The following is a 70,695-nucleotide window of genomic DNA, read 5'->3' on the forward strand; positions in this document are numbered from 1 at the left end:
CCTTAACTAAAGCATGTTTTATAATAACATATCTAATTATATAAGATACCTTTAATTTATGGTAAATGTTCATCTTAAATGCAGGCCTATCACATAAATGAAAGAATTGATTGATGAGTTGAAGTACTGAAATTGAAAGGACAAAGAGATGGCCAAACTTAGAAAAGAGATGCTGGTGCAGTCCAAACTGGAACACTGTTCGGTAATTGGGTCATATCTGGAGCTGTAGATCTTGGATTTATGTCCATTTTATATGGATGGAAAGATAAGACATATGCCTACAACTTTCATGTGCAACCCAAGATTTAAAAAGGCCGTTTTCAAGTCCAAATTGTAGCAACAACGAAGAAGTCCGAATCTGTCCTGCAGCCCAGACACTGTTCAGTGTTCAGCTCATATCTCAAGTTCTAGAAGTCCAAATGATCTCAAATTTTTACCCTGGAAAGATGAGACAATTTCCTAGAACTTTCATGATTCAAGTTTGTTCAAATTATGACGTCATCAATGACGTTTTTGGCAGACAAGAAGATAAGAATTGTCACCAAGTCAAGATGTGGCCACCCACTCATCAATTAGTCAACAAATCAATAGTTCCGAATTTTGGCCTATAAAAGGAGGCATTTGCCATGTATTTAGGCATCTTGGTTTTCAGATCAAGATCATGCTCTTGCTCTCTCTTTATATTTTGTAATGCTTAAGTTTTGCTTATATTAATCTCTTGCTTATGCTTTTCATTTCCTTTCCTTGTTTATTTATGTTTCTTTCTTTCATTATGTCTAGCTAAATTAATTATGTCAAGGTGAAAAGGGTACACTAATGGTGTAAGAATAAGTATAATATAAACTTAACATGGACCTTAATGTTGGATACTAACATGCTTTATATTTGTTATCTTGTTCACTTTTAATACTTTGCTTGTTAAATGGTTAATCTAGATTTATGTTGTATAACACTTGGTACAACAAATACTTGGCACTTTCATAGCCCATACTGTATGGTATAACCGACACCTGAGCTATGAAAGGAACTTGATTTGTTGTTAACATAAGTTATAATCATGAATGCCTGACAACATTTACAAGTATTAGCATTATTCGAATAAGATAGCTAATGTAATCATGTTAACAATTTATAATCTGATTGGAACCTCCTTGTGTGTGGTTTCCAATTGAATAATAAGGGTTTATACTATACTTGTTTGAAATACCATTAGTGGATCCTCTAACCTTGACATTTGTTGTTATCATTGTTTAATCCTTACGTTAATCTTTCATCTCAAAGTTCTCATCAACTTCTTCCTCTTCTTCTTCACTATTATTATTATTATCACTATTATTATTATTGTTGTTGTTGTTACTATTGTTGTAGTGTTATTGTTGCTTATAATTTATACAAGTAACCTCCCTGTGGTTCCACCCCGATCTTACCGGGTTATTTATTACTTCGACACTCCTGCACTTGGGAGAAGACATCAATCTTTTGGTCGTGTCAAGTTTTTGGCGTCGTTGCCGGGGAGGTAAATCATTGTACAAATTATAGTATTTATTTTATTTTCTCTTTTCTCTTTTCTCTTTTCTCTTTTCTTGTATCTAACTTTGTTTCTTTTGTTTTGTTTCTCTTTCTTTTGTTTTCTTCTTCCTTTTATTCTCTTCTTACACGTGCATGAGAGTGTGGTCACGTACATTAAGTGGTAGACTTTGTAGGGTATCCTCATCATTTTCAGAAAATATGGCTGAAGAAGATAACCAATCGCTTCATAATGAGAATAATGAGAATATTCGGGTTAGAACTCTTAGAGATCACATGAATCCCACAAGAACAAGTGCACCCTCATGCATAGTTTTTCCTCCTGATGCATCTCATTTTAATTTTAAGACAGGCATTATTCAACTTTTACCGTCTTTTCATGGCTTAGATTTAGAAAATCCATACTTGCATTTAAGGGAATTTGAGGAGGTTTGCAACACGTATAATGACTCAAATTGTAGCATGAACACCATTAGATTGAAGCTTTTTCCTTTTTCATTAAAAGATAAAGCTAAAACATGGCTACAAAATTTGAGACCTGGATCCATTCGTGCTTGGGATGATATGCAACAACAATTTTTAAAGAAGTTTTTTCCATCCCACAGAACAAACTCTTTCAAAAGACAAATCATTACTTTCTCTCAAAAACCAGGAGAAACATTTTATCAATGTTGGGATAGGTATCGAGACTTACTTAATACTTGCCCCCATCATGGTTTTGAAACATGGAGATTAGTTTCACATTTTTATGAAGGGTTAACTCCTAGAGATAGGCAAATGGTTGAATTAATGTGCAATGGAACTTTTGAGGATAAAGACCCTAATGAAGCAATGGAATACCTAGACTTGCTAGCTGAAAATGCGCAAAATTGGGACACCACAGGTACTTATGAGGCACCAAGTAAAACCCAACCTCATACATCTAGTGGAGGTATGTACAACCTTAGGGAAGATCATGACCTCCAAGCCAAGTTTGCATCTTTAGCTAGAAAGGTTGAGGCACTAGAATTAAAAAAGAGTGGTCAATTAAAATCTGTTCAAGACATTGCATGTCAAATCTGTGAAACCAACGAACATTCAACCAATGATTGTCCAACCTTGCCTTCTTTTAAAGAATGTCTCCATGAACAAGCCCATGCATTAAACAGTTTTCAAAAGCCCAATCATAACCCATATTCGCAAACATATAACCCTGGTTGGAGAAATCATCCAAATTTCAGTTGGAAGAATGAGAACAGTAATGCTCAAACTTCACAGCCATCGTTTCCAGCACATCATAATTTCCAAAATTCTCATGGATATGCACCTCCTTATGCTCCCCCTCCTAGAAGAAATCTTGAGGAAACATTGCATGCATTTATGGAAAAGCAAGAGGCAATTAACACTCAACTTGCTCAAAGCATGACAGATTTTAAAGATACTCTTGCAAAATTGACATCTGCTCTCAGTTTCCAAGAGAAAGGTAAGTTTCCATCTCAACCACAACAAAATCCCAAGGGGCAATACAATGCGAATGCAAGTAGTTCGGGAAGCCAACACATGGATCATGTAAAATCAGTCATCACTCTTCGCAGTGGTAAGGTTATTGAAAAACCCATTCTTGAACCTTGTGAGAATGATGACGAATCAATCTCTGAGGGTAAGGAAGGGGTTGAATCTGATCATTGCAAAGAAAAGACTGATTCTCCGCCAGCACTTCCATTTCCTCATGCCATGACCAAACAAAGGAAAGTCAATCACAACTCTGAAATCTTTGAAACTTTCAAACAGGTAAGGATCAATATACCTTTGTTGGATGCTATTAAACAGGTTCCTTCTTATGCTAAATTTTTGAAAGATCTGTGCACTGTGAAGAGAAAACTGAATGTGAAAAAGAAAGCCTTCTTAGCCGAACAAGTAAGTGCCATTCTTCAGAACAATAATGCATTGAAATATAAAGACCCTGGTTGTCCTACAATTTCATGCTTTATTGGAGAACATAAAATTGAAAGAGCTTTACTTGATCTTGGAGCTAGTGTGAATTTACTTCCATATTCAGTTTTTCAAAGTCTCAATCTAGGTGAGTTAAAACCAACTTCTATGACTCTTTTACTTGCCGATAGATCTGTAAAAGTGCCTAGAGGAATAGTTGAAGATGTGTTAGTACAAGTCAATAAATTCATTTATCCTGTGGATTTTATTGTCTTGGATACACAGCCTGTTGAAGCATGTAATTCATTTCCTGTTATTTTAGGACGTCCATTTCTTGCAACTTCTAATGCATTGATTAATTGTAGGAATGGACTGATGAAGCTATCTTTTAGAAACATGACATTGGAGATGAATATTTTCAACATTTGCAAGCAACCTGGAGATGATAATGATTTACAGGAAGTGGACTTTACTGAAAAATTAGTTCATGATCAATTTCAAACCACTTCCAATGAAATTGAGATTGATGAATCTGATGATTTGCAAATGGTCTATTTTCAGGAAGAATCAAAGGCAAGTAATTGGAGACCACAAATTGAGGAATTGCCGCCACGATCAATTGAGCCAATACCTTCAAGTGTTCAACCACCAAAACCTGATTTGAAGCCGTTACCCCTCAATCTCAAATACTCATTTTTGGGAGAAAATGAAACTTTTCCGGTAATAATCTCTTCCAAACTTAATGCACAGCAAGAAGTTAAGTTATTACAAACTCTGAAAATGCATAAAAATGCATTAGGATGGACCATAGCTGACATAAAAGGAATTAGTCCTTTGATTTGCACTCACAGGATTTATTTGGAGGAAAATGCTAAACCCTCTAGAGAAATGCAACGAAGGCTTAATCCTAATATGAAAGAAGTAGTGAAAAATGAAGTCATTAAGCTTCTAGATAATGGAATCATTTATCCTATTTCTGACAGCAAATGGGTAAGTCCTACTCAAGTGGTACCTAAGAAGTCTGGAGTCACTGTGATAACAAATGAAAAAAATGAGTTAATTCCAACTAGGACTATTACTGGTTGGCGCATGTGCATTGATTATAGGAAACTTAATTCAATGACTAGAAAAGATCATTTTCCCTTACCTTTCATGGATCAAATCCTAGAAAGAGTTGCAGGTCATGAATTTTATTGTTTCCTAGATGGCTATTCAGGTTATAACCAAATTGAAATTGCATTGGAAGATCAAGAGAAAACTACTTTCACATGTCCATTTGGCACTTTTGCATATCGAAGGATGCCTTTTGGATTATGTAATGCACCTGCCATGTTTCAAAGATGCATGCTTAGTATATTTAGTGATATGGTTGAACGTTTTCTTGAGATTTTTATGGATGATTTTTCTGTTTTTGGTGATTCATTTGATGATTGTTTGACTAACTTAGAAAAGGTTTTGAGCAGATGTGAAGAGAAGAATCTTGTACTGAATTGGGAAAAATGTCACTTTATGGTAACAAACGGCATTGTACTTGGTCACATTGTTTCATCAAAAGGAATTGAGGTTGACAAATCTAAAATCGAGTTAATTGCTAACTTGCCAACACCAAAATCCATTAAAGATGTTAGATCATTCTTAGGACATGCTGGTTTTTATAGAAGGTTCATCAAAGATTTTAGTGTAATATCTAAGCCCTTGAGCAACCTTCTAACAAAGGATAATATTTTTGAATGGACTGAACATTGTGAAGAAGCCTTTGTTAAACTTAAAAACTTGCTTACTTCTGCTCCTATCATTCAACCTCCTGATTGGTCTTTACCTTTTGAAATAATGTGTGACGCTAGTGATTATGCCGTGGGTGCTGTCTTGGGACAAAGAAAAGATAAGAAACCTTATGTGATTTACTATGCAAGTAAAACTTTAAATAGTGCTCAAATGAATTACACCACTACTGAAAAAGAATTACTTGCAGTAGTATTTGCATGTGAAAAATTCAGGTCTTATCTTGTTGGCTCACCTGTTGTTGTTTACAGTGATCATGCAGCATTGAAATATCTTCTTTCTAAGAAAGATTCTAAGGCTAGATTGGTTCGGTGGATTTTGTTACTTCAAGAATTTGATATCACAATCAAAGACAAGAAAGGCACCGAAAATGTTGTCGCCGATCATTTGTCAAGATTGACAACAGATTCAAAATCTGACATCACACCAATCGATGACTACTTTCCTGATGAATCTTTATTTTCTGTCTCTACGATGCCTTGGTTTGCTAATATTGTTAATTTTCTTGTTTCAGGACAATTGCCAGCTCATTGGAGTACCCAAGACAAAAGAAAGTTCTTGAACGAAGTAAAGAACTTTTATTGGGATGACCCTTATTTATTCAAATATTGTCCTGATCAAATATTTCGAAGATGCATTCCTGACAATGAGGTAAGTAGTGTCATTAAATTTTGTCATTCTGAGGCATGTGGGGGCCATTTCTCATCAAGAAAGACAACTGCAAAAATCTTACAATGCGGATTTTACTGGCCCACCATGTTCAAGGACTCACATGCATTCTGTAAGATTTGTGAAAATTGTCAAAAGTTGGGATCTATTTCAAAACGTCACATGATGCCTTTAAATCCTATTCTTGTCATTGAGATCTTTGACTGTTGGGGTATAGATTTCATGGGTCCATTTCCTTCATCATTTGGTTTCGTGTACATATTAGTCGCAGTAGATTATGTTTCAAAATGGATAGAGGCAATTCCAAGTCGAAACAATGATCACAAAACAGTGATAAAATTCTTGAAAGAAAATATTTTGAGTCGATTTGGAATCCCTCGAGCCATGATAAGTGATGGTGGAACACATTTCTGCAACAAGCCATTTGAGTCTTTAATGAAGAAATATGGAATCACTCACAAAGTTGCCACCCCTTATCACCCTCAGACTAGTGGGCAGGTAGAGCTTGCTAATAGGGAGATCAAACAAATCTTGGAGAAAACAGTGAACCCTAATAGGAAAGACTGGTCTTTAAGACTTAATGATGCACTTTGGGCTTATCGAACTGCTTATAAAACATCATTAGGTATGTCACCTTATAGACTAGTCTATGGAAAACCTTGTCACTTGCCTGTGGAACTTGAACATAAAGCTTATTGGGCTATTAAAGCTTTTAATTCAAACCTTGATGATGCTGGTCAACTGCGAAAATTACAAATAAATGAGCTTGAGGAAATAAGAAATGATGCATATGAAAATTCAAGAATTCATAAAGCAAGAATCAAAGAGTTTCATGACAAGAAAATATTGAGAAAAACATTCAATGTTGGTCAAAAAGTCTTGCTTTATAAGTCTCCACTCCATTTATTTCCTGGAAAACTAAGATCAAGATGGAGTGGTCCTTTCATTGTGAAACATGTGTATCCATATGGGGCCTGTGATATCGAGAATCCAAAGAATGGCAATGTTTTCAAGGTAAATGGACATCGTTTGAAAGTTTACTTTGATAATTTTTTAGTTGAAAATGACTCGATTGAATTGAGTGATCCTGTATATAAAGATTGATTCGTTTTCTCACATTGTTTTGTGTTTCATTTTGCTAGTTTCTCTCACCCCGGTCAAAAGGCGGATAACGGTACTCCATGACTTAAGTCGGTTCTTTCAGTTTCCCATAATAACTGATATCTGTCTATATTTGTGCAATTCTTTACTCTTTCTCTCTTCTTTGAATCTCTTCTCCAATTCTCATTTCAAAATGGACACCATTCTTGAAAAATTGAAAAAGTACTTTCCCGCTCTGCCTCAGAATGCGATTACAAAAATTTACCGTGCTAGGTGTGCAAGATTGAAGTTGTTAATGGATCATGGAATTCCTGAAGATATTCTGTAACGACTCGGATTTCTAAGCCCAACAATAGTAAATTTTTTTTTATATATATATATATTTAATACACCTGGTGCCGGTAATCAAAGAACTTGAATCCTTACATCATCAAAATACAACCCATACAATCAACAGTTCATTCAAAAGCGAATCTTACACAAACACATAATATTAGTGTTGCATGATTTGAAATTCATATTAAAAATATATATACATGGACATGAGTTTGCATTCTTATACTACTAATAGCCATCACAAAATTTTAAACAAAAAGGGTCTAATAAAAGTTATACATTCAGTACATTGATCCCTACAAAATACATTGTGAGTTCGAATGCATCTACTTAATTCTTTGTAAAAGTAGGTTCCCATGTATCGGGTATCCTAGACATCTTGTTGGTGTGACGTCCCTACAGCAGTACAAAACATTTAAGAGAAAACAAATACTTAATAATAATAATAATATTGGTAACTAACGGCCTAGCAATTAAATAAGCATTAACATTTATAATTTCTTCATGTATTTGATGTAACAATTAGTAGTACATATAGATACACAAGTTTTCAAATGCCATTCGCCGAAACTAGTCGTTTATTTGTCCCGGCTATCCATCCGGATTCCATAGCAATAGCTGCGTCACTGCCAATCCTAAAATCGGCAGCCGAAACTACATCGCTGCCGATCAAGGAATCGGCAGCGAAACTGGGTCGCTGCCGAATTCTGTATCGGCAGCGAAGACTGCATCGCTGCCGATCCAAAATCGGCAGCGGAAACTGCGTCGCTGCCGATTTCTGTATCGGCAGCGGAAACTGTGTCGCTGCCGATTTCTGTATCGGCAGCGAATACTGTGTCGCTGCCGATCCAGAATCGGCAGCGGAACTGCGTCGCTGCCGATTTCTGTATCGGCAGCGGAAACTAGGTCGCTGCCGATTTCTGTATCGGCAGCGAATACTGTGTCGCTGCCGATCCAGAATCGGCAGCGGAACTGCGTCGCTGCCGATCCACAATCGGCAGCGAAATCATCCCTTTTTAACCCGGCCATCCATTCGGACGCCATTAGCCAAAGCTAATCATTCTTTGTCCCGGTCATCCGTTTGGATGCCATTAGCCGAAGCTAATCACTCTTTTGTCCCGGCCATCCGTTTGGATGCCATTAGCCGAAGCTAATCACTCTTTTGTCCCGGCCATCCGTTTGGATGCCATTAGCCGAAGCTAATCACTCTTTTATCAACAATTAAGCATTCGACAATTTAATATCGGTTCTAACAATATGGTAGTGCTCAAGTTAAAATGTTCTAAGGTTCAACGTATGAAAAAGAAAGGTGCAAGTCACCTACCTGTTCCACCTGTGGGTCGTTCCTGTCTTGATGATGGTCCAATCCCGACTGCACCACCTGAGACATCAATGGTCACAAATCAGCACAGTTGTATTTATTTTATTTTTGAATCACATTCATCATCGCACTTATTTCAATAGTTCACATGTTCACATTAAAGTGTTCCCTATTTTACACCATCATATCATGAAATTGTTATTAGCATTTAAGTCATTCCTGCCTAGGAGGCTTATTGTAGGAATCGGCAGCGAGAACCGGTTCGCTGCGGGCTGCCCAATTCGGCAGCGAGAACTGGTTCGCTGCGGGCTGCCAGTTTGGCAGCGAGAACTGCACCGCTGTTGGCGCCACAGTTTCGCTGCACAACGCACAACTCGGCAGCGAATATCACTTCGCTGCAGGAGGTTCAGCTGCGGCAGCGAAACAGAATTTCGCTGCGCAACACACAACTCGGCAGCGAATATTAATTCGCTGCAGCAGGTTCAGTTGCGGCAGCGAAACAGAATTTCGTTGCGCAACACACAACTAGGCAGCGAAACAGAATTTCGCTGCGCAACCCATAATCGGGAGCATCAATTTCAGCACAATCATCACAGTAGAACACCTTAATTCCAGCAACAAACATCACAGCAGAACACATTAATTCCAGCAACAACATCACATTAATTCCAGCAACAACATCACAGCAGAACACATTAATTCCAGCAACAATCATCACAGCAGAACACATTAATTCCAGCAACAACATCACAGCAGAACACATTAATTCCAGCAACAATCATCACAGCAGAACACATTAATTCCAGCAACAACATCACAGCAGAACACATTAATTCCCCCTAGTTAAAGCCGGCCCTCTACCATGATTTGTTAGATGTTCTGAAATTGACTTTATTTCACTTTTGTTTGCTTGTTCTCTTGGTTAATTTCAGCTTCCTTCACAGCTGGCTTAGGTCTTAGATCAATTCTTTTCTTAGGGTTTTTTTTTTTCTTCTTTATTTTCGTTTTTGATCTTATGGGGGAGAGGAAGAGAGTTTCATGACCCATACCTTCTGAATTTAACTAAGTTTGAGGAAGGTTTGACACTATTCAGCTGCTGGTTCTCCTTCTTCTTCTTTTTTTCTCTCACGTTTTTTTTTTTTTTTTTTTCCGGCTCTCCTTTGCCTCTCCTCTATGCAGCTGCCCACTCCTCTCTCAAGGTCTCATCTCTCCCTCACAAGTTCACAAAGTAATCTCTACTGGTCTGATTTACGTTTCTGTTGTGAAAGGGGAAGGGAAGAACGGCATGCAGCTGCTGGATTTGGAAGGAGATGGGTCATTCTCTCTCCCCTCTTTGTATTTATACTACCCATCCAATGAAATGGGTTGTTTGGGGGTTGGTTTAGGTGTGTCCTTATCCTTGTTTGGTTTATCTAAAACCAGTTTTACCCCTCCCTCCCAGCTCTGCGTCACTGTTCATTGAGAAATCGGCAGCGAAAACTGCATCACTGCCGATTTTTGCATCGGCAGCAAAAACTGCATCGCTGCCGATTTCTGCATCGGCAGCAAAAACTGCGTCGCTGCCGATTCAGAATCGGCAGCGGAACTACGTCGCTGCCGATTTCTGCATCAGCAGCGAAAACTGCATCCATCATCATCCCTCTCTCTCTAAATATATATATATATATATATATATATATATATATATATATATATATATATATATATATATATATATATATATATATATATATATATATATATATTTTCCTTTGGGTGTTTACATTCTCCCCTCCTAAATATGAATTTCGTCCTCGAAATTTAAGAAGTTTTCACACTCCATACCTGGTAGATCAAATAAAGTGGGGTACTTTTTTCTCATCTCAGCCTCCCTCTCCCAAGTTTCCTCTTCTACTTGAGCATTTCACCATAAGATTCTAACAATGGGGATCTTTTTGCTCCGCAACTCCTTCACTTCTTGATCTAGTATCCGTATGGGCCTCAATTCCAATGTTAAGTCTTCCTTGACCTCTATTGGGACCTGGGGTAGAACTCGGGCAGGGTCTACGTTAGCCTTCCTTAACAAGGAGACATGGAACACATCATGGACCCTGGCTAACTGTGGGGGCAATTCCACCTTGTAGGCTACTGGTCCAACTCGTTGTAAGATTTTGAAGGGTCCAATGAATCGGGGAGTTAACTTCCCTTTCAATCCAAATCGTAACAAGTTCTTCCATGGGGCTACCTTCAGGAACACCTGGTCCCCCGTACTGAACTCGAGAGGTCTTCTCCTCACATCGGCATACTTCTTCTGTCTATCCTGTGCGGCTTTGATGCGATCCCTGATAATTCTCACTTTCTCCGTGGTGACTTGAACTAACTCTGCGCCATATAACTTCCGGTCCCCAATTTCTTCCCAACATAAAGGAGTTCTACACCTCCTACCATACAAGGCTTCATATGGGGCCATCCCTATTGTGGCTTGGTGACTATTGTTATAAGTGAACTCCACCAATGCCATGTGTTCCTCCCAGTTTCCTCCAAATGCTAGCACACATGCCCGTAATAGGTCTTCCAAGACTTGAATGACTCTTTCCGATTGGCCATCCGTTTGGGGGTGAAACGCAGTGCTCATGTCCAATCTTGTTCCCAAGGCATGTTGTATGCTCGGCCAAAGTCGAGAGGTGAACCTAGGATCTCGATCCGATACAATGGACACCGGAATCCCATGAAGTCGTACCACCTCATTTATGTAGATCTTGGCAAGCTTGTCCACCGAGTCGGTCATCTTTACAGGCAAGAATAGTGCGGATTTCGTCAACCGATCTACAATGACCCATATCGCATCATTTCCTTTTCTCCCCTTGGGAAATCCTGACACGAAATCCATGGTGATCATCTCCCACTTCCATTCTGGAATTTGTAATGGCTGTAATGGTCCCGCAGGCCTTTGGTGTTCAACCTTGACTTGTTGACATATCCCACACTTTGACACATACTCAGCTATTTCCCTTTTCATATTAGGCCACCAATAGAGGTGTTTCAGGTCTCGGTACATTTTAGTGCTGCCAGGATGTATGGAGAATTTGGACTCATGTGCTTCTTGCAGAACCATACGTTTGACTGTTTCGTCATCAGGCACGTACAACCGTTGTCCCATCATCAAGGATCCATCCTCCGCTACTCGGAATTTCATTTCTACCCCGGCCTCCACATTCTTCCTAATCTTGGATCCCACCTTGTCATGGAATTGGGCATGTAGTATCTGTTCTCGATACGTTGGTCGCACCAATAATTGGGCTACTAACCCACCTCTTGCATCAATTCCCAAATCTGCACCCAACTCTTTTAATTCTGCCAATTGCCGCTCCTTTCCTACTGTTAAGCTTCCCAAGGAGGCTTTATTTTTGCGACTGAGGGCATCTGCCACCACATTTGCTTTCCCCGGGTGGTATTCTATGGTGCAATCATAATCCTTAATGAGCTCTATCCACCTTCTTTGCCGCATGTTCAACTCCTTTTGCGACATCAGATACTTCAGGCTCTTATGATCAGTAAAAATTTGGGTTCGAGACCCATACAAATAGTGTCTCCATATCCTCAAGGCAAATACTACAGCTGCCAACTCCAGGTCGTGCACCGGGTAGTTCACCTCATGAGTCTTTAGTTGCCTTGATGCATAGGCGATCACCTTCCCATGTTGCATCAGAACACACCCCAATCCCTTCCCCGAGGCATCACTATATACCACAAAACCCTCAGTCCCTGAGGGGAGAGTTAAGACTGGAGCAGTGGTGAGCCTCCTCTTCAATTCTTGGAAGCTAGCCTCACATTCTTCCGACCACACCCACTTCTTATCCTTCCTAGTTAGCTGGGTCAAAGGGGTTGCAATCAGGGAAAAACCTTCGATAAATCTCCGATAGTATCCTGCAAGTCCCAGGAAACTACGTATTTCAGTGACTGAAGTCGGTCTTTCCCATTTCAAGACTGCTTCGACTTTTTGAGGGTCGACAAAAACACCTTCAACTGAAATGACATGTCCCAAAAACGTCACCCTTTTCAGCCAAAATTCACATTTACTCAATTTTGCATATAACTGGTGATCTCTCAAGGTTTGTAAGGTTTGTCTCAAGTGTTCTTCGTGTTCCTTGAAAGAATTCGAGTACACCAGTATATCATCAATGAATACCACCACAAACTTATCCAGGTATGGTTGGAAAACCCGATTCATCAAATCCATGAAGAGAGCTGGGGCGTTCGTCAACCCGAATGGTAACACCAAAAATTCATAGTGTCCGTAACGAGTTCTAAATGCGGTCTTTGCTACATCCGCTTCTTTAATCTTCATCTGATAGTACCCTGATCTCAGATCTATCTTCGAGAATGCCCTCGCTCCCTTTAATTGGTCGAACAAATCATCTATCTGAGGTAACGAATACTTGTTTTTCATTGTTATTTTGTTCAACTGTCGATAGTCAATACAAAGCCTATGGGTTCCATCTTTCTTTCTTACAAATAGGACCGGTGCTCCCCAAGGAGAATTACTGGGTCGTATGAACCCCTTGTCTAATAATTCCTGTAATTGAGTCTTTAACTCGTTCAGTTCTGCTGGAGCCATCCGATACGGTTGTTGGGCTATGGGTGGGACTCCAGGAAAAGTGTCTATAGACACCTCTACCTCTCGCTCCGGGGGTAGTCCTGGTAGTTCTTCTGGAAACACATCTGGGAAATCCTTCACCACAAGAATATCCTTCAATCGTGGACCTTCATCATCAGAGTTTAAGATGTATGCGAGGTATCCCATACATCCCTTTCTTAACAGTTTTTGGGCTGTTACCACCGATATTAGAGCATTCAGTTTGGGAAATCTCTCTCCTTCAAAAGTCATTTTCTCGCCCTTAGGTGTTTGGAAAGTAACAGTTTTAGCATAACAGTCTATTAGTGCCTTGTATTTACTCAACCAATCCATGCCTAGTATTATGTCAAAATCATGCAGCTCTAAGGGAATCAAGTCTACTTCTGTTTCATACCCGGATAAACTAACCCCCACATCCACATATACAATATTTGTTTCAACCATGTTTCCCATTGGAGTTCCAATTACAAACCCCTTCTCTACTATTTCTACTTCCTTTCTCAATTTAGTGATACTTCTCTTAGCAATGAACGAGTGGGTGGCACCCGGATCAAACAATACATGCATATTAAAATCATTCAACAGTAGTGTACCTGCCACCACATCCGATGCAGCCCTGGCCTCCTCCTGTGTCAGGTGGAAGACCCTCCCTGGGGTCCGATCATTTTGTGCCCTCGGCTTCCCTCGACTGGAGTTTGCCCCTGATTGAGAAGATCTCACTGGCCTATTAACGGTGACTGACTGCTGGTGGCTCTGACTGGGCTGTCTATAGCTCTGTACTTGTCCGGTGTTCCTTTTGGGGCAGTCCCTCTTGTAATGACCTTTCCCACCACAGTAATGACACCCTTGGCTAAGATACTGGCAGTTCCTCCACCTATGACCCTCTCCTCTGCACACAAAACATCGCCCAGGGGAAACTGAGCAGTCCCCAGGGTGTTTTTGTCCACATTTTTCACAAAAAGGATAGTCAACTCCCCTACGGTCACCGGTCCTAGTTGAAGAGTTTGCCCTCAAGTGAGACTGTCCCGCCATCATTCTCCCACTTGACTGTTGGTGAGGCGGTAATATCAAACTCCCCTTCTTTCCGTGCTGCTCAAACACTCCACTTTTTCCTTTCTTCGGGTGCGGTGGTCTGCCGCTGAAATAGTCCCCATCTCTCTTTTTGCTTATACTCTGATACCCCCCTTGGCTTTCTCCAATACATGCCTCCAGAGCTTGTGCAGCCTCAATCAACTCCCTCACCGATTTAAATCGCAAGGCGATCAATCCTTGTCTCAAATCCTGTCGTAAACCATCTCTCAACTTTTCAATCATATGTTCCTCTGTCGGCACATAATGTGGGGCGAACAATGAGAGGTCATGGAATCTCCTTTCGTACTCCAATACTGACATATCACCCTGTCTTAATGCCAAGAACTCTTGTTCTTTCACCTTGCGATGATACTTGGAATAAAACTGATTCTCAAACTCTGTCTTGAAATCACTCCAAGTTAGGGTCTCAGTCGCACGCCTCAGCTGAACTGTTTCCCACCATGTCATGGCCCTATCAGATAGTAACTGGGATGCACAATTTACCCTCAAACCCTCGGGTATGCTTATTTGAATCATTGTCTTTTCTACCTTCCTGATCCATCTTCCAGCTATCTCTGCATCTTGTTCCCCCATATACGGTTCACAGCCCATTTCCCTCATACTCTTGACTAGTCGCACCAGTGGTACCACATTATCCATGGTCATGCTGGTCGTAGGGGCTGCTGGTGGATTCTGCGTGGTAGGGGTTGTTTGTGCTGCTGAATTAGCCATGCCTTCCATCACTGCTTTAACTATTTGTACAAGGAGTCCTGCATCTACATATTGTGGGGGCACACCAGTTGGAACAGTAGATGGCTGTGCTTCTGGTCTTTCTCGCTGCTCCATTGCGACTGAGGGTGTTCCCTCTGTCTGATGAGGCCTCGGGCCTTCTCCTGCCATCGTATCTTCCCCCTGCAAGGTTTCGGGCGGTATTATCGGAGCATGAGATGCCGTATCATCTAGATCTTCGTCTTGCCAACCTTGGGCACCTCGGTTCATGCCCCTCCTTTCTAAGGACGGCGGCTCAGTTTGTGTCCCTTGTCGGGCGCGTACCATCCTGAAATTCATCGCAACAACACATTTATTAATGATCCTCAGGATCCATACCAAGGGCTCTGATACCAACTGTAACGACTCGGATTTCTAAGCCCAACAATAGTAAATTTTTTTTTTTATATATATATTTAATACACCTGGTGCCGGTAATCAAAGAACTTGAATCCTTACATCATCAAAATACAACCCATACAATCAACAGTTCATTCAAAAGCGAATCTTACACAAACACATAATATTAGTGTTGCATGATTTGAAATTCATATTAAAAATATATATACATGGACATGAGTTTGCATTCTTATACTACTAATAGCCATCACAAAATTTTAAACAAAAAGGGTCTAATAAAAGTTATACATTCAGTACATTGATCCCTACAAAATACATTGTGAGTTCGAATGCATCTACTTAATTCTTTGCAAAAGTAGGTTCCCATGTATTGGGTATCCTAGACATCTTATTGGTGTGACGTCCCTACAGCAGTACAAAACATTTAAGAGAAAACAAATACTTAATAATAATAATAATATTGGTAACTAACGGCCTAACAATTAAATAAGCATTAACATTTATAATTTCTTCATGTATTTGATGTAACAATTAGTAGTACATATAGATACACAAGTTTTCAAATGCCATTCGCCGAAACTAGTCGTTTATTTGTCCCGGCTATCCATCCGGATTCCATAGCAATAGCTGCGTCACTGCCAATCCTAAAATCGGCAGCCGAAACTACATCGCTGCCGATCAAGGAATCGGCAGCGAAACTGGGTCGCTGCCGAATTCTGTATCGGCAGCGAAGACTGCATCGCTGCCGATCCAAAATCGGCAGCGGAAACTGCGTCGCTGCCGATTTCTGTATCGGCAGCGGAAACTAGGTCGCTGCCGATTTCTGTATCGGCAGCGAATACTGTGTCGCTGCCGATCCAGAATCGGCAGCGGAACTGCGTCGCTGCCGATTTCTGTATCGGCAGCGGAAACTAGGTCGCTGCCGATTTCTGTATCGGCAGCGCATACTGTGTCGCTGCCGATCCAGAATCGGCAGCGGAACTGCGTCGCTGCCGATCCACAATCGGCAGCGAAATCATCCCTTTTTAACCCGGCCATCCATTCGGACGCCATTAGCCAAAGCTAATCATTCTTTGTCCCGGTCATCCGTTTGGATGCCATTAGCCGAAGCTAATCACTCTTTTGTCCCGGCCATCCGTTTGGATGCCATTAGCCGAAGCTAATCACTCTTTTGTCCCGGCCATCCGTTTGGATGCCATTAGCCGAAGCTAATCACTCTTTTATCAACAATTAAGCGTTCGACAATTTAATATCGGTTCTAACAATATGGTAGTGCTCAAGTTAAAATGTTCTAAGGTTCAACGTATGAAAAAGAAAGGTGCAAGTCACCTACCTGTTCCACCTGTGGGTCGTTCCTGTCTTGATGATGGTCCAATCCTGACTGCACCACCTGAGACATCAATGGTCACAAATCAGCACAGTTGTATTTATTTTATTTTTGAATCACATTCATCATCGCACTTATTTCAATAGTTCACATGTTCACATTAAAGTGTTCCCTATTTTACACCATCATATCATGAAATTGTTATTAGCATTTAAGTCATTCCTGCCTAGGAGGCTTATTGTAGGAATCGGCAGCGAGAACCGGTTCGCTGCGGGCTGCCCAATTCGGCAGCGAGAACTGGTTCGCTGCGGGCTGCCAGTTTGGCAGCGAGAACTGCACCGCTGTTGGCGCCACAGTTTCGCTGCACAACGCACAACTCGGCAGCGAATATCACTTCGCTGCAGGAGGTTCAGCTGCGGCAGCGAAACAGAATTTCGCTGCGCAACACACAACTCGGCAGCGAATATTAATTCGCTGCAGCAGGTTCAGTTGCGGCAGCGAAACAGAATTTCGTTGCGCAACACACAACTAGGCAGCGAAACAGAATTTCGCTGCGCAACCCATAATCGGGAGCATCAATTTCAGCACAATCATCACAGTAGAACACCTTAATTCCAGCAACAAACATCACAGCAGAACACATTAATTCCAGCAACAACATCACATTAATTCCAGCAACAACATCACAGCAGAACACATTAATTCCAGCAACAATCATCACAGCAGAACACATTAATTCCAGCAACAACATCACAGCAGAACACATTAATTCCAGCAACAATCATCACAGCAGAACACATTAATTCCAGCAACAACATCACAGCAGAACACATTAATTCCCCCTAGTTAAAGCCGGCCCTCTACCATGATTTGTTAGATGTTCTGAAATTGACTTTATTTCACTTTTGTTTGCTTGTTCTCTTGGTTAATTTCAGCTTCCTTCACAGCTGGCTTAGGTCTTAGATCAATTCTTTTCTTAGGGTTTTTTTTTTTCTTCTTTATTTTCGTTTTTGATCTTATGGGGGAGAGGAAGAGAGTTTCATGACCCATACCTTCTGAATTTAACTAAGTTTGAGGAAGGTTTGACACTATTCAGCTGCTGGTTCTCCTTCTTCTTCTTTTTTTCTCTCACGTTTTTTTTTTTTTTTTTTTTCCGGCTCTCCTTTGCCTCTCCTCTATGCAGCTGCCCACTCCTCTCTCAAGGTCTCATCTCTCCCTCACAAGTTCACAAAGTAATCTCTACTGGTCTGATTTACGTTTCTGTTGTGAAAGGGGAAGGGAAGAACGGCATGCAGCTGCTGGATTTGGAAGGAGATGGGTCATTCTCTCTCCCCTCTTTGTATTTATACTACCCATCCAATGAAATGGGTTGTTTGGGGGTTGGTTTAGGTGTGTCCTTATCCTTGTTTGGTTTATCTAAAACCAGTTTTACCCCTCCCTCCCAGCTCTGCGTCACTGTTCATTGAGAAATCGGCAGCGAAAACTGCATCACTGCCGATTTTTGCATCGGCAGCAAAAACTGCATCGCTGCCGATTTCTGCATCGGCAGCAAAAACTGCGTCGCTGCCGATTCAGAATCGGCAGCGGAACTACGTCGCTGCCGATTTCTGCATCAGCAGCGAAAACTGCATCCATCATCATCCCTCTCTCTCTAAATATATATATATATATATATATATATATATATATATATATTTTCCTTTGGGTGTTTACATTCTCCCCTCCTAAATATGAATTTCGTCCTCGAAATTTAAGAAGTTTTCACACTCCATACCTGGTAGATCAAATAAAGTGGGGTACTTTTTTCTCATCTCAGCCTCCCTCTCCCAAGTTTCCTCTTCTACTTGAGCATTTCACCATAAGATTCTAACAATGGGGATCTTTTTGCTCCGCAACTCCTTCACTTCTTGATCTAGTATCCGTATGGGCCTCAATTCCAATGTTAAGTCTTCCTTGACCTCTATTGGGACCTGGGGTAGAACTCGGGCAGGGTCTACGTTAGCCTTCCTTAACAAGGAGACATGGAACACATCATGGACCCTGGCTAACTGTGGGGGCAATTCCACCTTGTAGGCTACTGGTCCAACTCGTTGTAAGATTTTGAAGGGTCCAATGAATCGGGGAGTTAACTTCCCTTTCAATCCAAATCGTAACAAGTTCTTCCATGGGGCTACCTTCAGGAACACCTGGTCCCCCGTACTGAACTCGAGAGGTCTTCTCCTCACATCGGCATACTTCTTCTGTCTATCCTGTGCGGCTTTGATGCGATCCCTGATAATTCTCACTTTCTCCGTGGTGACTTGAACTAACTCTGCGCCATATAACTTCCGGTCCCCAATTTCTTCCCAACATAAAGGAGTTCTACACCTCCTACCATACAAGGCTTCATATGGGGCCATCCCTATTGTGGCTTGGTGACTATTGTTATAAGTGAACTCCACCAATGCCATGTGTTCCTCCCAGTTTCCTCCAAATGCTAGCACACATGCCCGTAATAGGTCTTCCAAGACTTGAATGACTCTTTCCGATTGGCCATCCGTTTGGGGGTGAAACGCAGTGCTCATGTCCAATCTTGTTCCCAAGGCATGTTGTATGCTCGGCCAAAGTCGAGAGGTGAACCTAGGATCTCGATCCGATACAATGGACACCGGAATCCCATGAAGTCGTACCACCTCATTTATGTAGATCTTGGCAAGCTTGTCCACCGAGTCGGTCATCTTTACAGGCAAGAATAGTGCGGATTTCGTCAACCGATCTACAATGACCCATATCGCATCATTTCCTTTTCTCCCCTTGGGAAATCCTGACACGAAATCCATGGTGATCATCTCCCACTTCCATTCTGGAATTTGTAATGGCTGTAATGGTCCCGCAGGCCTTTGGTGTTCAACCTTGACTTGTTGACATATCCCACACTTTGACACATACTCAGCTATTTCCCTTTTCATATTAGGCCACCAATAGAGGTGTTTCAGGTCTCGGTACATTTTAGTGCTGCCAGGATGTATGGAGAATTTGGACTCATGTGCTTCTTGCAGAACCATACGTTTGACTGTTTCGTCATCAGGCACGTACAACCGTTGTCCCATCATCAAGGATCCATCCTCCGCTACTCGGAATTTCATTTCTACCCCGGCCTCCACATTCTTCCTAATCTTGGATCCCACCTTGTCATGGAATTGGGCATGTAGTATCTGTTCTCGATACGTTGGTCGCACCAATAATTGGGCTACTAACCCACCTCTTGCATCAATTCCCAAATCTGCACCCAACTCTTTTAATTCTGCCAATTGCCGCTCCTTTCCTACTGTTAAGCTTCCCAAGGAGGCTTTATTTTTGCGACTGAGGGCATCTGCCACCACATTTGCTTTCCCCGGGTGGTATTCTATGGTGCAATCATAATCCTTAATGAGCTCTATCCACCTTCTTTGCCGCATGTTCAACTCCTTTTGCGACATCAGATACTTCAGGCTCTTATGATCAGTAAAAATTTGGGTTCGAGACCCATACAAATAGTGTCTCCATATCCTCAAGGCAAATACTACAGCTGCCAACTCCAGGTCGTGCACCGGGTAGTTCACCTCATGAGTCTTTAGTTGCCTTGATGCATAGGCGATCACCTTCCCATGTTGCATCAGAACACACCCCAATCCCTTCCCCGAGGCATCACTATATACCACAAAACCCTCAGTCCCTGAGGGGAGAGTTAAGACTGGAGCAGTGGTGAGCCTCCTCTTCAATTCTTGGAAGCTAGCCTCACATTCTTCCGACCACACCCACTTCTTATCCTTCCTAGTTAGCTGGGTCAAAGGGGTTGCAATCAGGGAAAAACCTTCGATAAATCTCCGATAGTATCCTGCAAGTCCCAGGAAACTACGTATTTCAGTGACTGAAGTCGGTCTTTCCCATTTCAAGACTGCTTCGACTTTTTGAGGGTCGACAAAAACACCTTCAACTGAAATGACATGTCCCAAAAACGTCACCCTTTTCAGCCAAAATTCACATTTACTCAATTTTGCATATAACTGGTGATCTCTCAAGGTTTGTAAGGTTTGTCTCAAGTGTTCTTCGTGTTCCTTGAAAGAATTCGAGTACACCAGTATATCATCAATGAATACCACCACAAACTTATCCAGGTATGGTTGGAAAACCCGATTCATCAAATCCATGAAGAGAGCTGGGGCGTTCGTCAACCCGAATGGTAACACCAAAAATTCATAGTGTCCGTAACGAGTTCTAAATGCGGTCTTTGCTACATCCGCTTCTTTAATCTTCATCTGATAGTACCCTGATCTCAGATCTATCTTCGAGAATGCCCTCGCTCCCTTTAATTGGTCGAACAAATCATCTATCTGAGGTAACGAATACTTGTTTTTCATTGTTATTTTGTTCAACTGTCGATAGTCAATACAAAGCCTATGGGTTCCATCTTTCTTTCTTACAAATAGGACCGGTGCTCCCCAAGGAGAATTACTGGGTCGTATGAACCCCTTGTCTAATAATTCCTGTAATTGAGTCTTTAACTCGTTCAGTTCTGCTGGAGCCATCCGATACGGTTGTTGGGCTATGGGTGGGACTCCAGGAAAAGTGTCTATAGACACCTCTACCTCTCGCTCCGGGGGTAGTCCTGGTAGTTCTTCTGGAAACACATCTGGGAAATCCTTCACCACAAGAATATCCTTCAATCGTGGACCTTCATCATCAGAGTTTAAGATGTATGCGAGGTATCCCATACATCCCTTTCTTAACAGTTTTTGGGCTGTTACCACCGATATTAGAGCATTCAGTTTGGGAAATCTCTCTCCTTCAAAAGTCATTTTCTCGCACTTAGGTGTTTGGAAAGTAACAGTTTTAGCATAACAGTCTATTAGTGCCTTGTATTTACTCAACCAATCCATGCCTAGTATTATGTCAAAATCATGCAGCTCTAAGGGAATCAAGTCTACTTCTGTTTCATACCCGGATAAACTAACCCCCACATCCACATATACAATATTTGTTTCAACCATGTTTCCCATTGGAGTTCCAATTACAAACCCCTTCTCTACTATTTCTACTTCCTTTCTCAATTTAGTGATACTTCTCTTAGCAATGAACGAGTGGGTGGCACCCGGATCAAACAATACATGCATATTAAAATCATTCAACAGTAGTGTACCTGCCACCACATCCGATGCAGCCCTGGCCTCCTCCTGTGTCAGGTGGAAGACCCTCCCTGGGGTCCGATCATTTTGTGCCCTCGGCTTCCCTCGACTGGAGTTTGCCCCTGATTGAGAAGATCTCACTGGCCTATTAACGGTGACTGACTGCTGGTGGCTCTGACTGGGCTGTCTATAGCTCTGTACTTGTCCGGTGTTCCTTTTGGGGCAGTCCCTCTTGTAATGACCTTTCCCACCACAGTAATGACACCCTTGGCTAAGATACTGGCAGTTCCTCCACCTATGACCCTCTCCTCTGCACACAAAACATCGCCCAGGGGAAACTGAGCAGTCCCCAGGGTGTTTTTGTCCACATTTTTCACAAAAAGGATAGTCAACTCCCCTACGGTCACCGGTCCTAGTTGAAGAGTTTGCCCTCAAGTGAGACTGTCCCGCCATCATTCTCCCACTTGACTGTTGGTGAGGCGGTAATATCAAACTCCCCTTCTTTCCGTGCTGCTCAAACACTCCACTTTTTCCTTTCTTCGGGTGCGGTGGTCTGCCGCTGAAATAGTCCCCATCTCTCTTTTTGCTTATACTCTGATACCCCCCTTGGCTTTCTCCAATACATGCCTCCAGAGCTTGTGCAGCCTCAATCAACTCCCTCACCGATTTAAATCGCAAGGCGATCAATCCTTGTCTCAAATCCTGTCGTAAACCATCTCTCAACTTTTCAATCATATGTTCCTCTGTCGGCACATAATGTGGGGCGAACAATGAGAGGTCATGGAATCTCCTTTCGTACTCCAATACTGACATATCACCCTGTCTTAATGCCAAGAACTCTTGTTCTTTCACCTTGCGATGATACTTGGAATAAAACTGATTCTCAAACTCTGTCTTGAAATCACTCCAAGTTAGGGTCTCAGTCGCACGCCTCAGCTGAACTGTTTCCCACCATGTCATGGCCCTATCAGATAGTAACTGGGATGCACAATTTACCCTCAAACCCTCGGGTATGCTTATTTGAATCATTGTCTTTTCTACCTTCCTGATCCATCTTCCAGCTATCTCTGCATCTTGTTCCCCCATATACGGTTCACAGCCCATTTCCCTCATACTCTTGACTAGTCGCACCAGTGGTACCACATTATCCATGGTCATGCTGGTCGTAGGGGCTGCTGGTGGATTCTGCGTGGTAGGGGTTGTTTGTGCTGCTGAATTAGCCATGCCTTCCATCACTGCTTTAACTATTTGTACAAGGAGTCCTGCATCTACATATTGTGGGGGCACACCAGTTGGAACAGTAGATGGCTGTGCTTCTGGTCTTTCTCGCTGCTCCATTGCGACTGAGGGTGTTCCCTCTGTCTGATGAGGCCTCGGGCCTTCTCCTGCCATCGTATCTTCCCCCTGCAAGGTTTCGGGCGGTATTATCGGAGCATGAGATGCCGTATCATCTAGATCTTCGTCTTGCCAACCTTGGGCACCTCGGTTCATGCCCCTCCTTTCTAAGGACGGCGGCTCAGTTTGTGTCCCTTGTCGGGCGCGTACCATCCTGAAATTCATCGCAACAACACATTTATTAATGATCCTCAGGATCCATACCAAGGGCTCTGATACCAACTGTAACGACTCGGATTTCTAAGCCCAACAATAGTAAATTTTTTTTTTTATATATATATTTAATACACCTGGTGCCGGTAATCAAAGAACTTGAATCCTTACATCATCAAAATACAACCCATACAATCAACAGTTCATTCAAAAGCGAATCTTACACAAACACATAATATTAGTGTTGCATGATTTGAAATTCATATTAAAAATATATATACATGGACATGAGTTTGCATTCTTATACTACTAATAGCCATCACAAAATTTTAAACAAAAAGGGTCTAATAAAAGTTATACATTCAGTACATTGATCCCTACAAAATACATTGTGAGTTCGAATGCATCTACTTAATTCTTTGCAAAAGTAGGTTCCCATGTATTGGGTATCCTAGACATCTTATTGGTGTGACGTCCCTACAGCAGTACAAAACATTTAAGAGAAAACAAATACTTAATAATAATAATAATATTGGTAACTAACGGCCTAACAATTAAATAAGCATTAACATTTATAATTTCTTCATGTATTTGATGTAACAATTAGTAGTACATATAGATACACAAGTTTTCAAATGCCATTCGCCGAAACTAGTCGTTTATTTGTCCCGGCTATCCATCCGGATTCCATAGCAATAGCTGCGTCACTGCCAATCCTAAAATCGGCAGCCGAAACTACATCGCTGCCGATCAAGGAATCGGCAGCGAAACTGGGTCACTGCCGAATTCTGTATCGGCAGCGAAGACTGCATCGCTGCCGATCCAAAATCGGCAGCGGAAACTGCGTCGCTGCCGATTTCTGTATCGGCAGCGGAAACTAGGTCGCTGCCGATTTCTGTATCGGCAGCGAATACTGTGTCGCTGCCGATCCAGAATCGGCAGCGGAACTGCGTCGCTGCCGATTTCTGTATCGGCAGCGGAAACTAGGTCGCTGCCGATTTCTGTATCGGCAGCGCATACTGTGTCGCTGCCGATCCAGAATCGGCAGCGGAACTGCGTCCCTGCCGATTTCTGTATCGGCAGCGGAAACTAGGTCGCTGCCGATTTCTGTATCGGCAGCGAATACTGTGTCGCTGCCGATCCAGAATCGGCAGCGGAACTGCGTCGCTGCCGATTTCTGTATCGGCAGCGGAAACTAGGTCGCTGCCGATTTCTATATCGGCAGCGAATACTGGGTCGCTGCCGATCCAGAATCGGCAGCGGAACTGCGTCGCTGCCGATCCACAATCGGCAGCGAAATCATCCCTTTTTAACCCGGCCATCCATTCGGACGCCATTAGCCGAAGCTAATCACTCTTTTGTCCCGGCCATCCGTTTGGATGCCATTAGCCGAAGCTAATCACTCTTTTGTCCCGGCCATCCGTTTGGATGCCATTAGCCGAAGCTAATCACTCTTTTGTCCCGGCCATCCATTCGGATGCCATTAGCCGAAGCTAATCACTCTTTGTCCCGGCCATCCGTTTGGATGCCATTAGCCGAAGCTAATCACTCTTTTATCAACAATTAAGCGTTCGACAATTTAATATCGGTTCTAACAATATGGTAGTACTCAAGTTAAAATGTTCTAAGGTTCAACGTATGAAAAAGAAAGGTGCAAGTCACCTACCTGTTCCACCTGTGGGTCGTTCCTGTCTTGATGATGGTCCAATCCCGACTGCACCACCTGAGACATCAATGGTCACAAATCAGCACAGTTGTATTTATTTTATTTTTGAATCACATTCATCATCACACTTATTTCAATAGTTCACATGTTCACATTAAAGTGTTCCCTATTTTACACCATCATATCATGAAATTGTTATTAGCATTTAAGTCATTCCTGCCTAGGAGGCTTATTGTAGGAATCGGCAGCGAGAACCGGTTCGCTGCGGGCTGCCCAATTCGGCAGCGAGAACTGGTTCGCTGCGGGCTGCCAGTTCGGCAGCGAGAACTGCACCGCTGTTGGCGCCACAGTTTCGCTGCACAACGCACAACTCGGCAGCGAATATCACTTCGCTGCAGGAGGTTCAGCTGCGGCAGCGAAACAGAATTTCGCTGCGCAACACACAACTCGGCAGCGAATGTTAATTCGCTGCAGGAGGTTCAGCTGCGGCAGCGAAACAGAATTTCGCTGCGCAACACACAACTAGGCAGCGAATATTAATTCGCTGCAGCAGGTTCAGTTGCGGCAGCGAAACAGAATTTCGCTGCGCAACCCATAATCGGGAGCATCAATTTCAGCACAATCATCACAGTAGAACACCTTAATTCCAGCAACAAACATCACAGCAGAACACATTAATTCCAGCAACAACATCACAGCAGAACACATTAATTCCAGCAACAATCATCACAGCAGAACACATTAATTCCAGCAACAACATCACAGCAGAACACATTAATTCCAGCAACAATCATCACAGCAGAACACATTAATTCCAGCAACAACATCACAGCAGAACACATTAATTCCCCCTAGTTAAAGCCGCCCCTCTACCATGATTTGTTAGATGTTCTGAAATTGACTTTATTTCACTTTTGTTTGCTTGTTCTCTTGGTTAATTTCAGCTTCCTTCACAGCTGGCTTAGGTCTTAGATCAATTCTTTTCTTAGGGTTTTTTTTTTCTTCTTTATTTTCGTTTTTGATCTTACGGGGGAGAGGAAGAGAGTTTCATGACCCATACCTTCTGAATTTAACTAAGTTTGAGGAAGGTTTGACACTATTCAGCTGCTGGTTCTCCTTCTTCTTCTTTTTTCTCTCACGTTTTTTTTTTTTTTTTTTTTTCCGGCTCTCCTTTGCCTCTCCTCTATGCAGCTGCCCACTCCTCTCTCAAGGTCTCATCTCTCCCTCACAAGTTCACAAAGTAATCTCTACTGGTCTGATTTACGTTTCTGTTGTGAAAGGGGAAGGGAAGAACGGCATGCAGCTGCTGGATTTGGAAGGAGATGGGTCATTCTCTCTCCCCTCTTTGTATTTATACTACCCATCCAATGAAATGGGTTGTTTGGGGGTTGGTTTAGGTGTGTCCTTATCCTTGTTTGGTTTATCTAAAACCAGTTTTACCCCTCCCTCCCAGCTCTGCGTCACTGTTCATTGAGAAATCGGCAGCGAAAAATATATATATATATATTTTCCTTTGGGTGTTTACATATTCGTTGGCTGATTGAAGCAAAGGTCCGATTATCAGGTGAGTCCTCCAATTCTTTCATTTCACACATGCCTAGAACAGGTAAAAGCACTTTTGCAAAGAAATGTCGTGCAAAACGACTGAAAGTCTGTCACAAATGTGCCAGATGGACTTGCAATGCAACATGTCGTTCTTTAGGAATGGTATCTATAAACCGTGAAGATAAAATACAATTCATTAAGGATGGCCTGAGTAAGGGGTCTTTAGATAATCTTTTGTTGACCCTTGAGACGCATCCTAGTGGAGATGTGCATCGTGCAATTCATGATTTATGGCCCCATTTTCATAAAGAACATGATAGACTTAGTCTTGGGAATCTGACTAAAAAAGACCCTGTTTGCCAGTTTTTAAGAAAACTGGATGGGAAGCCTATCCCCGACCCATAGAGGGCGTTTAAGCCGTTCTTGGACGTAAAACCAAGGGAAGATGTGAGCCACAATCACAACTACCTGTACATATACATGCTTTTTTCAAAATAAATAAATAAATAAAGAGAGAGAGAGTGTGAGACTCCAGCTGGCCTACATATAGGTGGTATGATTGCATCTTCAATTTCTCTTCTATAAAATCTTCTCTTCCTTCCCCTCATTTCTACTCATCCCTTACATTAGACAGATATAGAAGCGTGTAGAAATGGCAGGTTCCTCAAGTTATCACATAAAAAATATTTGTGTTTTCGGTGGATCCAGTCCTGGGAAGGAAATAGCTTTTTTAGAAGCAGCAAATCATCTTGGTCAGGTACTAGCTGAGAGAAAGATTCATTTAGTGTATGGGGGAGGCAGCCTTGGGTTAATGGGGGGTGTGGCGATAACTGCATTTTTAGGAGGTAGTCAAGTTTTGGGGGTCGTCCCTGAAGCTTTAACAAAAGGGGACATCATTGGAAGAACAATTGGAGAGGAACTACAGGTCTCCACAATGTTTGATCGAATGAATACAATGTTTAACCATGCTGATGCCTTCATTGCCTTACCAGGTGGTCTGGGCACATTGGAAGAGATCTTTCATATTTCCTCTTGGGCCCAACTTCACATTCACCATAAACCTATAGGTTTGCTCAATGTTAATGGTTTTTATGATACTTTGTTGTCTTTTCTTGATCAAGCTGTGGAACAGGAATTTCTAACATCTTCGGCACGACAAATCATAATCTCTGCTGCTACTGCTGAACAATTGATCGACAAACTACAATCTTTCACCCCTGTAATTGATCCTTCCATGAGTCGCATCAATTGGTCAACTACAGAAAGCCGTAAAAAAGCTTAGATTGGATTTGAGCCTTCATTTGTGAATCCTTGTGTCTTTTGGTTTTATTTCTCACATAGTATTTTGTTCTGTTATTTTTTATATTTGAGTGTGTTTCAGGTTTGTCAGTGTTCGTTGTTTCAGGTGATGTCTTCTATACTCTATCTTTCTACCTTAGGACATTGAGGACAATGTCTCGTTTTGGTTGGGGGGAGAGGGTAGTAGTATTTTAGTTCGTGGATGATTTCTCTGTCCCTAGGGGCCGTGTCGGCTGTCGAATCCACGCCTCACCCGTGACAGCAGTTCGTCGATGATTTCTCTGTCCCTAGGGGCCGTGTCGGCTGTCGAATCCACGCGTCACCCGTGACAGTAGTTCGTTGATGATTTCTCAGTCCCTAGGGGCCCTGTCGGCTGTCGAATCCACGCGTCACCCGTGACTGCAGTTCGTCGATGATTTCTCAGTCCCTAGGGGCCCTGTCGGCTGTCGATTCCACGCGTCACCCGTGACACCAGTTCGTCGATGATTTCTCAGTCCCTAGGGGCCGTGTCGACTGTCGAATCCACGCCTCACCAGTGACAGCAGTTCGTGGATGATTTCTCTGTCCCTAGGGGCCGTGTCGGCTGTCGAATCCACTCGTCACCTGTGAGAGCAGTTCCTCGATGATTTCCCATTCCCTAGGGGCGGTGTCGGCTCTTGAATCCACGCGTCACCCGTGACAGCAGTTCGTGGATGATTTCTCAGTCCCTAGAGGCTGTGTCGGCTGTCGAATCCACGCGTCACCCGTGACAGCAGTTCGTCGATGATTTCTCAGTCCCTAGGGGCCCTGTCGGCTGTCGATTCCACGCGTCACCCGTGACACCAGTTCGTCGATGATTTCTCAGTCCCTAGGGGCCGTGTCAGCAGTCGAATCCACGCGTCACCCGTGACAGCAGTTCGTCGATGATTTCTCAGTCCCTAGGGGCCCTGTCGGCTGTCGAATCCACGCGTCACCCGTGACAGCAGTTCGTCGATGATTTCTCAGTCCCTAGGGGCCCTGTCGGCTGTCGAATCCACGCGTCACCCGTGCAGCAGTTCGTCGATGATTTCTCAGTCCCAAGGGGCCCTGTCGGCTGTCGAATCCACTTGTCACCCGTGAGAGCAGTTCGTTGATGATTTCTCAGTCCCTAGGGGCCCTGTCGGCTGTCGAATCCACGCGTCACCCGTGACAGCAGTTCGTCAATGATTTCTCAGTCCCTAGGGGCCCTGTCAGCTGTCGAATCCACGCCTCACCCGTGACAGCACTTCGTCGATGATTTCTCAGTCCCTAGGGGCCCTGTCGGCTGTCGAATCCACGCATCACCCGTGCAGCAATTCGTCGATGATTTCTCAGTCCCTAGGGGCCCTGTCGGATGTCGAATCCACGCGTCAACCGTGACAGCAGTTCGTCGATGATTTCTTCGTCCCTAGGGGCCATGTCTAATTATATAAGATACCTTTAATTTATGGTAAATATTCATCTTAAATGCAGGCCTATCACATAAATGAAAGAATTGATTGATGAGTTGAAGTACTGAAATTGAAAGGACAAAGAGATGGCCAAACTTAGAAAAGAGATGCTGGTGCAGTCCAAACTGGAACACTGTTCGGTAATTGGGTCATATCTGGAGCTGTAGATCTTGGATTTATGTCCATTTTATATGGATGGAAAGATAAGACATAGGCCTACAACTTTCATGTGCAGCCCAAGATTTAAAAAGGCCGTTTTCAAGTCCAAATTGTAGCAACAACGAAGAAATCCGAATCTGTCCTGCAGCCCAGACACTGTTCAGTGTTCAGCCCATATCTCAAGTTCTAGAAGTCCAAATGATCTCAAATTTTTACCCTGGAAAGATGAGACAATTTCCTAGAACTTTCATGATTCAAGTTTGTTCAAATTATGACGTCATCAATGACGTTTTTGGCAGACAAGAAGATAAGAATTGTCACCAAGTCAAGATGTGGCCACCCACTCATCAATTAGTCAACAAATCAATAGTTCCGAATTTTGGCCTATACAAGGAGGCATTTGCCATGTATTTAGGCATCTTGGTTTTCAGATCAAGATCATGCTCTTGCTCTCTCTTTATATTTTGTAATGCTTAAGTTTTGCTTATATTAATCTCTTGCTTATGCTTTTCATTTCCTTTCCTTGTTTATTTATGTTTCTTTCTTTCATTATGTCTAGCTAAATTAATTATGTCAAGGTGAAAAGGGTACACTAATGGTGTAAGAATAAGTATAATATAAACTTAACATGGACCTTAATGTTGGATACTAACATGCTTTATATTTGTTATCTTGTTCACTTTTAATACTTTGCTTGTTAAATGGTTAATCTAGATTTATGTTGTATAACACTTGGTACAACAAATACTTGGCACTTTCATAGCCCATACTGTATGGTATAACCGACACCTGAGCTATGAAAGGAACTTGATTTGTTGTTAACATAAGTTATAATCATGAATGCCTGACAACATTTACAAGTATTAGCATTATTCGAATAAGATAGCTAATGTAATCATGTTAACAATTTATAATCTGATTGGAACCTCCTTGTGTGTGGTTTCCAATTGAATAATAAGGGTTTATACTATACTTGTTTGAAATACCATTAGTGGATCCTCTAACCTTGACATTTGTTGTTATCATTGTTTAATCCTTACGTTAATCTTTCATCTCAAAGTTCTCATCAACTTCTTCCTCTTCTTCTTCACTATTATTATTATTATCACTATTATTATTATTATTGTTGTTGTTGTTACTATTGTTGTAGTGTTATTGTTGCTTATAATTTATACAAGTAACCTCCCTGTGGTTCCACCCCGATCTTACCGGGTTATTTATTACTTCGACACTCCTGCACTTGGGAGAAGACATCAATCTTTTGGTCGTGTCAGCTGTCGAATTAACGCGTCACCCGTGAGAGCAGGTCGTCGATGATTTCTCAGTGCTTAGGGGCCCTGTCGGCTGTCGAATCCACGCGTCACCTGTGACGACAGCTCGTCAATGATTTCTCAGTTTCTAGGGGCGGTGTCGGCTGTCGAATCAACTCGTCACCCGTGAGAGCAGTTCGTCGATGATTGCAGAGTCCCTAGGGGCTGTGTCGGCTGTCAAATCCACGCGTCACCCGTGACAGGAGTAGAACGATGATTTCTCTGTCCCTAGGGCGGTGTCGGCTGTCGAATCCAGACATCACCCGTGACAGGAGTTCGTCGATGATTTCTCAGTCCCTAGGGGCCGTGTGGGCTGTCGAATCCACGCGTCACCCGTGAGAGCAGTTCGTCGATGATTTCTCAGTCCCTAGGGGCCTTGTCAGTTGTCGAATCCATGCGTCACCCGTGACAGCAGTTCGTCGATGATTTCTCCGTCCCTAGGGGCCCTGTCGAATCCACTCGTCACATGTGAGAGCAGTTCGTCGATGATTGCTGAGTCCCTAGGGGCTGTGTCGGCTGTAGAATCCACGCGTCACCCGTGAAAGGAGTAGATCTATGATTTCTCAGTCCCTAGGGGCGGTGTCGGCTGTCCAATCCACGCGTCACCCGTGACAGCAGCTCGTCGATGATTTCTCAGTCCCTAGGGGTTGTGTCGGTTATGGAATCCAGGCGCCACCCGTGACAGCAGTACGTCGATGATTGCTGAGTCCCTAGGGGCTGTGCCGGATGTGGACTCCACGCGTCACCCGTGACAGCAGGTCGTCGGTGATTTCTCAGTTTCTAGGGGCTGTGTCGGCTGTTGAATCAACGCGTCACCCTTGAGAGCAGTTCGTCGTTGATTGCTAAGTCCCTAGGGGCTGTGTCGGCTGTCGAATCCACGCGTCACCCGTGACAGCAGGTCGTCGTTGATTTCTCAGTTTCTAGGGGCGGTGTCGGCTGCCGAATCAACGCGTCACCCGTGAGAGCAGTTCGTCGATGATTGCTGAGTCCCTAGGGGCTGTGTCGGAAGTCGAATCCACGCGTCACCCGTGACAGCAGCTCGTCGATGATTTCTCAGTTTCTAGGGGCAGTGTCGGCTGTCGAATCAACACATCACCCTTGAGAGCAGTTCGTCGTTGATTTCTCAGTCCCTAGGGGTTGTGTCGGTTATGGAATCTAGGCGCCACCCGTGACAGCAGTACGTCGATGATTGCTGAGTCCCTAGGGGCTGTGTCGGATGTGGACTCCACGCGTCACCCGTGACAGCGGTACGTCGATGATTGCTGAGTCCCTAGGGGCTGTGTCGGATGTCGAATCCACGAGTCACCCGTGACAGCAGGTCGTCGCTGATTTCTCAGTTTCTAGGGGCCGTGTCGGCTGTGGAATCCACGCGTTCCCGTGACAGCAGCTCGTCAATGATTTCTCAGTGTCTAGGGGCAGTGTCGGTTGTCGAATCAACGCGTCACCCGTGAGAGCAGGTCGTCGATGATTTCTCAGTCCCTAGGGGCCCTGTCGGCTGTCGAATCCACGCGTCACCCGTGACTACAGCTCTTCGATGATTTCTCAGTTTCTAGGGGCGGTGTCGGCTGTCGAATCAACGCGTCACCCGTGAGAGCAGTTCGTCGATGATTGTTGAGTCCCTAGGGGCTGTGTCGGCTGTCGAATCCGCGCGTCACCCATGACTGCAGGTCGTCGTTGATCTCTCAGTTTCTAGGGGCTGTGTCGGCTGTGGAGTCCACGCGTCACCCGTGACAGCAGCTCGTCGATGATTTCTCAGTTTCTAGGGGCAGTGTCGGCTGTCGAATCCACGCGTCACCCGTGACAGCAGCTCGTCGATGATTTTTTAGTTTCTAGGGGCGGTGTCGGCTGTCGAATCAACGCGTCACCCGTGAGAGCAGTTCGTCGATGATTGCTGAGTCCCTAGGTGCTGTGTCGGCTGTGGAATCCACGCGTCACCCGTGACAGCAGGTCGTCGTTGATTTCTCAGTTTCAAGGGGCTGTGTCGGCTGTGGAGTCCACGCGTCACCCGTGACAGCAGCTCGTCGATGATTTCTCAGTGTCTAGGGGCCCTGTCGGATGTCGATTCCACGCGTCACCCGTGACAGCAGCTCGTCGATGATTTCTCAGTTTCTAGGGGCAGTGTCGGCTGTCGAATCCACGCGTCACCCGTGACAGCAGCTCGTCGATGATTTCTTAGTTTCTAGGGGCGGTGTCGGCTGTCGAATCAACGCGTCACCCTTGAGAGCAGTTCGTCGTTGATTGCTGAGTCCCTAGGGGCTGTGTCGGCTGTCGAATCCACGCGTCACCCATGACAGCAGGTCGTCGTTGATTTCTCAGTTTCTAGGGGCGGTGTCGGCTGCCGAATCAACGCGTCACCCGTGAGAGCAGTTCGTCGATGATTGCTGAGTCCCTAGGGGCTGTGTCGGCTGTGGAATCCACGCGTCACCCGTGACAGCAGGTCGTCGTTGATTTCTCAGTTTCTAGGGGCCCTGTCGGATGTCGAATCCACGCGCCACCCGTGACAGCAGCTCGTCGATGATTTCTCAGTTTCTAGGGGCAGTGTCGGCTGGCGAATCAACGTGTCACCCTTGAGAGCAGTTCGTCGTTGATTGCTGAGTCCTAGGGGCGGTGTCGGCTACCGAATCAACGCGTCACCCGTGGGAGCAGTTCGTCAATGATTGCTGAGTCCCTAGGGGCTCTGTCGGCTGTCGAATCAACGCGTCACCCGTGAGAGCAGTTCGTCGATGATTGTTGAGTCCCTAGGGGCTGTGTCAGCTGTCGAATCCACGCGTCACCCGTGAAAGCAGGTCGTCGTTGATTTCTCAGTTTCTAGGGGCTGTGTCGGCTGTTGAGTCCACGCGTCACCCGTGACAGCAGCTTGTCGATGATTTCTCAGTGTCTAGGGGCCCTGTCGGATGTCGAATCCACGCGTCACCCGTGACAGCAGCTCGTCGATGATTTCTCAGTTTCTAGGGGCAGTGTCGGCTGTCGAATCCACGCGTCACCCTTGAGAGCAGTTCGTCGTTGATTTTTCAGTCCCTAGGGGTTGTGTCGCTTATGGAACCCAGGCGCCACCCGTGACAGCAGTACGTTGATGAATGCTGAGTCCGTAGGGGCTGTGTCGGATGTGGAATCCACGCGTCACCCGTGACGGCAGCTCGTCGATGATTTCACAGTTTCTAAGGGCAGTGTCGGCTGTCGAATCAACGCGTCATCCTTGAGAGCAGTTCGTCGTTGATTGCTGAGTCCCTAGGGGCTGTGTCGGCTGTCGAATCCACGCGTCACCCATGACAGCAGGTCGTCGTTGATTTCTCAGTTTCTAGGGGCGGTGTCGGCTGCCGAATCAACGCGTCACCCGTGAGAGCAGTTCGTCGATGATTGCTGAGTCCCTAGGGGCTGTGTCGGCTGTGGAATCCACGCGTCACCCGTGACAGCAGGTCGTCGTTGATTTCTCAATTTCTAGGGGCTGTGTCGGCTATTGAATCCACGCGTCACCCGTGACAGCAGCTCGTCGATGATTTCTCAGTTTCTAGGGGCCGTGTCGGCTGTCGAATCAATGCGTCACCCTTGAGAGCAGTTCGTCGTGGATTGCTGAGTCCTTAGGGGCTGTGTCGGCTGTCGAATCCACGCGTCACCCATGACAGCAGGTCGTCATTGATTTCTCAGTTTCTAGGGGCGGTGTCGGCTGCCGAATCAACGCGTCACCCGTGAGAGCAGTTCGTCGATGATTGCTGAGTCCCTAGGGGCTGTGTCGGCTGTGGAATCCACGCGTCACCCGTGACAGCAGGTCGTCGTTGATTTCTCAGTTTCTAGGGGCTGTGTCGGCTGTTGAGTCCACGCGTCACCCGTGACAGCAGCTTGTCGATGATTTCTCAGTGTCTAGGGGCCCTGTCGGATGTCGAATCCACGCGTCACCCGTGACAGCAGCTCGTCGATGATTTCTCAATGTCTAGGGGCCCTGTCGGATGTCGATTCCACGCGTCACCCGTGACAGCAGCTCGTCGATGATTTCTCAGTTTCTAGGGGCAGTGTCGGCTGTCGAATCCACGCGTCACCCGTGACAGCAGCTCGTTGATGATTTCTTAGTTTCTAGGGGCGGTGTCGGCTGTCGAATCAACGCGTCACCCGTGAGAGCAGTTCGTCGATGATTGCTGAGTCCCTAGGGGCTGTGTCGGCTGTGGAATCCACGCGTCACCCGTGACAGCAGGTCGTCGTTGATTTCTCAGTTTCTAGGGGCTGTGTCGGCTGTGGAGTCCACGCGTCACCCGTGACAGCAGCTCGTCGATGATTTCTCAGTGTCTAGGGACCCTGTCGGATGTCGATTCCACGCGTCACCCGTGACAGCAGCTCGTCGATGATTTCTCAGTTTCTAGGGGCAGTGTCGGCTGTCGAATCCACGCGTCACCCGTGACAGCAGCTCGTCGTTGATTTCTCAGTCCCTAGGGGTTGTGTCGGTTATGGAATCTAGGCGCCACCCGTGACAGCAGTACGTCGATGATTGCTGAGTCCCTAGGGGCTGTGTCGGATGTGGACTCCACGCGTCACCCGTGACAGTGGTACGTCGATGATTGCTGAGTCCCTAGGGGCTGTGTCGGATGTCGAATCCACGAGTCACCCGTGACAGCAGGTCGTCGCTGATTTCTCAGTTTCTAGGGGCCGTGTCGGCTGTGGAATCCACGCGTCCCCGTGACAGCAGCTCGTCAATGATTTCTCAGTGTCTAGGGGCAGTGTCGGTTGTCGAATCAACGCGTCACCCGTGAGAGCAGGTCGTCGATGATTTCTCAGTCCTAAGGGGCCCTGTCGGCTGTCGAATCCACGCGTCACCCGTGACTACAGCTCTTCGATGATTTCTCAGTTTCTAGGGGCGGTGTCGGCTGTCGAATCAACGCGTCACCCGTGAGAGCAGTTCGTCGATGATTGTTGAGTCCCTAGGGGTTGTGTCGGCTGTCGAATCCGCGCGTCACCCATGACTGCAGGTCGTCGTTGATCTCTCAGTTTCTAGGGGCTGTGTCGGCTGTGGAGTCCACGCGTCACCCGTGACAGCAGCTCGTCGATGATTTCTCAGTTTCTAGGGGCAGTGTCCGCTGTCGAATCCACGCGTCACCCGTGACAGCAGCTCGTCGATGATTTTTTAGTTTCTAGGGGCGGTGTCGGCTGTCGAATCAACGCGTCACCCGTGAGAGCAGTTCGTCGATGATTGCTGAGTCCCTAGGTGCTGTGTCGGCTGTGGAATCCACGCGTCACCCGTGACAGCAGGTCGTCGTTGATTTCTCAGTTTCAAGGGGCTGTGTCGGCTGTGGAGTCCACGCGTCACCCGTGACAGCAGCTCGTCGATGATTTCTCAGTGTCTAGGGGCCCTGTCGGATGTCGATTCCACGCGTCACCCGTGACAGCAGCTCGTCGATGATTTCTCAGTTTCTAGGGGCAGTGTCGGCTGTCGAATCCACGCGTCACCCGTGACAGCAGCTCGTCGATGATTTCTTAGTTTCTAGGGGCGGTGTCGGCTGTCGAATCAACGCATCACCCTTGAGAGCAGTTCGTCGTTGATTGCTGAGTCCCTAGGGGCGGTGTCGGCTGTCGAATCCACGCGTCACCCGTGACAGCAGCTCGTCGATGATTTTTTAGTTTCTAGGGGCGGTGTCGGCTGTCGAATCAACGCGTCACCCGTGAGAGCAGTTCGTCGATGATTGCTGAGTCCCTAGGTGCTGTGTCGGCTGTGGAATCCACGCGTCACCCGTGACAGCAGGTCATCGTTGATTTCTCAGTTTCAAGGGGCTGTGTCGGCTGTGGAGTCCACGCGTCACCCGTGACAGCAGCTCGTCGATGATTTCTCAGTGTCTAGGGGCCCTGTCGGATGTCGATTCCACGCGTCACCCGTGACAGCAGCTCGTCGATGATTTCTCAGTTTCTAGGGGCAGTGTCGGCTGTCGAATCCACGCGTCACCCGTGACAGCAGCTCGTCGATGATTTCTTAGTTTCTAGGGGCGGTGTCGGCTGTCGAATCAACGCGTCACCCTTGAGAGCAGTTCGTCGTTGATTGCTGAGTCCCTAGGGGCTGTGTCGGCTGTCGAATCCACGCGTCACCCATGACAGCAGGTCGTCGTTGATTTCTCAGTTTCTAGGGGCGGTGTCGGCTGCCGAATCAACGCGTCACCCGTGAGAGCAGTTCGTCGATGATTGCTGAGTCCCTAGGGGCTGTGTCGGCTGTGGAATCCACGCGTCACCCATGACAGCAGGTCGTCGTTGATTTCTCAGTTTCTAGGGGCCCTGTCGGATGTCGAATCCACGCGCCACCCGTGACAGCAGCTCGTCGATGATTTCTCAGTTTCTAGGGGCAGTGTTGGCTGGCGAATCAACGTGTCACCCTTGAGAGCAGTTCGTCGTTGATTGCTGAGTCCCTAGGGGCAGTGTCGGCTACCGAATCAACGCGTCACCCGTGGGAGCAGTTCGTCAATGATTGCTGAGTCCCTAGGGGCTATGTCGGCTGTCGAATCAACGCGTCACCCGTGAGAGCAGTTCGTCGATGATTGTTGAGTCCCTAGGGGTTGTGTCAGCTGTCGAATCCACGCGTCACCCGTGACAGCAGGTCGTCGTTGATTTCTCAGTTTCTAGGGGCTGTGTCGGCTGTTGAGTCCACGCGTCACCCGTGACAGCAGCTTGTCGATGATTTCTCAGTGTCTAGGGGCCCTGTCGGATGTCGAATCCACGCGTCACCCGTGACAGCAGCTCGTCGATGATTTCTCAGTTTCTAGGGGCAGTGTCGGCTGTCGAATCCACGCGTCACCCTTGAGAGCAGTTCGTCGTTGATTTTTCAGTCCCCAGGGGTTGTGTCGCTTATGGAACCCAGGCGCCACCCGTGACAGCAGTACGTTGATGAATGCTGAGTCCGTAGGGGCTGTGTCGGATGTGGAATCCACGCGTCACCCGTGACGGCAGCTCGTCGATGATTTCACAGTTTCTAAGGGCAGTGTCGGCTGTCGAATCAACGCGTCATCCTTGAGAGCAGTTCGTCGTTGATTGCTGAGTCCCTAGGGGCTGTGTCGGCTGTCGAATCCACGCGTCACCCATGACAGCAGGTCGTCGTTGATTTCTCAATTTCTAGGGGCGGTGTCGGCTGCCGAATCAACGCGTCACCCGTGAGAGCAGTTCGTCGATGATTGCTGAGTCCCTAGGGGCTGTGTCGGCTGTGGAATCCACGCGTCACCCGTGACAGCAGGTCGTCGTTGATTTCTCAGTTTCTAGGGGCTGTGTCGGCTGTGGAGTCCACGCGTCACCCGTGACAGCAGCTCGTCGATGATTTCTCAGTGTCTAGGGGCCCTGTCGGATGTCGATTCCACGCGTCACCCGTGAAAGCAGCTCGTCGATGATTTCTCAGTGTCTAGGGGCCCTGTCGGATGTCGATTCCACGCGTCACCCGTGACAGCAGCTCGTCGATGATTTCTCAGTTTCTAGGGGCAGTGTCGGCTGTCGAATCCACGCGTCACCCGTGACAGCAGCTCGTTGATGATTTCTTAGTTTCTAGGGGCGGTGTCGGCTGTCGAATCAACGCGTCACCCGTGAGAGCAGTTCGTCGATGATTGCTGAGTCCCTAGGGGCTGTGTCGGCTGTGGAATCCACGCGTCACCCGTGACAGCAGGTCGTCGTTGATTTCTCAGTTTCTAGGGGCTGTGTCGGCTGTGGAGTCCACGCGTCACCCGTGACAGCAGCTCGTCGATGATTTCTCAGTGTCTAGGGGCCCTGTCGGATGTCGATTCCACGCGTCACCCGTGACAGCAGCTCGTCGATGATTTCTCAGTTTCTAGGGGCAGTGTCGGCTGTCGAATCCACGCGTCACCCGTGACAGCAGCTCGTCGATGATTTCTTAGTTTCTAGGGGCGGTGTCGGCTGTCGAATCAACGCGTCACCCTCGAGAGCAGTTCGTCGTTGATTGCTGAGTCCCTAGGGGCTGTGTCGGCTGTCGAATCCACGCGTCACCCATGACAGCAGGTCGTCGTTGATTTCTCAGTTTCTAGGGGCGGTGTCGGCTGCCGAATCAACGCGTCACCCGTGAGAGCAGTTCGTCGATGATTGCTGAGTCCCTAGGGGCTGTGTCGGCTGTTGAGTCCACGCGACACCCGTGACAGCAGCTCGTCGATGATTTCTCAGTGTCTAGGGGCCCTGTCGGATGTCGATTCCACGCGTCACCCGTGATAGCAGCTCGTCGATGATTTCTCAGTGTCTAGGGGCCCTGTCGGATGTCGATTCCACGCGTCACCCGTGACAGCAGCTCGTCGATGATTTCTCAGTTTCTAGGGGCAGTGTCGGCTGTCGAATCCACGCGTCACCCGTGACAGCAGCTCGTTGATGATTTCTTAGTTTCTAGGGGCGGTGTCGGCTGTCGAATCAACGCGTCACCCGTGAGAGCAGTTCGTCGATGATTGCTGAGTCCCTAGGGGCTGTGTCGGCTGTGGAATCCACGCGTCACCCGTGACAGCAGGTCGTCGTTGATTTCTCAGTTTCTAGGGGCTGTGTCGGCTGTGGAGTCCACGCGTCACCCGTGACAGCAGCTCGTCGATGATTTCTCAGTGTCTAGGGGCCCTGTCGGATGTCGATTCCACGCGTCACCCGTGACAGCAGCTCGTCGATGATTTCTCAGTTTCTAGGGGCAGTGTCGGCTGTCGAATCCACGCGTCACCCGTGACAGCAGCTCGTCGATGATTTCTTAGTTTCTAGGGGCGTTGTCGGCTGTCGAATCAACGTGTCACCCTTGAGAGCAGTTCGTCGTTGATTGCTGAGTCTCTAGGGGCAGTGTCGGCTGGCGAATCAACGTGTCACCCTTGAGAGCAGTTCGTCGTTGATTGCTGAGTCCCTAGGGGCAGTGTCGGCTACCGAATCAACGCGTCACCCGTGGGAGCAGTTCGTCAATGATTGCTGAGTCCCTAGGGGCTATGTCGGCTGTCGAATCAACGCGTCACCCGTGAGAGCAGTTCGTCGATGATTGTTGAGTCCCTAGGGGCTGTGTCAGCTGTCGAATCCACGCGTCACCCGTGACAGCAGGTCGTCGTTGATTTCTCAGTTTCTAGGGGCTGTGTCGGCTGTGGAGTCCACGCGTCACCCGTGACAGCAGCTCGTCGATGATTTCTCAGTGTCTAGGGGCCCTGTCGGATGTCGATTCCACGCGTCACCCGTGACAGCAGCTCGTCGATGATTTCTCAGTTTCTAGGGGCAGTGTCGGCTGTCGAATCCACGCGTCACCCATGACAGCAGGTCGTCGTTGATTTCTCAGTTTCTAGGGGCGGTGTCGGCTGCCGAATCAACGCGTCACCCGTGAGAGCAGTTCGTCGATGATTGCTGAGTCCCTAGGGGCTGTGTCGGCTGTGGAATCCACGCGTCACCCGTGACAGCAGGTCGTCGTTGATTTCTTAGTTTCTAGGGGCTGTGTCGGCTGTTGAATCCACGCGTCACCCGTGACAGCAGCTCGTCGATGATTTCTCAGTTTCTAGGGGCCGTGTCGGCTGTCGAATCAACGCGTCACCCTTGAGAGCAGTTCGTCGTTTATTGTTGAGTCTTTAGGGGCTGTGTCGGCTGTCGAATCCACGCGTCACCCATGACAGCAGGTCGTCATTGATTTCTCAGTTTCTAGGGGCGGTGTCGGCTACCGAATCAACGCGTCACCCGTGAGAGCAGTTCGTCGATGATTGCTGAGTCCCTAGGGGCTGTGTCGGCTGTGGAATCCACGCGTCACCCGTGACAGCAGGTCGTCGTTGATTTCTCAGTTTCTAGGGGCTGTCTCGGCTGTGGAGTCCACGCGTCACCCGTGACAGCAGCTCGTCGATGATTTCTCAGTGTCTAGGGGCCCTGTCGGATGTCGATTCCACGCGTCACCCGTGACAGCAGCTCGTCGATGATTTCTCAGTGTCTAGGGGCCTTGTCGGATGTCGATTCCACGCGTCACCCGTGACAGCAGCTCGTCGATGATTTCTCAGTTTCTAGGGGCAGTGTCGGCTGTCGAATCCACGCGTCACCCGTGACAGCAGCTCGTTGATGATTTCTTAGTTTCTAGGGGCGGTGTCGGCTGTCGAATCAACGCGTCACCCGTGAGAGCAGTTCGTCGATGATTGCTGAGTCCCTAGGGGCTGTGTCGGCTGTGGAATCCACGCGTCACCCGTGACAGCAGGTCGTCGTTGATTTCTCAGTTTCTAGGGGCTGTGTCGGCTGTGGAGTCCACGCGTCACCCGTGACAGCAGCTCGTCGATGATTTCTCAGTGTCTAGGGGCCCTGTCGGATGTCGATTCCACGCGTCACCCGTGACAGCAGCTCGTCGATGATTTCTCAGTTTCTATGGGCAGTGTCGGCTGTCGAATCCACGCGTCACCCGTGACAGCAGCTCGTCGATGATTTCTCAGTTTCTAGGGGCAGTGTCGGCTGTCGAATCCACGCGTCACCCTTGAGAGCAGTTCGTCGTTGATTGCTGAGTCCCTAGGGGCTGTGTCGGCTGTCGAATCCACGCGTCACCCATGACAGCAGGTCGTCGTTGATTGCTGAGTCCCTAGGGGCGGTGTCGGCTACCGAATCAACGCGTCACCCGTGGGAGCAGTTCGTCGATGATTGCTGAGTCCCTAGGGGCTATGTCGGCTGTCGAATCAACGCGTCACCCGTCAGAGCAGTTCGTCGATGATTGTTGAGTCCCTAGGGGCTGTGTCCGCTGTCGAATCCACGCGTCACCCGTGACAGCAGGTCGTCGTTGATTTCTCAGTTTCTAGGGGCTGTGTCGGCTGTCGAATCATCGCGTCACCCTTGAGAGCAGTTCGTCGTTGATTGCTGAGTCCCTAGGGGCTGTGTCGGCTGTCGAATCCACGCGTCACCCATGACAGCAGGTCGTCGTTGATTTCTCAGTTTCTAGGGGCGGTGTCGGCTGCCGAATCAACGCGTCACCCGTGAGAGCAGTTCGTCGATGATTGCTGAGTCCCTAGGGGCTGTGTCGGCTGTGGAATCCACGCGTCACCCGTGACAGCAGGTCGTCGTTGATTTCTCAGTTTCTAGGGGCCCTGTCGGATGTCGAATCCACGCGCCACCCGTGACAGCAGCTCGTCGATGATTTCTCAGTTTCTAGGGGCAGTGTCGGCTGGCGAATCAACGTGTCACCCTTGAGAGCAGTTCGTCGTTGATTGCTGAGTCCCTAGGGGCGGTGTCGGCTACCGAATCAACGCGTCACCCGTGGGAGCAGTTCGTCGATGATTGCTGAGTCCCTAGGGGCTATGTCGGCTGCCGAATCAACGCGTCACCCGTGAGAGCAGGTCGTCGATGATTTCTCAGTCCCTAGGGGCCCTGTCGGCTGTCGAATCCACACGTCACCCGTGACAGCAGCTCGTCGATGATTTCCCAGTTTCTAGGGGCGGTGTCGGCTGCCGAATCAACGCGTCACCCGTGAGAGCAGTTCGTCGATGATTGCTGAGTCCCTAGAGACTGTGTCGGCTGTCGAATCCACTCGTCACCCGTGACAGCAGGTCGTCGTTGATTTCTTAGTTTCTAGGGGCTGTGTCGGCTGTGGAGTCCACGCGTCACCCGTGACAGCAGCTCGTCGATGATTTCTCAGTGTCTAGGGCCCTGTCGGATGTCGAATCCACGCGTCACCCGTGACAGCAGCTCGTCGATGATTTCTCAGTTTCTAGGGGCAGTGTCGGCTGTCGAATCCACGCGTCACCCGTGACAGCAGCTCGTCGATGATTTCTTAGTTTCTAGGGGCGGTGTCGGCTGTCGAATCAACGCGTCACCCGTGAGAGCAGTTCGTCGATGATTGCTGAGTCCCTAGGGGCTGTGTCGGCTTTCGAATCCACGCGTCACCCGTGACAGCAGGTCGTCGTTGATTTCCTAGTTTCTAGGGGCGGTGTCTGCTGCCGAATCAACGCGTCACCCGTGAGAGCAGTTCGTCGATGATTGCTGAGTCCCTAGGGGCTGTGTCGGCTGTTGAGTCCACGCGACACCCGTGACAGCATCTCGTCGATGATTTCTTAGTTTCTAGGGGCAGTGTCGGCTGTCGAATCAACGCGTCACCCTTGAGAGCATGTCGTCATTGATTTCTCAGTCCCTAGGGGTTGTGTCGGTTATGGAATCCACGCGCCACCCGTGACAGCAGTACGTCGATGATTGCTAAGTCCCTAGGGGCTATGTCGGATGTGGAATCCACGCGTCACCCGTGACAGTAGGTCGTCGCTGATTTCTGAATTTCTAGGGGCTGTGTCGGTTGTGGAATCCACGCGTCACCCGTGACAGCAGCTCGTCGATGATTTCTCAGTTTCTAGGGGCGGTGTCGGCTGTCGAATCAACGCGTCACCCGTGAGAGCAGGTCGTCGATGATTTCTCAGTTTCTAGGGGAAGTGTCGGCTGTCGAATCAACGCGTCACCCTTGAGAGCAGGTCGTCGTTGATTTCTCAGTTCCTAGGGGTTGTGTCGGTTATGTAATCCAGGCGCCACCCGTGACAGCAGTACGTCAATGATTGCTGAGTCCCTAGGGGTTGTGTCGGTTATGGAATCCAGGCGCCACCCGTGACAGCAGTACGTCGATGATTGCTGAGTCCCTAGGGGCTGTGTCGGATGTCGAATCAACGCGTCACCCGTGAGAGCAGATAGTCGATGATTTCTCAGTCCCTAAGGGCCCTGTCGGCTGTCGAATCCACACGTCACCCGTGATTGCAGCTCGTCGATGATTTCTCACTTTATAGGGGTGGTGTCGGCTGTCGAATCAAGGCGTCACCCGTGAGAGCAGGTCGTCGATGATTTCTCAGTTTCTAGGGGCAGTGTCGGCTGTCGAATCCACGCGTCACCCGTGACAGCAGCTCGTCGATGATTTCTCAGTTTCTAGGGGCGGTGTCGGCTGTCGAATCAACGCGTCACCCGTGAGAGCAGGTCGTCTATGATTGCTGAGTCCCTAGGGGCTGTGTCGGCGGTCGAATCCACGCGTCACCCGTGACAGCAGGTTGTTGTTGATTTCTCAGTTTCTAGGGGCTGTGTCTGCTGTCGAGTCCACGCGTCACCCTGGACAGCAGCTCGTCGATGATTTCTGAGTTTCTAGGGGCAGTGTCGGCTGTCGAATCAACGCGTCACCCGTGAGAGCAGTTCGTCGATGATTGCTGAGTCCCTAGGGGCTGTGTCGGCTGTTGAGTCCACGCGACACCCGTGACAGCAGCTCGTCGATGATTTCTTAGTTTCTAGGGGCAGTGTCGGCTGTCGAATCAACGCGTCACCCTTGAGAGCATGTCGTCATTGATTTCTCAGTCCCTAGGGGTTGTGTCGGATGTGGAATCCACGCGCCACCCGTGACAGCAGTACGTCGATGATTGCTCAATCCCTAGGGGCTGTGTCGGATGTGGAATCCACGCGTCACCCGTGACAGCAGGTCGTCGCTGATTTCTCAGTTTCTAGGGGCTCTGTCGGTTGTGGAATCCACGCGTCACCCGTGAGAGCAGGTCGTCGATGATTGCTGAGTCCCTAGGGGCAGTGTCGGCTGTCGAATCAACGCGTCACCCGTGAGAGCAGGTCGTCGATGATTTCTCAGTTTCTAGGGGATGTGTCGGCTGTCGAATCCACGCGTCACCCGTGACAGCAGCTCGTCGATGATTTCTTAGTTTCTAGGGGCGGTGTCGGCTGTCGAATCAACGCGTCACCCGTGAGAGGAGGTCGTCGATGATTTCTCAGTTTCTAGGGGATGTGTCGGCTGTCGAATCCACGCGTCACCCGTGACAGCAGCTCGTCGATGATTTCTCAGTTTCTAGGGGATGTGTCGGCTGTCGAATCCACGCGTCACCCGTGACAGCAGCTCGTCGATGATTTCTTAGTTTCTAGGGGCGGTGTCGGCTGTCGAATCAACGCGTCACCCGTGAGAGCAGTTCGTCGATGATTGCTGAGTCCCTACGTGCTGTGTCGGCTGTCGAATCCACCCGTCACCCGTGACAGCAGCTCGTCGTTGATTTCTCAGTTTTTAGGCCGGTGTCGGCTGTTGAATCAACGCGTCACCCGTGAGAGCAGGTCGTCGATGATTTCTCAGTCCCTAGGGGCCCTGTCGGCTGTCGAATCCACGCATCACCCGTGACAGCAGCTCGTCGATGATTTCTGAGTTTCTAGGGGCGGTTTAGGCTGTCGAATCAACGCGTCACCCGTGAGAGCAGGTCGTCGATGATTTCTCAGTCCCTAGGGGCCCTGTCGGCTGTCGAATCCACGCGTCACCCGTGACAGCAGCTCGTCGATGATTTCTCAGTCCCTAGGGGCCCTGTCGGCTGTCGAATCAACGAGTCACCCGTGAGAGCAGGTCGTCGATGATTTCTCAGTTTCTAGGGGATGTGTCGGCTGTCGAATCAACGCGTCACCCTTGAGAGCATGTCGTCATTGATTTCTCAGTCCCTAGGGGTGGTGTCGGATGTGGAATCCACGCGCCACCCGTGACAGCAGTACGTCGATGATTGCTCAATCCCTAGGGGCTGTGTCGGATGTGGAATCCACGCGTCACCCGTGACAGCAGGTCGTCGCTGATTTCTCAGTTTCTAGGGGCTCTGTCGGTTGTGGAATCCACGCGTCACCCGTGAGAGCAGTTCGTCGATGATTGCTGAGTCCCTAGGGGCAGTGTCGGCTGTCGAATCAACGCGTCACCCGTGAGAGCAGGTCGTCGATGATTTCTCAGTTTCTAGGGGATGTGTCGGCTGTCGAATCCACGCGTCACCCGTGACAGCAGCTCGTCGATGATTTCTTAGTTTCTAGGGTCGGTGTCGGCTGTCGAATCAACGCGTCACCCGTGAGAGTAGGTCGTCGATGATTTCTCAGTTTCTAGGGGATGTGTCGGCTGTCGAATCCACGCGTCACCCGTGACAGCAGCTCGTCGATGATTTCTCAGTTTCTAGGGGATGTGTCGGCTGTCGAATCCACGCGTCACCCGTGACAGCAGCTCGTCGATGATTTCTTAGTTTCTAGGGGCGGTGTCGGCTGTCGAATCAACGCGTCACCCGTGAGAGCAGTTCGTCGATGATTGCTGAGTCCCTACGTGCTGTGTCGGCTGTCGAATCAACGCGTCACCCGTGAGAGCAGGTCGTCGATGATTTCTCAGTTTCTAGGGGATGTGTCGGCTGTCGAATCCACGCGTCACCCGTGACAGCAGCTCGTCGATGATTTCTTAGTTTCTAGGGGCGGTGTCGGCTGTCGAATCAACGCGTCACCCGTAAGAGCAGGTCGTCGATGATTTCTCAGTTTCTAGGGGATGTGTCGGCTGTCGAATCCACGCGTCACCCGTGACAGCAGCTCGTCGATGATTTCTTAGTTTCTAGGGGCGGTGTCGGCTGTCGAATCAACGCGTCACCCGTAAGAGCAGGTCGTCGATGATTTCTCAGTTTCTAGGGGATGTGTCGGCTGTCGAATCCACGCGTCACCCGTGACAGCAGCTCGTCGATGATTTCTTAGTTTCTAGGGGCGGTGTCGGCTGTCGAATCAACGCGTCACCCGTAAGAGCAGGTCGTCGATGATTTCTCAGTTTCTAGGGGATGTGTCGGCTGTCGAATCCACGCGTCACCCGTGACAGCAGCTCGTCGATGATTTCTCAGTTTCTAGGGGCAATGTCGGCTGTCGAATCAACACGTCACCCGTGAGAGCAGGTCGTCGATGATTTCTCAGTTTCTAGGGGATGTGTCGGCTGTCGAATCCACGCGTCACCCGTGAAAGCAGGTCGTCGATGATTTATTAGTTTCTAGGGGCGGTGTCGGCTGTCGAATCAACGCGTCACCCGTGAGAGAAGTTCGTCGATGATTGCTGAGTCCCTAGGTGCTGTGTCAGCTGTCGAATCCACGCGTCACCCGTGACAGCAGCTCGTCGTTGATTTCTCAGTTTTTAGGCCGGTGTCGGCTGTCGAATCAACGCGTCACCCGTGAGAGCAGGTCGTCGATGATTTCTCAGTCCCTAGGGGCCCTGTCGGCTGTCGAATCCACGCGTCACCCGTGAGAGCTGGTCGTCGATGATTTCTCAGTTTCTAGGGGATGTGTCGGCTGTCGAATCCACGCGTCACCCGTGAGAGCAGGTTGTCGATGATTTCTCAGTCCCTAGGGGCCCTGTCGGCTGTCGAATCAACGCGTCACCCGTGACAGCAGCTCGTTGATGATTTCCAAGTTTCTAGGGGCGGTGTCGACTGCCGAATCAACACGTCACCCGTGAGAGCAGTTCGTCGATGATTGCTGAGTCCCTAGGGGCTGTGTCGGCTATCGAATCCACGCGTCACCCGTGAGAGCAGGTCGTCGATGATTTCTCAGTCCCTAGGGGTCCTGTCGGCTGTCGAATCCACGCGTCACCCGTGAGAGCAGGTCGTCGATGATTTCTCAGTCCCTAGTGGTCCTGTCGGCTGTCGAATCAACGCGTCACCTGTGAGAGCAGGTCGTCGATGATTTCTCAGTTTCTAGGGGATGTGTCGGCTGTCGAATCCACGCGTCACCCGTGACAGCAGCTCGTCGATGATTTCTTAGTTTCTAGGGGCGGTGTCGGCTGTCGAATCAATGCGTCACCCGTGAGAGCAGGTCGTCGATGATTTCTCAATTTCTAGGGGATGTGTCGGCTGTCGAATCCACGCGTCACCCGTGACAGCAGCTCGTCGATGATTTCTCAGTTTCTAGGGGCAGTGTCGGCTGTCGAATCAACGCGTCACCCGTGAGAGCAGGTCGTTGATGATTTCTCAGTTTCTAGGGATGTGTCGGCTCTCGAATCCACGCGTCACCCGTGACAGGAGCTCGTCGATGATTTCTTAGTTTCTAGGGGCGGTGTCGGCTGTCGAATCAACGCGTCACCCGTGAGAGCAGTTCGTCGATGATTGCTGAGTCCCTAGGTGCTGTGTCGGCTGTCGAATCCACGCGTCACCCGTGACAGCAGCTCGTCGTTGATTTCTCAGTTTTTAGGCCGGTGTCGGCTGTCGAATCAACGCGTCACCCGTGAGAGCAGGTCGTCGATGATTTCTCAGTCCCTAGGGGCCCTGTCGGCTGTCGAATCCACGCGTCACCCGTGACAGCAGCTCGTCGATGATTTCTGAGTTTCTAGGGGCGGTTTAGGCTGTCGAATCAACGCGTCAACCGTGAGAGCAGGTTGTCGATGATTTCTCAGTCCCTAGGGGCCCTGTCGGCTGTCGAATCCACGCGTCACCCGTGACAGCAGCTCGTTGATGATTTCCAAGTTTCTAGGGGCGGTGTCGACTGCCGAATCAACACGTCACCCGTGAGAGCAGTTCGTCGATGATTACTGAGTCCCTAGGGGCTGTGTCGGCTGTCGAATCCACGCGTCACCCGTGAGAGTAGGTCGTCGATGATTTCTCAGTCCCTAGGGGCCCTATCGGCTGTCGAATCAACGCGTCACCCGTGAGAGCTGGTCGTCGATGATTTCTCAGTTTCTAGGGGATGTGTCGGCTGTCGAATCCACGCGTCACCCGTGACAGCAGCTCGTCAATGATTTCTTAGTTTCTAGGGGCGGTGTCGGCTGTCGAATTAACGCGTCACCCGTGAAAGCAGTTCGTCGATGATTGCTGAGTCCCTAGGTGCTGTGTCGGCTGTCGAATCCACGCGTCACCCGTGACAGCAACTCGTCGTTGATTTCTCAGTTTTTAGGCCGCTGTCGGCTGTCGAATCAACGCGTCACCCTTGAGAGCATGTCGTCATTGATTTCTCAGTCCCTAGGGGTTGTGTCGGATGTGGAATCCACGCGCCACCCGTGACAGCAGTACGTCGATGATTGCTCAATCCCTAGGGGCTGTGTCGGATGTGGAATCCACGCGTCACCCGTAACAGCAGGTCGTCGCTGATTTCTCAGTTTCTAGGGGCTCTGTCGGTTGTGGAATCCACGCGTCACCCGTGACAGCAGCTCGTCGATTATTTCTCAGTTTCTAGGGGCAGTGTCGGCTGTCGAATCAACGCGTCACCCGTGAGAGCAGGTCGTCGATGATTTCTCAGTTTCTAGGGGATGTGTCGGCTGTCGAATCCACGCGTCACCCGTGACAGCAGCTCGTCGATGATTTCTTGGTTTCTAGGGGCGGTGTCGGCTGTCGAATCAACGCGTCACCCGTGAGAGCAGTTCGTCGATGATTGCTGAGTCCCTAGGTGCTGTGTCGGCTGTCGAATCCACGCGTCACCCGTGACAGCAGCTCGTCGTTGATTTCTCAGTTTTTAGGCCGGTTGATGCAACCATATTATTCAATAGTTTCACCCACATTTAACTAGTGTTTTGCCTATGTTTTATATATAAAATGCCTTGATATTCTTTGTTTTATGTTTTGAAGGCACTTTTGGATGAAAGATGCAAAAAGGAGTAAATTGGAGATAATTGGCAGATTTGACCTTCAGTCGATGTTTTGTGCAGAGCGTGAGCTCTAGAGGTTGAAATGAAGTGATTCCAGTGGAATTAAAAATGTAACATCCATACCTTTCTGGACATCTAAGGCAAGAAAATAAAATAAGGAAGAGCATGGAAATCGCAGCCTTCAAAGTCAAATCTCGCAATCTGCCAGTGTTGACCTTTGGCCATTCCAACTTGAATATCTGGAGCTACAGAAGTCCAATTGATGCAAACTCAATTTTGTTGGATTCATGACTCAAAGTTATATAAACGCTCAAAATTTCAGCCAAAAACGATGTCATATGAGGGAGATATGATTTTTCAAAGATGACATCTGAATTCTGCCAGCAAACAGGTTTCGTGAAGAAACGAGTCCAAATGACATTCCGAAGCATTTAAACCGATATCCAAGTTTTTATTTCAGCAATTTAGCTCCTCTAAATCAAAGCTTGAAGATTTCATGCAAGGCTATTTCTCCTTTTTAGGAAAATAGTTATTGAAGTACTTAAATGTAAACAGTCTACTTAATGGAGGACTATTTTGTAAAATAGAGACCTAGGGTTTCCTATGATATAAAAAGAATGAGAGAAGAGAAGGGGAGCAGCCAGCCAAGGAGAGAAAAATGCCCCCTTCCTCTAAGAAACCCTAAATTATGCATTCTTTCTTCTTTTTGATTAGTTGTTCAACAAACATGCAAGGCTAAACACTTTTTCTTGGTTGCAAGGACACGGAAACCTTCGAATTTCAAGAACTGTGAGATTTATTTTACCTTTTCTTTTCAGTTTATATGATGAATATGTTTGTTCTCCTATGCTTATTTTTCCTATGATTGTTTATTTTAATTGCTAGAGCGGATTCTAAGTTATTATTGTAGACAATTTATTGTTAAGTTTGATATCAAAACCGGAGTTGTGGTATATGAACTTGTGAAGCAACTGAGTTTAATAATTGTGGCGGATCTACATTATTAATCTTAGGGAGAACATTCAATCAAATCAAACATAGACTGCGGACAGTTATGTTTTCTTGATTAATCAACTTATCTAGTTCTTAAGGCTGCCATTGAATTAAATTACTAGTGCGGACACTGTGGTTGTTTGATGGTTAGGGCTAGTTATACGGCGGATCCGTTAACTAACCAATGTTAAGAAGAGATAAATATTCAGAATATAAATTGATGTTTCGTTTCCATGATCAGTTCTGATTTCTGTAGGTGGATGTGTGCTTGTGACCAAGGTTTGTTCTCTTGATAATTTTCTGATTTTATTAAATTTAGTTTGATAGTTTTCTGTTTTCTTTTGCTTTAGCCTAGATAACGTCCAACCCCCCCCCCCCCAAATTGCATATCATCTAGCATAAAAATCTGACTTGAATCTTCCTCGTGGGATCGACCCCTTGCTTGCTCTATACTATCTTGTGTGTTGTGTTTGAAGCTAGGGTAATTAATTTGTGCGACCGCGACATCGCAACAAATTTTGGCGCCGTTGCCGGGGAAGTAATTTTAGTTGATTCTTGTGCTATTATTTTTATTTGCTGTGATTGTTATTTCTTTTTCTGAAAAAAAAAAAACAGAATTTTTGTTTGTTGCGGTACTGTTCATTACGGCAGCGGTACTGTTCAAAACAGATTTTTTTGGTGGAATTAGGTATCGGCCATTTGTTTCCTGAAGGGAAACAACGTTCTAAACAGGACTAGTGGTAAACCACTAGCCCCACCCTATCGAGGCCAAATTCCGCTGTTTTCTAGGGTTTTTAGGCAGTTTTTGTTTTCTACCGTAGGATTTTCGTACAATTTGCATTGTTTTCGATCTCTTGTGTGGTTGGTTTATTTTGAATTTTCTTGATGATTTATGCCAGTAACCCGTTCTACTAATCAAATTCAAGTGCATTTGGATCTCGAAATAGAAAAAACTTTACGCAGGTTACGAAAAGAAGCTCGCCTTAACACCATGGCTGTTGCACAACAACAAACACTCAAGGAGCTTGCTGCTCCTAACGTGGAAAATCAGCCATTGTGCATAAACATCGACAATAATGTAAACTTTGAGCTCAAATCTGGTTTATACATTTGCTACCAACTTTCAATGGTCTTGCAGGAGAAGATCCTCATACTCATCTCAAGGAATTCCATATGGTTTGCGTTGGCATGAAACCGAATGGAGTTGATGAAGAACAGGTTAAGTTGAAAGCTTTCCCTTTCTCTTTAAAAGGGGCAGCAAAGGTATGGCTTTTCTCCATTCTCCCAGGTTCAATTGGAACGTGGAATGGCATGAAGAAGATCTTCCTTGAGAAGTATTTCCCAGCATCTCGAGTTGCCAACATAAGGAAAGAAATATGTGGGATTCGACAATCTCATGGAGAGACACTTTCCGAGTATTGGGAAAGATTTGAGCAACTGTGCATTCAATGCCCTCATCATCAAATACCCGATCAGCTGCTCATTCAATATTTCTATGAAGGATTGATGCCTACTGACCGTAGTATCATTGATGCTGCAAGTGGAGGGGCATTGGTAGATAAGACACCCGAGGCTGCACGCCAATTGATCTCAAACATGGCAGCCAACTCGAAACAGTTTGGCACTCGTGGAGACTTTGCAAATAAACGAGTAAATGAGATAAGTATTTCTAACCTTGAGAATAAAGTTAATGATCTTACTTCTCTTATGCGTTCTTTGGCTTGTGGCAATGTACAGCAGGTGAAAGTTTGTAGCATATGCTCCTTACAAGGACATGCTTCAGATATGTGCCCAACAATGCAAGAAGATTACATTGAACAAGCTAATGCAGTGGATGGAGCATTCAATGGGCAACCTCAGCGTAAGTATGATCCTTTTTCCCACACGTACAATCCTGGATGGAGAGATCATCCCAACCTACGGTATGGGAACCAGCCTCAACAAGGCAATCAAGGCCGACAATTCCATCCCCATGGATTTCAGCCCCAACAGAATTATCAAGCAAGACAACCCCCTTCATTCACAAACTCCAATGTTATGGGGTCGTCATCCAGTGATGATCTTCGTGAGATGATGAAAACTTTGGCTTCTAACACTGTGACCTTGCAACAAAATGTCATGTCTTTTCAACAGGAAACAAGGTCAAGTATTCACAACTTGGAGAAGCAAATGGGGCAAGTAGCTTCAAGTGTGGGGAAATTGGAAGCACAAATGAATGGAAAATTGCCCTCCCAAGCATTGAATCCAAAAGAGAATGTTAGTGCGATCATGCTGCGAAGTGGGAAAGAACTTGAAGAGAAAAGGTCGAAACAAATTGAGATGGAGGAAGAAGAAGAGATAGAAACTGAATTGAGTACAAAAAAGAAACATCCTTCTCCTTCACAAATTGAAACCACGACCAACACTCTAAAGGTAAGTCCTCAATCAATGACTTCCAGTTTTAAAACAATTCCACCCTTTCCTGTGAGTTCTTCTAGGTCAAAGAAAGAGGACAAAGAAAAAGAGATTTTAGAGGTTTTCAAGAAAGTAGAACTCAACATTCCTTTGCTTGATGCTATCAAGCAAATTCCCAAGTATGCAAAATTCTTGAAGGAGTTGTGTACTACTAAGAGAGCTTTCAAACTGAAAGGTCATGAAACGGTAAGTATGGGTGAAGTTGTATCTGCCGTTGTTCAAAAGAATCTGCCTTTGAAACAAAAAGACCCAGGTGCGTTTACTATCCCATGTGTTATTGGTAATGCTAGTTTTAAAAGAGCTTTATGCGATTTAGGTGCATCCATTAGTGTTATGCCCAAACATGTTTATGATTCTCTTAGTCTTGAGCCTTTGAATAAAACTAGCATTGTAATACAACTTGCGGATCGTAGTTTTGTTTACCCACTTGGTGTGATAGAAGATGTCCTAGTTAAGATTGATAGTTTGGTCATTCCATGCGACTTTTATATTCTTGATATGGAACATGATTCTTGTGATTCATCAAACAGCACTCCTATATTGTTTGGGAGACCATTCTTGAAAACTGCCAATACAAGGATAGATTGTGGTAAGGATACTTTGTCTATGGAAGTAGGAGATGAAAAGATTGAATTTAATTTTCATGATGCAATGAAATATCCTTATAGCAATGTTTATTCTATCACATGCTATGACCAAGTTGATAAGTGTGTGCAGCAAGTTTTTGATTTTGATTGTGAGGATGGATTAAGCGTAGCTTTGAGCTATGGCTATGATTTTACCGAGATAGAAGAGATGGAGAGGCACATATGTGTTCCCCAAAACGTGCACGAATCAGCATTGGCTTTGCAATCATTGCAAACTGTTCCCCATGGTAATGTCTTTGTTGATTTAGTACTCTCACATAAAAAGCTTTTGCCATCTATTTTACAGGCACCCGAGTTAGAATTGAAACCTTTGCCCGATAATTTGAAGTATGTATTCATTGGCGACAACAATACACTTCCCGTTATTATAGCATCAGGTTTGACAAATACGCAAGAGGAAAAACTTGTGAAATTGTTATGTGATCACAAGACGGCCATTGGATGGACTTTAGCTGACATCAAGGGCATTAGTCCCTCAATGTGTATGCATCACATACTATTGGAGGACAATGTGAAACCAACAAGGGAAATGCAAAGGAGGTTGAACCCGCCTATGATGGAGGTAGTGAAAGCTGAAATTTTAAATCTGTTAGATGCAGGAGTCATTTATCCCATCACGGACAGTAAATGGGTTGCGCCAATCCATGTGGTGCCTAAAAAGACCGGAATCACGTTGGTGAAAAACAAAAATGATGAGCTCATTCCTACTCGCATCTCGAGTGGATGGAGAATGTGTGTTGATTACAGAAAGCTAAATCTTGCTACACGCAAAGATCATTTTCCATTACCATTCATGGATCAAATGCTTGAACGCCTAGCAGGTAAGTCTTTTTATTGCTTTCTTGATGGATATAGTGGATACAATCAGATTGTTATTAATCCTGAGGATCAAGAAAAGACTACATTTACATGTCCATTTGGTACATATGCATATAGGAGAATGCCCTTTGGTCTCTGTAATGCACCTGCAACTTTTCAAAGATGCATGATGAGTATTTTTTCTGACTATGTTGAAAGAATAATTGAGGTTTTCATGGATGATTTCACGGTGTATGGTGATTCTTTTGATAAATGTCTAGAAAATTTATCTTTGATCTTGAAAAGGTGCATTGAAACTAACCTTGTCTTAAACTATGAGAAGTGTTATTTTATGGTAGAACAAGGAATAGTTCTTGGGCATGTTGTGTCTTCACGTGGATTAGAGGTTGATAAAGCTAAAATAGACGTTATTTCATCATTGCCTTACCCCTCCTACGTGAGGGAAATTCGTTCTTTTCTTGGCCATGCAGGTTTCTATCGACGCTTTATTAAAGATTTCTCAAAGATTACAGCACCCTTGTGCAAACTATTAGCCAAAGAAGTGGATTTTGTGTTTGATCAAGCATGTAAAGATGCCCATGATGAGCTTAAGAGGCGTGTCACATCTGCCCCTATCATCCAACCACCAAATTGGGATGAGCCTTTTGAGATAATGTGTGATGCAAGTGACTATGCGGTAGGGGCTGTCCTTGGGCAAAGAATTGGGAAGAATTTGCATGTTATCGCCTATGCTTCCCGCATGTTGGACGGTGCACAATGCAATTACCATACAACTGAAAAGGAACTTTTTGCAGTGGTGTTTGCTCTTGAAAAATTTAGGTCATATCTACTTGGTACAAAAGTCATTGTTTTTACTGATCATGCAGCTTTAAGGTATCTTTTGAAGAAAAAGGAGTCCAAACCAAGATTGATTAGGTGGATCTTGCTTTTACAAGAATTTGATCTTGAGATCAAAGACAAAAAAGGTGCCGAAAATCATGTGGCTGATCACTTGAGCCGACTAAGGACTGAGGATATACAAACCGAAACAATAAGAGAGACATTCTCCGATGAGCAGTTGTATGTGTTACATTCCTCTACAAGATCATGGTATGCTGATTTGGTGAACTATTTAGTCACCAAAGAATTCCCTCCAGGTTTGTCTACATCCCAAAAAGACAAGTTACGAGCTGATGCTAAATATTATTTTTGGGATACTCCTTATCTGTGGAAATTTTGTGTGGATCAAGTAGTTAGGAGATGTGTACCACAAGATGAATTTCATTCCATTCTTACCTTTTGTCATTCTCATTCTTGTGGTGGGCATTTTGGAGCAAAAAGAACGGCCCACAAGGTACTTGAAAGTGGTTTTTATTGGCCTTCTATTTTTAAGGATGCATATCATTTTTGCAAATCATGTGAAAAATGCCAAAAAACAGGTAATATCACTCACAAGAATCAAATGCCTTTAACAAATATTCTTGTGAGTGAAATTTTTGATGTTTGGGGTATTGATTTTATGGGTCCATTTCCTTCTTCTTTTGGCAATCTTTATATCCTTCTTGCTGTTGATTATGTGTCCAAATGGATTGAGGCGAAAGCCACACGAACTAACGATGCTAAGGTTGTTTTAGATTTTGTCAGGACTCACATAGTTGACAGGTTTGGAATCCCTAAAGCTATCATTAGTGATCGTGGCACTCATTTTTGCAATCGTTCAATGGAAGCATTGTTACGCAAATATCATGTGACTCATCGAACTTCCACAGCATACCATCCTCAAACGAATGGCCAAGCTGAAATTTCAAATCGAGAAATCAAGTCCATTTTGGAGAAGACAGTGCAACCTAACCGGCGAGATTGGAGTCTACGACTTGGTGATGCACTTTGGGCTTATCGGACTGCTTACAAATCACCTATAGGAATGTCACCTTATAGGATGATTTATGGAAAAGCATGTCATCTACCGGTGGAGCTTGAACACAAAGCTTTTTGGGCCATTAAAAAATGTAACATGGATTATGATGCTGCTGGGATTGCAAGAAAGTTGCAATTGCAAGAGTTGGAAGAGATTCGAAATGATGCTTACGAGAATGCAAGGATTTATAAAGAAAAGACTAAGAGTCTCCATGACCGAATGATTACAAGAAAAGAGTTTAATGTTGGAGACAAAGTCCTTCTTTATCATTCGCGTTTGAAACTTTTTCCTGGAAAGTTACGCTCTCGTTGGATTGGACCATTTGTTGTTTCTAATGTTTTTTCTTATGGTGCAGTTGAAATTACAAGTTTAGAAACCAACAAAGTACTCAAGGTCAATGGGCATCGCTTGAAACCTTTCTATGAAGGTTGGACGACAGAACTCACCGCTTCTGCGGAGTTAGCTGAACCAATCTATGAAGAATAAGCATGCAACATGTCGAGCCAATGACATAAAACAAAAGCGCTTACTGGGAGGCAACCCAGCACAAAAAAAAAAAAAAAGATTTGCTTTCTTTTTCCCTTGTCTTTTATTTTTCGCATTTTACTTTATTTTTGTCATTCTCCAATATTCCTTTTCTTTTATTTTAACATTGAGGACAATGTTATGTTTTAAGTGTGGGGGTATTGGGAGAATGTTGGTTTTCTAATTTTGGTTTTCTTTGTTATTTTTCAAAATAAAAAAAAATTATGTTTGATCTTTTGAACTCCCATTGGTTTTTGAGAATATGAGTATTATGTATGAGAATTAGTTGAGATAGATGAAGATATAAATCAAATGAAGGAGTGTGCATGCAAGTTTTAAGGTTTAATTGGTTTAGGGATTGACTTTGAGAATATGCCATGTTGACTTTATAGTGTTATACCAATGCAAGCTTTTGAGCCTTCAACATTATATTCTTTGATTGTGCCTTCTTTCAATGATATGTATCTTTAGAACTTGCTTCATATCTTGTTGAGATTACATTCATATTACATACATACATGAAGATGATAAAGGCATTAGGAATTTTAACCATTTGAGCCAAAAAGCCAACCTAAAGCATATTATCCTTAGTAAACCCCTTTTGAGCTTGTTTATCTTTTCTTTGCTTTATCCATGTATAAGCCTTAACTTTATATGTTTTCCTTTTCCCTTGGCCAAGGATTAGTAGAGCATATACTAGTGATATTTCATGGAATTATGGTTGGAAATTATGTGAAAAGAAAGAAGAAGTGATGTTTGATGAAAAGATGGGCAAAGTTGCCAAAGGTAAAAAAAATAAAAAAAAAAATACAGAAAAAAAAAAAGAAAAAGAAAAAAGTGTTCCTTTATGTTCTTAAGATTTTATATTGAAAAAGCTTGAAATCAAAAGAAGTTAAGCATTGGTGATTAAAGATGGAAAATTTATGTGCTTCGATGGAATATCTTGTTTGAAATATCATTTTTCAGAATGCTCTACTTTCTTTGGTTTGAACCTTTTTCTTTTACTCTCTTTTACCTCACCTTTACCTTAGCCCCATTACAACCAGAAAATAAGACCTTTTGATTCATGCATTGTTTGTAATATGTTATTAATGGAGATGAGATTGAAGAGCAAGCTTATAGTAGAACATATTCATTGATTGAATTTGAGAGATTTAAACACATAAGCCCTAAACACGTGAGTGTTGGAGTGTATATCAATGAGAGGACCTATCACTTTGGCATGGCATAGATTTCATTTAAATCCCGACGATTAATTAAGTTTTGAAGTTTACATGTAAATAAATTCATGAAAATTTATACTCTTTATCCTTCTTAATTGTGTTCTTGTTTATAATGCATATATTCTTGGATATTGATGGGAGATTAGAAGATTAGTCATAGTGATTTCATTTAATTTAACTTCAATTTGGTTTTACCTATCCTTTCTCGAGGACGAGCAAGAGGTAAGTGTGGGGGTATTTGATGCAACCATATTATTCAATAGTTTCACCCACATTTAACTAGTGTTTTGCCTATGTTTTATATATAAAATGCCTTGATATTCTTTGTTTTATGTTTTGAAGGCACTTTTGGATGAAAGATGCAAAAAGGAGTAAATTGGAGATAATTGGCAGATTTGACCTTCAGTCGATGTTTTGTGCAGAGCGTGAGCTCTAGAGGTTGAAATGAAGTGATTCCAGTGGAATTAAAAAGGTAACATCCATACCTTTCTGGACATCTAAGGCAAGAAAATAAAATAAGGAAGAGCATGGAAATCGCAGCCTTCAAAGTCAAATCTCGCAATCTGCCAGTGTTGACCTTTGGCCATTCCAACTTGAATATCTGGAGCTACAGAAGTCCAATTGATGCAAACTCAATTTTGTTGGATTCATGACTCAAAGTTATATAAACGCTCAAAATTGCAGCCAAAAACGATGTCATATGAGGGAGATATGATTTTTCAAAGATGACATCTGAATTCTGCCAGCAAACAGGTTTCGTGAAGAAACGAGTCCAAATGACATTCCGAAGCATTTAAACCAATATCCAAGTTTTTATTTCAGCAATTTAGCTCCTCTAAATCAAAGCTTGAAGATTTCATGCAAGGCTATTTCTCCTTTTTAGGAAAATAGTTATTGAAGTACTTAAATGTAAACAGTCTACTTAATGGAGGACTATTTTGTAAAATAGAGACCTAGGGTTTCCTAGGATATAAAAAGAATGAGAGAAGAGAAGGGGAGCAGCCAGCCAAGGAGAGAAAAATGCCCCCTTCCTCTAAGAAACCCTAAATTATGCATTCTTTCTTCTTTTTGATTAGTTGTTCAACAAACATGCAAGGCTAAACACTTTTTCTTGGTTGCAAGGACACGGAAACCTTCGAATTTCAAGAACTGTGAGATTTATTTTACTTTTTCTTTTCAGTTTATATGATGAATATGTTTGTTCTCCTATGCTTATTTTTCCTATGATTGTTTATTTTAATTGCTAGAGCGGACTCTAAGTTATTATTGTAGACAATCTATTGTTAAGTTTGATATCAAAACCGGAGTTGTGGTATATGAACTTGTGAAGCAACTGAGTTTAATAATTGTGGCGGATCTACATTATTAATCTTAGGGAGAACATTCAATCAAATCAAACATAGACTGCGGACAGTTATGTTTTCTTGATTAATCAACTTATCTAGTTCTTAAGGCTGCCATTGAATTAAATTACTAGTGCGGACACTGTGGTTGTTTGATGGTTAGGGCTAGTTATACGGCGGATCCGTTAACTAACCAATGTTAAGAAGAGATAAATATTCAGAATATAAATTGATGTTTCGTTTCCATGATCAGTTCTGATTTCTGTAGGTGGATGTGTGCTTGTGACCAAGGTTTGTTCTCTTGATAATTTTCTGATTTTATTAAATTTAGTTTGATAGTTTTCTGTTTTCTTTTGCTTTAGCCTAGATAACGTCCAACCCCCCCCCCCAAATTGCATATCATCTAGCATAAAAATCTGACTTGAATCTTCCTCGTGGGATCGACCCCTTGCTTGCTCTATACTATCTTGTGTGTTGTGTTTGAAGCTAGGGTAATTAATTTGTGCGACCGCGACATCGCAACACCGGTGTCGGCTGTCGAATCAACGCGTCACCCGTGAGAGCAGGTCGTCGATGATTTCTCAGTCCCTAGGGGCCCTGTCGGCTGTCGAATCCACGCGTCACCCGTGACAGCAGCTCGTCGATGATTTCTGAGTTTCTAGGGGCGGTTTAGGCTGTCGAATCAACGCGTCACCCGTGAGAGCATGTTGTCGATGATTTCTCAGTCCCTAGGGGCCCTGTCGGCTGTCGAATCCACGCGTCACCCGTGACAGCAGCTCGTTGATGATTTCCAAGTTTCTAGGGGCGGTGTCGACTGCCGAATCAACACGTCACCCGTGAGAGCAGTTCGTCGATGATTGCTGAGTCCCTAGGGGCTGTGTCGGCTGTCGAATCCACGCGTCACCCGTGAGAGCAGGTCGTCGATGATTTCTCAGTCCCTAGGGGCCCTGTCGGCTGTCGAATCAACGCGTCACCCGTGAGAGCAGGTCGTCGATGATTTCTCAGTTTCTAGGGGATGTGTCGGCTGTCGAATCCACGCGTCACCCGTGACAGCAGCTCGTCGATGATTTCTTAGTTTCTAGGGGCGGTGTCGGCTGTCGAATCAACGCGTCACCCGTGAGAGCAGGTCGTCGATGATTTCTCAGTTTCTAGGGGATGTGTCGGCTGTCGAATCCACGCGTCACCCGTGACAGCAGCTCGTCGATGATTTCTCAGTTTCTAGGGGCAGTGTCGGCTGTCGAATCAACGCGTCCCCCGTGAGAGCAGGTCGTCGATGATTTCTCAGTTTCTAGGGGATGTGTCGGCTGTCGAATCCACGCGTCACCCGTGACAGCAGCTCGTCCATGATTTCTTAGTTTCTAGGGGCGGTGTCGGCTGTCGAATTAACGCGTCACCCGTGAGAGCAGTTCGTCGATGATTGCTGAGTCCCTAGGTGCTGTGTCGGCTGTCGAATCCACGCGTCACCCGTGATAGCAGCTCGTCGTTGATTTCTCAGTTTTTAGGCCGCTGTCGGCTGTCGAATCAACGCGTCACCCTTGAGAGCATGTCGTCATTGATTTCTCAGTCCCTAGGGGTTGTGTCGGATGTGGAATCCACGCGCCACCCGTGACAGCAGTACGTCGATGATTGCTCAATCCCTAGGGGCTGTGTCGGATGTGGAATCCACGTGTCACCCGTGACAGCAGGTCGTCGCTGATTTCTCAGTTTCTAGGGGCTCTGTCGGTTTTGGAATCCACGCGTCACCCGTGACAGCAGCTCGTCGATGATTTCTCAGTTTCTAGGGGCAGTGTCGGCTGTCGAATCAACGCGTCACCCGTGAGAGCAGGTCGTCGATGATTTCTCAGTTTCTAGGGGATGTGTCGGCTGTCGAATCCACGCGTCACCCGTGACAGCAGCACGTCGATGATTTCTTAGTTTCTAGGGGCGGTGTCGGCTGTCGAATCAACGCGTCACCCGTGAGAGCAGTTCGTCGATGATTGCTGAGTCCCTAGGTGCTGTGTCGGCTGTCGAATCCACGCGTCACCCGTGACAGCAGCTCGTCGTTGATTTCTCAGTTTTTAGGCCGGTGTCGGCTGTCGAATCAACGCGTCACCCGTGAGAGCAGGTCGTCGATGATTTCTCAGTCCCTAGGGGCCCTGTCGGCTGTCGAATCCACGCGTCACACGTGACAGCAGCTCGTCGATGATTTCTGAGTTTCTAGGGGCGGTTTAGGCTGTCGAATCAACGCGTCACCCGTGAGAGCAGGTTGTCGATGATTTCTCAGTCCCTAGGGGCCCTGTCGGCTGTCGAATCCACGCGTCACCCGTGACAGCAGCTCGTTGATGATTTCCAAGTTTCTAGGGGCGGTGTCGACTGCCGAATCAACACGTCACCCGTGAGAGCAGTTCATCGATGATTGCTGAGTCGCTAGGGGCTGTGTCGGCTGTCGAATCCACGCATCACCCGTGAGAGCAGGTCGTCGATGATTTCTCAGTCCCTAGGGGATGTGTCGGCTGTCGAATCCACGCGTCACCCGTGACAGCAGCTCGTCGATGATTTCTTAGTTTCTAGGGGCGGTGTCGGCTGTCGAATCAACGCGTCACCCGTGAGAGCAGGTCGTCGATGATTTCTCAGTTTCTAGGGGATGTGTCGGCTGTCGAATCCACGCGTCACCCGTGATAGCAGCTCGTCGATGATTTCTCAGTTTCTAGGGGCAGTGTCGGCTGTCGAATCAACGCGTCACCCGTGAGAGCAGGTCGTCGATGATTTCTCAGTTTCTAGGGGATGTGTCGGCTGTCGAATCCACGCGTCACCCGTGACAGCAGCTCGTCAATGATTTCTTAGTTTCTAGGGGCGGTGTCGGCTGTCGAATTAACGCGTCACCCGTGAGAGCAGTTCGTCGATGATTGCTGAGTCCCTAGGTGCTGTGTCGGCTGTCGAATCCACGCGTCACCCGTGACAGCAGCTCGTCGTTGATTTCTCAGTTTTTAGGCCGCTGTCGGCTGTCGAATCAACGCGTCACCCTTGAGAGCATGTCGTCATTGATTTCTCAGTCCCTAGGGGTTGTGTCGGATGTGGAATCCACGCGCCACCCGTGACAGCAGTACGTCGATGATTGCTGAATCCCTAGGGGCTGTGTCGGATGTGGAATCCACGCGTCACCCGTGACAGCAGGTCGTCGCTGATTTCTCAGTTTCTAGGGGCTCTGTCGGTTGTGGAATCCACGCGTCACCCGTGACAGCAGCTCGTCGATGATTTCTCAGTTTCTAGGGGCAGTGTTGGCTGTCGAATCAACGCGTCACCCGTGAGAGCAGGTCGTCGATGATTTCTCTGTTTCTAGGGGATGTGTCGGCTGTCGAATCCACGTGTCACCCGTGACAGCAGCTCGTCGATGATTTCTTAGTTTCTAGGGGCGGTGTCGGCTGTCGAATCAACGCGTCACCCGTGAGAGCAGTTCGTCGATGATTGCTGAGTCCCTAGGTGCTGTGTCGGCTGTCGAATCCACGCGTCACCTGTGACAGCAGCTCGTCGTTGATTTCTCAGTTTTTAGGCCGGTGTCGGCTGTCGAATCAACGCGTCACCCGTGAGAGCAGGTCGTCGATGATTTCTCAGTCCCTAGGGGCCCTATCGGCTGTCGAATCCACGCGTCACCCGTGACAGCAGCTCGTCGATGATTTCTGAGTTTCTAGGGGCGGTTTAGGCTGTCGAATCAACGCGTCACCCGTGAGAGCAGGTTGTCGATGATTTCTCAGTCCCTAGGGGCCCTGTCGGCTGTCGAATCCACGCGTCACCCGTGACAGCAGCTCGTTTATGATTTCCAAGTTTCTAGGGGCGGTGTCGACTGCCGAATCAACACGTCACCCGTGAGAGCAGTTCGTCGATGATTGCTGAGTCGCTAGGGGCTGTGTCGGCTGTCGAATCCACGCGTCACCCGTCAGAGCAGGTCGTCGATGATTTCTCAGTCCCTAGGGGCCCTGTCGGCTGTCGAATCAACGCGTCACCCGTGAGAGCAGGTCGTCGATGATTTCTCAGTTTCTAGGGGATGTGTCGGCTGTCGAATCCACGCGTCACCCGTGACAGCAGCTCGTCGATGATTTCTCAGTTTCTAGGGGCGGTGTCGGCTGTCGAATCAACGCGTCACCCCTGAGAGCAGGTCGTCGATGATTTCTCAGTTTCTAGGGGATGTGTCGGCTGTCGAATCCACGCGTCACCCGTGACAGCAGCTCGTCGATGATTTCTCAGTTTCTAGGGGCGGTGTCGGCTGTCGAATCAACGCGTCACCCGTGAGAGCAGGTCGTCGATGATTTCTCAGTTTCTAGGGGATGTGTCGGCTGTCGAATCCACGCGTCACCCGTGACAGCAGCTCGTCGATGATTTCTTTGTTTCTAGGGGCGGTGTCGGCTGTCGAATCAACGCGTCACCCGTGAGAGCAGGTCGTCGATGATTTCTCAGTTTCTAGGGGATGTGTCGGCTGTCGAATCCACGCGTCACCCGTGACAGCAGCTCGTCGTTGATTTCTCAGTTTTTAGGCCGGTGTCGGCTGTCGAATCAACGCGTCACCCGTGAGAGTAGGTCGTCGATGATTTCTCAGTCCCTAGGGGCCCTGTCGGCTGTCGAATCCACGCGTCACCCGTGACAGCAGCTCGTCGATGATTTCTGAGTTTCTAGGGGCGGTTTAGGCTGTCGAATCAACGCGTCACCCGTGAGAGCAGGTCGTCGATGATTTCTCAGTTTCTAGGGGATGTGTCGGCTGTCGAATCCACGCGTCACCCGTGACAGCAGCTCGTCGATGATTTCTTTGTTTCTAGGGGCGGTGTCGGCTGTCGAATAACGCGTCACCCGTGAGAGCAGGTCGTCGATGATTTCTCAGTTTCTAGGGGATGTGTCGGCTGTCGAATCCACGCGTCACCCGTGACAGCAGCTCGTCGATGATTTCTTAGTTTCTAGGGGCGGTGTCGGCTGTCGAATCAACGCGTCACCCGTGAGAGCAGGTCGTCGATGATTTCTCAGTTTCTAGGGGATGTGTCGGCTCTCGAATCCACGCGTCACCCGTGACAGCAGCTCGTCGATGATTTCTTAGTTTCTAGGGGCGGTGTCGGCTGTCGAATCAACGCGTCACCCGTGAGAGCAGTTCGTCGATGATTTCTCAGTTTTTAGGCCGCTGTCGGCTGTCGAATCAACGCGTCACCCTTGAGAGCATGTCGTCATTGATTTCTCAGTCCCTAGGGGTTGTGTCGGATGTGGAATCCACGCGCCACCCGTGACAGCAGTACGTCGATGATTGCTGAATCCCTAGGGGCTGTGTCGGATGTGGAATCCACGCGTCACCCGTGACAGCAGGTCGTCGCTGATTTCTCAGTTTCTAGGGGCTCTGTCGGTTGTGGAATCCACGCGTCACCCGTGACAGCAGCTCGTCGATGATTTCTCAGTTTCTAGGGGCAGTGTTGGCTGTCGAATCAACGCGTCACCCTTGAGAGCATGTCGTCATTGATTTCTCAGTCCCTAGGGGTTGTGTCGGATGTGGAATCCACGCGCCACCCGTGACAGCAGTACGTCGATGATTGCTGAATCCCTAGGGGCTGTGTCGGATGTGGAATCCACGCGTCACCCGTGACAGCAGGTCGTCGCTGATTTCTCAGTTTCTAGGGGCTCTGTCGGTTGTGGAATCCACGCGTCACCCGTGACAGCAGCTCGTCGATGATTTCTCAGTTTCTAGGGGCAGTGTTGGCTGTCGAATCAACGCGTCACCCGTGAGAGCAGGTCGTCGATGATTTCTCAGTTTCTAGGGGATGTGTCGGCTGTCGAATCCACGCGTCACCCGTGACAGCAGCTCGTCGATGATTTCTTAGTTTCTAGGGGCGGTGTCGGCTGTCGAATCAACGCGTCACCCGTGAGAGCAGGTCGTCGATGATTTCTCAGTTTCTAGGGGATGTGTCGGCTCTCGAATCCACGCGTCACCCGTGACAGCAGCTCGTCGATGATTTCTTAGTTTCTAGGGGCGGTGTCGGCTGTCGAATCAACGCGTCACCCGTGAGAGCAGTTCGTCGATGATTTCTCAGTTTTTAGGCCGCTGTCGGCTGTCGAATCAACGCGTCACCCTTGAGAGCATGTCGTCATTGATTTCTCAGTCCCTAGGGGTTGTGTCGGATGTGGAATCCACGCGCCACCCGTGACAGCAGTACGTCGATGATTGCTGAATCCCTAGGGGTTGTGTCGGATGTGGAATCCACGCGTCACCCGTGACAGCAGGTCGTCGCTGATTTCTCAGTTTCTAGGGGCTCTGTCGGTTGTGGAATCCACGCGTCACCCGTGACAGCAGCTCGTCGATGATTTCTCAGTTTCTAGGGGCAGTGTTGGCTGTCGAATCAACGCGTCACCCGTGAGAGCAGGTCGTCGATGATTTCTCTGTTTCTAGGGGATGTGTCGGCTGTCGAATCCACGCGTCACCCGTGACAGCAGCTCGTCGATGATTTCTTAGTTTCTAGGGGCGGTGTCGGCTGTCGAATCAACGCGTCACCCGTGAGAGCAGTTCGTCGATGATTGCTGAGTCCCTAGGTGCTGTGTCGGCTGTCGAATCCACGCGTCACCTGTGACAGCAGCTCGTCGTTGATTTCTCAGTTTTTAGGCCGGTGTCGGCTGTCGAATCAACGCGTCACCCGTGAGAGCAGGTCGTCGATGATTTCTCAGTCCCTAGGGGCCCTATCGGCTGTCGAATCCACGCGTCACCCGTGACAGCAGCTCGTCGATGATTTCTGAGTTTCTAGGGGCGGTGTCGGCTGTCGAATCAACGCGTCACCCGTGAGAGCAGGTCGTCGATGATTTCTCAGTTTCTAGGGGATGTGTCGGCTATCGAATCCACGCGTCACCCGTGACAGCAGCTCGTCGATGATTTCTTTGTTTCTAGGGGCGGTGTCGGCTGTCGAATAACGCGTCACCCGTGAGAGCAGGTCGTCGATGATTTCTCAGTTTCTAGGGGATGTGTCGGCTGTCGAATCCACGCGTCACCCGTGACAGCAGCTCGTCGTTGATTTCTCAGTTTTTAGGCCGGTGTCGGCTGTCGAATCAACGCGTCACCCGTGAGAGTAGGTCGTCGATGATTTCTCAGTCCCTAGGGGCCCTGTCGGCTGTCGAATCCACGCGTCACCCGTGACAGCAGCTCGTCGATGATTTCTGAGTTTCTAGGGGCGGTTTAGGCTGTCGAATCAACGCGTCACCCGTGAGAGCAGGTCGTCGATGATTTCTCAGTTTCTAGGGGATGTGTCGGCTGTCGAATCCACGCGTCACCCGTGACAGCAGCTCGTCGATGATTTCTTTGTTTCTAGGGGCGGTGTCGGCTGTCGAATAACGCGTCACCCGTGAGAGCAGGTCGTCGATGATTTCTCAGTTTCTAGGGGATGTGTCGGCTGTCGAATCCACGCGTCACCCGTGACAGCAGCTCGTCGATGATTTCTTAGTTTCTAGGGGCGGTGTCGGCTGTCGAATCAACGCGTCACCCGTGAGAGCAGGTCGTCGATGATTTCTCAGTTTCTAGGGGATGTGTCGGCTATCGAATCCACGCGTCACCCGTGATAGCAGCTCGTCGATGATTTCTTAGTTTCTAGGGGCGGTGTCGGCTGTCGAATCAACGCGTCACCCGTGAGAGGAGGTCGTCGATGATTTCTCAGTCCCTAGGGGCCCTGTCGGATGTCGAATCCACGCGTCACCCGTGACAGCAGCTCGTCGATGATTTCTGAGTTTCTAGGGGCGGTTTAGGCTGTCGAATCAACGCGTCACCCGTGAGAGCAGGTCGTCGATGATTTCTCAGTTTCTAGGGGATGTGTCGGCTGTCGAATCCACGCATCACCCGTGACAGCAGCTCGTCGATGATTTCTTTGTTTCTAGGGGCGGTGTCGGCTGTCGAATAACGCGTCACCCGTGAGAGCAGGTCGTCGATGATTTCTCAGTTTCTAGGGGATGTGTCGGCTGTCGAATCCACGCGTCACCCGTGACAGCAGCTCGTCGATGATTTCTTAGTTTCTAGGGGCGGTGTCGGCTGTCGAATCAACGCGTCACCCGTGAGAGCAGGTCGTCGATGATTTCTCAGTTTCTAGGGGATGTGTCGGCTCTCGAATCCACGCGTCACCCGTGACAGCAGCTCGTCGATGATTTCTTAGTTTCTAGGGGCGGTGTCGGCTGTCGAATCAACGCGTCACCCGTGAGAGCAGTTCGTCGATGATTTCTCAGTTTTTAGGCCGCTGTCGGCTGTCGAATCAACGCGTCACCCTTGAGAGCATGTCGTCATTGATTTCTCAGTCCCTAGGGGTTGTGTCGGATGTGGAATCCACGCGCCACCCGTGACAGCAGTACGTCGATGATTGCTGAATCCCTAGGGGCTGTGTCGGATGTGGAATCCACGCGTCACCCGTGACAGCAGGTCGTCGCTGATTTCTCAGTTTCTAGGGGCTCTGTCGGTTGTGGAATCCACGCGTCACCCGTGACAGCAGCTCGTCGATGATTTCTCAGTTTCTAGGGGCAGTGTTGGCTGTCGAATCAACGCGTCACCCTTGAGAGCAGGTCGTCGATGATTTCTCAGTTTCTAGGGGAAGTGTCGGCTGTCGAATCAACGCGTCACCCTTGAGAGCAGTTCGTCGTTGATTTCTCAGTTCCTAGGGGTTGTGTCGGTTATGGAATGCAGTCGCCACCCGTGACAGCAGTACGTCAATGATTGCTGAGTCCCTAGGGGTTGTGTCGGTTATGGAATCCAGGCGCCACCCGTGACAGCAGTACGTCGATGATTGCTGAGTCCCTAGGGGCTGTGTCGGATGTCGAATCCACGCGTCACCCGTGACAGCAGCTCGTCGATGATTTCTTAGTTTCTAGGGGCGGTGTCGGCTGTCGAATCCACGCGTCACCCGTGACAGCAGGTCGTCGTTGATTTCTCAGTTTCTAGGGGTTGTGTCGGCTGTTGAGTCCACGCGACACCCGTGACAGCAGCTCCTCGATGATTTCTCAGTTTCTAGGGGCAGTGTCGGCTGTCAAATCAACGCGTCACCCTTGAGAGCAGTTCGTAGTTGATTTCTCAGTCCCTAGGGGTTGTGTCGGTTGTGGAATCCAGGCGCCACCCGTGACAGCAGTACGTCGATGATTGCTGAGTCCCTAGGGGCTGTGTCGGATGTCGAATCCACGTGTCACCCGTGACAGCAGCTCGTCGATGATTTCCTAGTTTATAGGGGCGTTGTCGGTTGCCGAATCAACGCGTCACCCGTGAGAGCAGTTTGTCGATGATTGCTGAGTCCCTAGGGGCTGTGTCGGCTGTCGAATCCACGCGTCACCCGTGACAGCAAGTCGTCGTTCATTTCTCAGTTTCTAGGGGTTGTGTTGGCTGTTGAGTCCACGCGACACCCGTGACAGCAGCTCCTCGATGATTTATTAGTTTCTAGGGGTAGTGTCGGCTGTCGAATCAACGCGTCACCCTTGAGAGCAGGTCGTCATTGATTTCTCAATCCCGAGGGGTTGTGTCGGTTATGGAATCCAGGCGCCACCCGTGACAGCAGTACATCGATGATTGCTGAGTCCCTAGGGGCTGTGTCGGATGTGGAATCCACGCGTCACCCGTGACAGCAGGTCGTCGATGATTTCTCAGTTTCTAGGGGCAGTGTCGGCTTTCGAATCAACGCATCACCCGTGAGAGCAAGTCGTCGATGATTTCTCAGTCCCTAGGGGCCCTGTCGGCTGTCGAATCCACGCGTCACCCGTGACAGCAGCTTGTCGAAGATTTCTTAGTTTCTAGGGGCGGTTTAGGCTGTCGAATCAACGCGTCACCCGTGAGAGCAGGTTGTCGATGATTTCTCAGTCCCTATGGGCCCTGTCGGCTGTCGAATCCACGCGTCACCCGTGACAGCAGCTCGTCGAAGATTTCTTAGTTTCTAGGGGCGGTTTAGGCTGTCGAATCAAGGCGTCACCCGTGAGAGCAGTTCGTCGATGATTGCTGAGTCCCTAGGGGCTGTGTCGGCTGTCGAATCCACGCGTCACCCGTGACAGCAGGTCGATGTTGATTTCCCAGTTTCTAGGGGCGGTGTCTGCTGCCGAATCAACGCGTCACCCGTGAGAGCAGTTCGTCGATGATTGCTGAGTCCCTAGGGGCTGTGTCGGTTGTTGAGTCCACGCAACACCCGTGACTGCAGCTCGTCGATGATTTCTTAGTTTCTAGGGGCAGTGTCGGCTGTCGAATCAACGCGTCACCCTTGAGAGCATGTCGTCATTGATTTCTCAGTCCCTAGGGGTTGTGTCGGTTATGGAATCCACGCGCCACCCGTGACAGCAGTACGTCGATGATTGCTAAGTCCCTAGGGGCTATGTCGGATGTGGAATCCACGCGTCACCCGTGACAGCAGGTCGTCGCTGATTTCTGAGTTTTTAGGGGCTGTGTCGGTGTGGAATCCACGCGTCACCCGTGACAGCAGCTCGTCGATGATTTCTCAGTTTCTAGGGGCGGTGTCGTCTGTCGAATCAACGCGTCACCCGTGAGAGCAGGTCGTCGATGATTTCTCAGTTTCTAGGGGAAGTGTCGGCTGTCGAATCAACGCGTCACCCTTGAGAGCAGTTCGTCGTTGATTTCTCAGTTCCTAGGGGTTGTGTCGGTTATGGAATCCAGGCGCCACCCGTGACAGCAGTACGTCAATGATTGCTGAGTCCCTAGGGGTTGTGTCGGTTATGGAATCCAGGCGCCACCCGTGACAGCAGCACGTCGATGATTGCTGAGTCCCTAGGGGCTGTGTCGGATGTCGAATCCACGCGTCACCCGTGACAGCAGCTCGTCGATGATTTCTCAGTTTCTAGGGGCAGTGTCGGCTGTCGAATCCACGCGTCACCCGTGACAGCAGCTCGTCGATGATTTCTGAGTTTCTAGGGGCGGTGTCGGCTGTCGAATAAAGGCGTCACCCGTGAGAGCAGTTCGTCGATGATTGCTGAGTCCCTAGGGGCTGTGTCGGCTGTCGAATCCACGCGTCACCCGTGACAGCAGGTCGTCGTTGATTTCCCAGTTTCTAGGGGCGGTGTCTGTTGCCGAATCAACGCGTCACCCGTGAGAGCAGTTCGTCGATGATTGCTGAGTCCCTAAGGGCTGTGTCGGCTGTTGAGTCCACGCGACACCCGTGACTGCAGCTCATCGATGATTTCTCAGTTTCTAGGGGTAGTGTCGGCTGTCGAATCCACGCTTCACCCGTGACAGCAGCTCGTCGATGATTTCTCAGTTTCTAGGGGCGGTGTCGGCTGTCGAATCAACGCGTCACCCGTGAGAGCAGGTCGTCGATGATTTCTCAGTTTCTAGGGGAAGTGTCGGCTGTCGAATCAACGCGTCACCCTTGAGAGCAGTTCGTCGTTGATTTCTCAGTTCCTAGGGGTTGTGTCGGTTATGGAATCCAGTCGCCACCCGTGACAGCAGTACGTCAATGATTGCTGAGTCCCTAGGGGTTGTGTCGGTTATGGAATCCAGGCGCCACCCGTGACAGCAGTACGTCGATGATTGCTGAGTCCCTAGGGGCTGTGTCGGATGTCGAATCCACGCGTCACCCGTGACAGCAGCTCGTCGATGATTTCTCAGTTTCTAGGGGTAGTGTCGGCTGTCGAATCCACGCTTCACCCGTGACAGCAGCTCGTCGATGAT

At 47.3% G+C, this 70,695-nt stretch overlaps 1 pseudogene; it reads left to right on the forward strand.

Moving 5' to 3' along the window:
• The first annotated feature begins 2,649 nt into the window (after positions 1–2,649).
• Positions 2,650–43,929, forward strand: LOC133691745 (uncharacterized; annotated as a pseudogene).
• Positions 43,930–70,695: the final 26,766 nt, after the last annotated feature.

This window comes from Populus nigra, chromosome 4 (assembly GCF_951802175.1).
Source record: "Populus nigra chromosome 4, ddPopNigr1.1, whole genome shotgun sequence".
Taxonomy (NCBI): Eukaryota; Viridiplantae; Streptophyta; class Magnoliopsida; order Malpighiales; family Salicaceae; genus Populus; species Populus nigra.